The sequence below is a fragment of the Lucilia sericata genome, unplaced genomic scaffold, assembly GCF_015586225.1.
Source record: "Lucilia sericata isolate MDLA Ls3-8-SP2 unplaced genomic scaffold, ASM1558622v1 Contig000687F_arrow, whole genome shotgun sequence".
NCBI classification, from domain to species: Eukaryota; Metazoa; Arthropoda; class Insecta; order Diptera; family Calliphoridae; genus Lucilia; species Lucilia sericata.
Genome location: NW_023994690.1, coordinates 205,917 through 278,005, shown reverse-complemented (window position 1 = coordinate 278,005; position 72,089 = coordinate 205,917). Strand labels below are relative to the sequence as shown.

General features: G+C 32.8%; 3 protein-coding genes across 4 annotated transcripts; 2 read left to right on the top strand and 1 right to left on the bottom strand.

Annotated features, from left to right (window-relative positions):
• The first annotated feature begins 28,323 nt into the window (after nucleotides 1–28,323).
• Nucleotides 28,324–29,441, top strand: LOC119607319 (juvenile hormone acid O-methyltransferase). Its single transcript, XM_037961182.1, has 3 exons — nucleotides 28,324–28,758; nucleotides 28,826–29,109; nucleotides 29,175–29,441. Exons 1-3 carry the CDS (start codon nucleotides 28,385–28,387, stop codon nucleotides 29,423–29,425), a joined length of 909 nt encoding a protein of 302 aa, XP_037817110.1. The 5' UTR covers nucleotides 28,324–28,384; the 3' UTR covers nucleotides 29,426–29,441.
• Nucleotides 29,442–31,760: 2,319 nt separating this feature from the next.
• LOC119607318 lies at nucleotides 31,761–37,199 on the bottom strand. The gene has a single exon (XM_037961181.1). It carries the CDS (start codon nucleotides 37,197–37,199, stop codon nucleotides 31,761–31,763), a length of 5,439 nt encoding a protein of 1,812 aa, XP_037817109.1.
• Nucleotides 37,200–70,074: 32,875 nt separating this feature from the next.
• Nucleotides 70,075–72,017, top strand: LOC119607324 (protein disulfide-isomerase A6 homolog). 2 transcript variants are annotated; one of them, XM_037961189.1, is made up of 3 exons: nucleotides 70,075–70,256; nucleotides 70,399–70,499; nucleotides 70,567–72,017. In XM_037961189.1, exons 2-3 carry the CDS (start codon nucleotides 70,487–70,489, stop codon nucleotides 71,865–71,867), a joined length of 1,314 nt encoding a protein of 437 aa, XP_037817117.1. In that variant the 5' UTR covers nucleotides 70,075–70,256; nucleotides 70,399–70,486; the 3' UTR covers nucleotides 71,868–72,017. The 2 variants fall into 2 exon arrangements, with proteins under 2 accessions (XP_037817117.1, XP_037817116.1); XM_037961188.1 differs by having other exon boundaries at nucleotides 70,113–70,256; nucleotides 70,383–70,499.
• The last annotated feature ends 72 nt before the right edge of the window (nucleotides 72,018–72,089 follow it).

Sequence of the window (72,089 nt, the reverse complement as noted above, 5' to 3'; positions counted from 1 at the left end):
CTTGGGTAAAGAATATACTATAGTCTGGACTTTAAAACAGACTTTATTCTGAACTATAGAACACACAATATAGTCTGAACTATATGGACCAGACTATAGTCTATTCTATTGCATGTTTTGTAGTCCCGAAGTATATTCTGTAGTGCAGACTATAGTCTATAATATTTTGTTTCTTCTCATTAACTATAATCAGAATTATAAACATCGTTTACTAATTATGTATATTGTAAAAAGTTTAATATCCACTTCATAAAAGAGTGGACACCCCAGTCAACCCAAACGCCATTCTACCCTCCCAAACAAAGATGAAGTAGTGAGAAATCTTTTTGTCTGTAATCGGATAAGGTAATTGGAGGCTTTTGTCTAGACATTAAATGGACAAATTACTATTGTATTTGCCCACCATATGAAGGTGTGGTAACAGGTGGACATTTCCAACATTTCAATAAAGTCAATATATGTTTATGTACATAAAGCAAACAACAAGAACAAAGTTTTTTATATTCTTAACAAATACACTTTTATTTAGCATATGGATGCGGTTACATAGAAATCGATTTAAATTTCAAAACATACACAAACATAACGGTTCAAGTGAGCCCAAGAAAATAATAAATTTGTATAGCATAGTTTCAGGGATTTCTATTCTTAATACAACAAATCAAATCTATACTAAACAAGAACATTTTAGACCTTTTCAGTTTAGTTTCAGTATTTTTCTTCTCTTTCTTATTGTTTTGTTGTAATCCAAAACTTAAAATGCAAAACATAATAAAGAAACTAAATATGAAACAACAAGAACAATAAGGCAAAAACCTTTTACTCAATCTCCTCAAAATATAATAAAACTTGGCAAAGTGTATATCCTTTTGTATGTCTTGGGAATAGGTTAAAAGAGTGGTAGCTAAATGTATAGTTTAGTTGGTAGTTTAGTTATTATTGGTTAGAAATTTTTAAACCAACCGCATATTGCACTTTAATAACCATAAGTCATCAATGTTTTAGTAGCTACAACGTATTGTTTTTACTGTTTTTCACCATGACAAGAGTTGCACATACAAATATACATACATACACACCTAGAGTTCACTAGGCAGGAAACGAAAAAGACTTGAGTGTGTATGTAGGAATATTTACAAAAAAATCATTAAGCTCAAAGAAAAATTTTGGTAAATTTTAACTGTCGCAATAAAGTCTTAAACGTGTTTAGCAATTTCTCTACTCCATTTTATAGTCCAGACTTCAAACTATTCCATAGCCCAGAATATAAACTAGTCTGTGTATAGTCCAGACTTCAGAATATTCTAGACTAATCTATAGTCCAAACTAGTCTATAGCCTAGACTAAACTATAGACTATTCTATAGTCCAGTCTATAGACTATTCTATAGTCCAGACGATAGACTATTCTATAGTCCAGACTATAGACTATTCTATAGTCCAGACTATAGACTATTCTATAGTCCAGACGATAGACTATTCTATAGTCCAGACTATAGACTATTCTATAGTCCAGACTATAGACTATTCTATAGTCCAGACTATAGACTATTCTACATTACCGACTATAGACTATTCTATAGGCTAAACTGTAGACTATTCTATATTCCAGACTAAAGACCATTCTATAGTCCAGACTATAGACTATTCTATAGTCCAGACTATAGACTATTCAATAGTCCAGACTATAGACTATTCTATAGTCCAGACTATAGACTATTCTATAGTCCAGACTATAGACTATTCTATAGTCCAGACTATAGACTATTCTATAGTCCAGACTATAGATTATTCTATAGTCCAGACTATAGACTATTCTATAGTCTGGATTATAGAATAGCCTATAGTCTGGACTATAGTCCAGACGATAGACTATTCTATAGTCCAGACTATAGACTATTCTATAGTCCAGACTATAGACTATTCTATAGTCCAGACGATAGACTATTCTATAGTCCAGACTATAGACTATTCTATAGTCCAGACTATAGACTATTCTATAGTCCAGACTATAGACTATTCTATAGTCCAGACTATAGACTATTCTACATTACCGACTATAGACTATTCTATAGGCTAAACTGTAGACTATTTTATATTCCAGACTAAAGACTATTCTATAGTCCAGACTATAGACTATTCCATAGTCCAGACTATAGACTATTCTATAGTCCAGACTATAAACTATTCTATAGTCCAGACTGTAGACTATTCTATAGTCCAGACTATAGACTATTCTATAGTCAAGATTATAGTCTATTCTATAGTCTTTTCAATATAGTCTATTGTATAGTTCAGACCATAGTCTTTTATATAGTTCAGACTATATCGCAGACTATAATCTATTCTATAATCCACATTATAGTCTTTTCTATAGTATCCTTCGAGTGTATTTCTATAAAATTGCACTATATACTCATAACAGTAGTTGCTGTAAAATTATTAAAAGATGTTGTTTGATTACAGAGTATGAGTTCATACTCTAAAAAGGAGTTCTTTCGGCTTGCAACTTGCTTTTGTGAAGCGCCAAGTGTTGCAAATAGTTTTCATATGCAAATAACCATTTAACCTTATACTCACTTGTACACAGACCAATCTTATGGCCTTTTTTTACTCTACTTTACATGTTGTTATTATTGTTACTTTTAATTTCTTCTATTTTTGGCCAGGTTTACTCCGCAAAGCCTTGCTACACATGTTGTTGTTAGGAGTATTGGGTATAAAAAGACCTTTTGTATTTCTTGGTCATAGTTGTTGCATGGCATGTTTCTCTGTTTGTATGTGTGTGTGTTTTTCTTTTCGTTAGAATTTCATAATTAATGCAAAGCTTTGAATGTATGCAACACCTGTGGTTTGTATTAAACGACCTCAAGTATTAAACCACAAATATTTGGCCAAAAAATACATTAAACTCGTGTGCATACGAGTATGTTCGAAGTTAAGTTTCGAATATATTTGTATGTTTTGAAATTCTGCAACAATAAAATATTATTTTTTAATAGTTTTTCTAAGAAAATTTACAATAGTTGTTGGCAAAATAAACTTAGATGAAATCTGTGGGGGAAAATGTTAGATAAATGTATAAAATTAGTTTTTCGTTAGTCGACAAATATCGACATTGAAAGTAAATTATAATTATTTTTGTTTATTTTTAATAAATATGGAGAAATTTGTACATTGTCTTTTGCTTTCCTCTGCTCTCTAAAGTAACCTGACTTCTCCACAGATATCCTTGAAATTTTAACTTTAAAATAGTACCACTTTATAACAAAATAAGTACTTTTTTAGTTTTAAAGTACTAAACCAATTTTTCGCTAGAATTTTCCAAACTTTGGTGGATAATGCATTTTGGATTTCCTTAAACAAGTGTCATGGACAGTCAGCCTTCGGCCGGCCGCAAGGGTTTTGAACTCTGGAGTATTTCAAACACCGGCTTCGCCAAATTTAACCTTTCTTCGCATATCACATGTTTTATGATTATGATTATGGACATTATGATACTTTCAAATGTATCACAATTCCATATGACACTTTTAAAAATGTCCATGAGCATAGTGTCATAACTTCTATGGAATACAAATAGTCCATTTATCAAGGAAAGCCTTAATGAAGCAGAACTGGTGTGTGAAATAACCCAGAGTTGAAAACTTGCTCTACCTAGACAAGACTGTAGACTAGACTATAGACAAGATTTTAGACTAGACTGTAGACTAGACTGTAGACTAGACTATAGACTAGACTATAGACTAGACTATAGACTAGACTATAGACTAGACTATAGACTAAACTATAGACTAGACTATAGACTAGACTATAGACTAGACTATAGACTATGGACTAGGCTATAGACTAGACTATAGACTACACTATAGACTACACTATAGACTAGACTATAGACTAGATTATAGACTAGACTATAGACTAGACTATAGACTAGACTATAGACTAAACTATAAACTAGACCATAGACTAGACTATAGACTAGACTATAGACTAGACTATAGACTAGACTATAGACTAAACTATAGACTAGACTATAGACTAGACTATAGACTAGACTATAGACTAGACTATAGACTAGACAATAGACTAGACTATAGACTAGACTATAGACTAGACTATAGACTAGACTATAGACTAAACTATAGGCTACTATAGACTAGACTATAGACTAGACTATAGACTAGAATATAGACTAGACTATAGACTAGACCATAGACTAGACCATAGACTATACCATAGACTAGACTATAGACTAGACTATAGACTAGACTATAGACTAGACTATAGACTAGACTATAGACTAGACTATAGACTAGACTATAGACTAGACTATAGACTAGACTATAGACTAGACTATAGACTAGACTATAGACTAGACTATAGACTAGACTATAGACTAGACTATAGACTAGACTATAGACTAGACTATAGACTAGACTATAGACTAGACTATAGACTAGACTATAGACTAGACTATAGACTAGACTATAGACTAGACTATAGACTAGACTATAGACTAGACTATAGACTAGACTATAGACTAGACTATGACTAGACTATAGACGAGACTATAGACTAGACTATAGACAGACTATAGACTAGACTATAGACTAGACTATAGACTAGACTATAGACTAGACTATAGACTAGACTATAGACTAGAATATACTAGACTAGACTATAGACTAGACTATAGACTAGACTATAGACTAGACTATAGACTAGACTATAGACTGACTATAGACTAGACATAGACTAGACTATAGACTAGACTATAGACTAGACTATAGACTAGACTAAGACTAGACTATAGACTAGACTATAGACTAGACTATAGACTAGACTATAGACTAGACTATAGACTAGACTATAGACTAGACTATAGACTAGACTATAGACTAGACTATAGACTAGACTATAGACTAGACTATAGACTAGACTATAGACTAGACTATAGACTAGACTATAGACTAGACTATAGACTAGACTATAGACTAGACTATAGACTAGACTATAGACGAGACTATAGACTAGACTATAGACTAGACTATAGACTAGACTAGACTATAGACTAGACTATAGACTAGACTATAGACTAGACTATAGACTAGACTATAGACTAGACTATAGACTAGACTATAGACTAGACTATAGACTAGACTATAGACTAGACTATAGACTAGACTATAGACTAGACTATAGACTAGACTATAGACTAGACTATAGACTAGACTATAGACTAGACTATAGACTAGACTATAGACTAGACTATAGACTAGACTATAGACTAGACTATAGACTAGACTATAGACTAGACTATACTAGACTATAGACTAGACTATAGACTAGACTATAGACTAGACTATAGACTAGACTATAGACTAGACTATAGACTAGACTATAGACTAGACTATAGACTAGACTATAGACTAGACTATAGACTAGACTATAGACTAGACTATAGACTAGACTATAGACTAGACTATAGACTAGACTATAGACTAGACTATAGACTAGACTATAGACTAGACTATAGACTAGACTATAGACTAGACTATAGACTAGACTATAGACTAGACTATAGACTAGACTATAGACTAGACTAATAGACTAGACTAGACCATAGACTAGACTATAGACTAGACTATAGACTAGGCTATAGACTAGACTATAGACTAGACCATAGACTAGACTATAGACTAGGCTATAGACTAGGCTATAGACTAGACTATAGACTAGACTATAGACTAGGCTATAGACTAGACTATAGACTAGACCATAGACTAGACTATAGACTAGACTATAGACTAGGCTATAGACTAGACTATAGACTAGACTATAGACTAGGCTATAGACTAGACTATAGACTAGACTATAGACTAGGCTATAGACTAGACTATAGACTAGGCTATAGACTAGACTATAGACTAGACTACAGACTAGACTAGACTATAGACTAGACTATAGACTAGACTATAGACTAGACTATAGACTAGACTATAGACTAGACTATAGACTAGACTATAGACTAGACTATAGACTAGACTATAGACTAGACTATAGACTAGACTATAGACTAGACTATAGACTATAGACTAGACTATAGACTAGACTATAGACTAGACTATAGACTAGACTATAGACTAGACTATAGAGTAGACTATAGACTAGACTATAGACTAGACTATAGACTAGACTATAGACTAGACTATAGACTAGGCTATAGACTAGACTATAGACTAGACTATAGACTAGACTATAGACTAGACTATAGACTAGACTATAGACTAGACTATAGACTAGACTATAGACTAGACTATAGACTAGACTATAGGCTAGACTATAGACTAGATTATAGACTAGACTATAGACTAGACTATAGACTAGACTATAGACTAGACTATAGACTAGACTATAGACTAGACTATAGACTAGACTATAGACTAGACTATAGACTAGACTATAGACTAGACTATAGACTAGACTATAGACTAGACTATAGACTAGACTATAGACTAGACTATAGACTAGACTATAGACTAGACTATAGACTAGACTATAGACTAGACTATAGACTAGACTATAGACTAGACTATAGACTAGACTATAGACTAGACTATAGACTAGACTATAGACTAGACTATAGACTAGACTATACTAGACTATAGACTAGACTATAGACTAGACTATAGACTAGACTATAGACTAGACTATAGACTAGACTATAGACTAGACTATAGACTAGACTATAGACTAGACTATAGACTAGACTATAGACTAGACTATAGACTAGACTATAGACTAGACTATAGACTAGACTATAGACTAGACTATAGACTAGACTATAGACTAGACTATAGACTAGACTATAGACTAGACTATAGACTAGACTATAGACTAGACTATAGACTAGATTAGACTAGACTATAGACTAGACTATAGACTAGACTATAGACTAGACTATAGACTAGACTATAGACTAGACTATAGACTAGACTATAGACTAGACTATAGACTAGACTATAGACTAGACTATAGACTAGACTATAGACTAGACTATAGACTAGACTATAGACTAGACTATAGACTAGACTATAGACTAGACTATAGACTAGACTATAGACTAGACTATAGACTAGACTATAGACTAGACTATAGACTAGACTATAGACTAGACTATAGACTAGACTATAGACTAGACTATAGACTAGACTATAGACTAGACTATAGACTAGACTATAGACTAGACTATAGACATGACTAGACTATAGACTAGACTATAGACTAGACTATAGACTAGACTATAGACTAGACTATAGACTAGACTATAGACTAGACTATAGACTAGACTATAGACTAGACTATAGACTAGACTATAGACTAGACTATAGACTAGACTGTAGACTAGACTATAGACTAGACTATAGACTAGACTATAGACTAGACTATAGACTACTAGATAGACTAGACTATAGACTAGACTATAGACTAGACTATAGACTAGACTATAGACTAGACTATAGACTAGACTATAGACTAGACTATAGACTAGACTATAGACTAGACTATAGACTAGACTATAGACTAGACTATAGACTAGACTATAGACTAGACTATAGACTAGACTATAGACTAGACTATAGACTAGACTATAGACTAGACTATAGACTAGACTATAGACTAGACTATAGACTAGACTATAGACTAGACTATAGGCTAGACTATAGACCTAGACTAGACTAGACTATAGACTAGACTATAGACTAGACTATAGACTAGACTATAGACTAGACTATAGACTAGACTATAGACTAGACTATAGACTAGACTATAGACTAGACTATAGACTAGACTATAGACTAGACTATAGACTAGACTATAGACTAGACTATAGACTAGACTAAGACTAGACTATAGACTAGATAGGACAAATGGGGAAAAATCGGACAAAAATGCTGGAGGTATATTGTTAATTAGCGAGGAGAATCATCTCCGAATAACGATGGCTAGCACAATTGCGACGTCAAACTGCTGACATGAAGAAAAGTACATTCTACAAATGGTGCTATCTCTAGAAGAAGTGTAGCCCAGACAGCAAAATATGTACCTCGTTCTGGCGGAAGCACATGACCAGAGTCGATTCTGGCGTAGAGTAGAATCTAACTGTAACTATAAGATAGTAAAAGTTTTCCGGCCTGATAGTGTATACAGAAAGGTAGTCTTAGTCCATAATAGTAAAGCATGTACGGAGAAAAATTGTGAAATACAACTAACCCTAACAATCGAAAGGTTACCCATTTAAAGCTTTACCGATAGGCAATAAAATCCCTGACTGGAGAATGATTGCAGCTTGACTAGTCTAAAATGCGAGGCATTCTTAAACAGTCGTACTTTAACTGGTACGGGTTAACAGGATTCAGTGAGTAATTGTATAGCTGATGAATTGGGAAAAAGTATATCCTTTATAACCGATATATAGACATGTACTAATATTGCAAAATCAAGATCAAAGTGTGAGGGGTTTCAGACAATGTGGAACCAACTTGCATCATAACTTCATTGTACACATTCTTATTCCAATATTTTTCTAATAAGTAAATAGTAATCGTATTGGATATAAAATATTTAATAATTTGCTAATATTACCATAACGGCACAAGAATCTTTGTGCAGCTGTATGTGATCCTAGAAAAGCCAACAACTACAATATTAATAAAATAATTGGAATTTTCATCAGACGACAAAACAGAGCGCTAATTTTGTCCTCTTTTTTGTTCCTATAAAAATGTAGAGCGTGTGTGTGCTTCTTTTGAACGCGTCAAAATATTAAAATGATGACGATGACTAGAGAAAAATTATGCAAAAGGGTTGTAATTATATTTATTTATGAACGAAGTAGTAGGATATGGAAAAATGTTTCAAAGTTTAACCAGAACGTGTATGCCGGGGAAAAGCGGAACGGGATATAAAATATTACATTCTAATTATTAAGTTTTGTTTGCGTTGTTTTGTAATGAAAATGAAAATATTTTAATATAAACCTGTATGTGGGCATTTGTTGAAAGGAGTAAATAAAATTCTGAAACAAAATATTCTGTGGGAGAAAGATGGTTTATTTGTGATATGAACGTGTAACCTGGTATTTTGTGAACAACCTATTTTTTTTAATTTGTTTACGACATTTACAACGGTTTCATTTGGTTTTTCTATTTCCTGCATTTCCCGTCACTCTCATCCACATACAAACAACGTTCAACGTCACCGCGGAATTTCAAAATGAGTTATTAACGTTTAAACATTCATTATGTAAATTTTTCTTAGACTCTTACATTTATATTTTATTTAAAATTTCTCGATTTGTATCTTTCCGTCATGTGATGATAATATCGTCCTCGTTGTGTATGTTTAAGGGCTGATTTTTAGTGTATGAGTTTTTTATTTGTTATTGTTTTTTTCGAGAACTGTGTACTTTTTCATTAACCCCTTATAGTGTTTCGGTGTGAGTGCGATTGAATGTGTTGCTTTATTTGATGAATAATAAGAATTGTAATCATAGACATCTCTAGTTGAAAATCTTCATCAAATCTCAGGCATCATGTCATTTATTATTTTGCCTGAGAAGTTGTTTAATTTTAAGCAAACTCACGCCTCAATAATAGAATCAAATAAACATAGTATTCGTAGTGTTGCTATATTGGCGATTTTTGGAGATATAAATATTCATTTAAAAGGTGAAACTATTGATATTCGGCCGATCTGTAAAAGCAGCAGAAAGTCCATTCTGTGGCTGAGATATTCTAGGTACTTTTTCAAAAACTACAAACTATAGTCTAGTCTACATTCTAGTCTATAGGATAGTCTACATTCTAGTCTATAGTCTAGTCTATAGGATAGTCTATAGTCTAGTCTATAGGCTAGTCTATAGTCTACTCTATAGGCTAGTCTATAGTCTAGTCTATAGGCTAGTCTATAGTCTAGTCTATAGGCTAGTCTATAGTCTAGTCTATAGTCTAGTCTATAGTCTAGTCTATAGTCTAGTCTATAGTCTAGTCTATAGTCTAGTCTATAGTCTAGTCTATAGTCTAGTCTATAGTCTAGTCTATAGTCTAGTCTATAGTCTAGTCTATAGTCTAGTCTATAGTCTAGTCTATAGTCTAGTCTATAGTCTAGTCTATAGTCTAGTCTATAGTCTAGTATATAGACTAGTCTATAGTATATTCTATAGTCTAGTCTATAGTCTAGTCTATATTCTAGTCTATAGTCTAGTCTATAGTCTAGTCTATAGTCTAGTCTATAGTCTAGTCTATAGTCTAGTCTATAGTCTAGTCTATAGTCTAGTCTATAGTCTAGTCTATAGTCTAGTCTATAGTCTAGTCTATAGTCTAGTCTATAGTCTAGTCTATAGTCTAGTCTATAGTCTAGTCTATAGTCTAGTCTATAGTCTAGTCTATAGTCTAGTCTATAGTCTAGTCTATAGTCTAGTCTATAGTCTAGTCTATAGTCTAGTCTATAGTCTAGTCTATAGTCTAGTCTATAGTCTAATCTATAGTCTAGTCTATAGTCTAGTCTATAGTCTAGTCTATAGTCTAGTCTATAGTCTAGTCTATAGTCTAGTCTATAGTCTAGTCTATAGTCTAGTCTATAGTCTAGTCTATAGTCTAGTCTATAGGCTAGTATATAGTATAGTATATAGTATAGTCTATAGTCTAGTCTATAGTCTAGTCTATGTCTAGTCTATAGTCTAGTCTATAGTCGTCTATAGTCTAGTCTATAGTCTAGTCTATAGTCTAGTCTATAGTCTAGTCTATAGTCTAGTCTATAGTCTAGTAATACTAGTCTATAGTATATTCTATAGTCTAGTAGTCTATGTCTCTCTATTCTATCTAGTCGTCTATAGTCTAGTCTATATTCTAGTCTATAGTCTAGTCTATAGTCTAGTCTATAGTCTAGTCTAGTCTAGTCTATAGTCTAGTCTATAGTCTAGTCTATAGTCTAGTCTATAGTCTAGTCTATAGTCTATCTATAGTCTAGTCTATAGTCTAGTCTATAGTCTAGTCTATAGTCTAGTCTATAGTCTAGTCTATAGTCTAGTCTATAGTCTAGTCTATAGTCTAGTCTATAGTCTAGTCTATAGTCTAGTCTATAGTCTAGTCTATAGTCTAGTCTATAGTCTAGTCTATAGTCTAGTCTATAGTCTAGTCTATAGTCTAGTCTATAGTCTAGTCTATAGTCTAGTCTATAGTCTAGTCTATAGTCTAGTCTATAGTCTAGTCTATAGTCTAGTCTATAGTCTAGTCTATAGTCTAGTCTATAGTCTAGTCTATAGTCTAGTCTATAGTCTAGTCTATAGTCTAGTCTATAGTCTAGTCTATAGTCCTAGTCTAGTCTAGTCTATAGTCTAGTCTATAGTCGTCTATAGTCTAGTCTATAGTCTAGTCTATCTAGTCTATAGTCTAGTCTATAGTCTAGTCTATAGTCTAGTCTATATCTAGTCTATAGTCTAGTCTAGTCTAGTCTAGTCTATAGTCTAGTCTATAGTCTAGTCTATAGTCTAGTCTATAGTAGTCTGTCTATAGTCTAGTCTATATTTAGTCTATAGTCTAGTCTATAGTCTAGTCTATAGTTTAGTCTATAGTCTAGTCTATAGTCTAGTCTATAGTCTAGTCTATAGTCTAGTCTATAGTTTAGTCTATAGTCTAGTCTATAGTCTAGTCTATAGCCTAGTGTATAGTCTACTGTATATTCTAGTGTATAGTCTAGTCTATAGTCTAGTCTATAGTCTAGTCTATAGTCTAGTCTATAGTCTAGTCTATAGTCTAGTCTATAGTCTAGTCTATAGTCTAGTCTATAGTCTAGTCTATAGTCTAGTCTATAGTCTAGTCTATAGTCTAGTCTATAGTCTAGTCTATAGTCTAGTCTATAGTCTAGTCTATAGTCTAGTCTATAGTCTAGTCTATAGTCCTAGTCTATAGTCTAGTCTATAGTCTAGTCTATAGTCTAGTCTATAGTCTAGTCTATAGTCTAGTCTATAGTCTAGTCTATAGTCTAGTCTATAGTCTAGTCTATAGTCTAGTCTATAGTCTAGTCTATAGTCTAGTCTATAGTCTAGTCTAGTCTATAGTCTAGTCTAGTCTATAGTCTAGTCTTGTCTATAGTCTAGTCTATAGTTTAGTCTATAGTCTAGTCTATAGTCTAGTCTATAGTCTAGTCTATAGTCTAGTCTATAGTCTAGTCTATAGTCGTCTATAGTCTAGTCTATAGTCTAGTCTATAGTCTAGTCTATAGTCTAGTCTATAGTCTAGTCTATAGTCTAGTCTATAGTCTAGTCTATAGTCTAGTCTATAGTCTAGTCTATAGTCTAGTCTAGTCTAGTCTATAGTCTAGTCTATAGTCTAGTCTATAGTCTAGTCTATAGTCTAGTCTATAGTCTAGTCTATAGTCTAGTCTATAGTCTGGTCTATAGTAGTCTATAGTCTAGTCTATAGTCTAGTCTATAGTCTAGTCTATAGTCTAGTCTATAGTCTAGTCTATAGTCTAGTCTATAGTCTAGTCTATAGTCTAGTCTATAGTCTAGTCTATAGTCTAGTCTAGTCTAGTCTATAGTCTAGTCTAGTCTATAGTCTAGTCTAGTCTATAGTCTAGTCTAGTCTAGTCTAGTCTAGTCTATAGTCTAGTCAAGTCTATAGTCCAGTCTAGTCTAGTCTAGTCTATAGTCTAGTCTAGTCTAGTCTAGTCTATAGTCTATAGTCTAGTCTATAGTCTAGTCTATAGTCTAGTCTATAGTCTAGTCTATAGTCTAGTCTATAGTCTAGTCTATAGTCTAGTCTATAGTATAGTCTATAGTCTAGTCTATAGTCTAGTCTAGTCTAGTATTAGTCTAGTCTATAGTCTAGTCTAGTCTATAGTCTAGTCTATATTCTAGTCCATAGGCTAGTATATAGTATAGTCTATAGTCTAGTCTATAGTCTAGTCTATAGTCTAGTATATAGACTAGTCTATAGTATAGTCTATAGTCTAGTCTATATTCTAGTCTATATTCTAGTCTATAGTCTAGTCTATATTCTAGTCTATAGTCTAGTCTATAGTCTAGTCTATAGTCTAGTCTATAGTCTAGTCTATAGTCTAGTCTATAGTCTAGTCTATAGTCTAGTCTATAGTCTAGTCTATAGTCTAGTCTATAGTCTAGTCTATAGTCTAGTCTATAGTCTAGTCTATAGTCTAGTCTATAGTCTAGTCTATAGTCTAGTCTATAGTCTAGTCTATAGTCTAGTCTATAGTCTAGTCTATAGTCTAGTCTATAGTCGAGTCTATAGTCTAGTCTATCTCTAGTCTATAGTCTAGTCTATAGTCTAGTCTATAGTCTAGTCTATAGTCTAGTCTATAGTCTAGTCTATAGTCTAGTCTATAGTCTAGTCTATAGTCTAGTCTATAGTCTAGTCTGTAGTCTAGTCTATAGTCTAGTCTATAGTCTAGTCTATAGTCTGTCTATAGTCTACTCTATAGTCTAGTCTATAGTCTAGTCTATAGTCTAGTCTATAGTCTAGTCTATAGTTTAGTCTATAGTCTAGTTTAGTCTAGTCTATAGTCTAGTCTATAGTCTAGTCTATAGTCTAGTCTATAGTCTAGTCTATAGTCTAGTCTATAGTCTAGTCTATAGTCGTCTATAGTCTAGTCTATAGTCTAGTCTATAGTCTAGTCTATAGTCTAGTCTATAGTCTAGTCTATAGTCTAGTCTATAGTCTAGTCTATAGTCTAGTCTATAGTCTAGTCTATAGTCTAGTCTATAGTCTAGTCTATAGTCTAGTCTATAGTCTAGTCTATAGTCTAGTCTATAGTAGTCTAGTCTATAGTCTAGTCTATAGTCTAGTCTATAGTCTAGTCTATAGTCTAGTCTATAGTCTAGTCTATAGTTCTATAGTCTAGTCTATAGTCTAGTCTATAGTCTAGTCTTAGTCTAGTCTATAGTCTAGTCTATAGTCTAGTCTATAGTCTAGTCTATAGTCTAGTCTATAGTTTAGTCTATAGTCTAGTCTATAGTCTAGTCTATAGTTTAGTCTATAGTCTAGTCTATAGTCTAGTCTATAGTCTAGTCTATAGTCTAGTCTATAGTTTAGTCTATAGTCTAGTCTATAGTCTAGTCTATAGCCTAGTGTATAGTCTACTGTATATTCTAGTGTATAGTCTAGTCTATAGTCTAGTCTATAGTCTAGTCTATAGTCTAGTCTATAGTCTAGTCTATAGTCTAGTCTATAGTCTAGTCTATAGTCTAGTCTATAGTCTAGTCTATAGTCTAGTCTATAGTCTAGTCTATAGTCTAGTCTATAGTCTAGTCTATAGTCTAGTCTATAGTCTAGTCTATAGTCTAGTCTATAGTCTAGTCTATAGTCTAGTCTATAGTCTAGTCTATAGTCTAGTCTATAGTCTAGTCTATAGTCTAGTCTATAGTCTAGTCTATAGTCTAGTCTATAGTCTAGTCTATGTCTAGTCTATAGTCTAGTCTATAGTCTAGTCTATAGTCTATCTATAGTCTATAGTCTAGTCTATAGTCTAGTCTATAGTCTAGTCTAGTCTATAGTCTAGTCTAGTCTATAGTCTAGTCTTGTCTATAGTCTAGTCTATAGTTTAGTCTATAGTCTAGTCTATAGTCTAGTCTATAGTCTAGTCTATAGTCTAGTCTATAGTCTAGTCTATAGTCTAGTCTATAGTCTAGTCTATAGTCTAGTCTATAGTCTAGTCTATAGTCTAGTCTATAGTCTAGTCTATAGTCTAGTCTAGTCTATCTATAGTCTAGTCTATAGTCTAGTCTATAGTCTAGTCTATAGTCTAGTCTATAGTCTAGTCTATAGTCTAGTCTATAGTCTAGTCTATAGTCTAGTCTATAGTCTAGTCTATAGTCTAGTCTATAGTCTAGTCTATAGTCTAGTCTATAGTCTAGTCTATAGTCTAGTCTATCTAGTCTATAGTCTAGTCTATAGTCTAGTCTATAGTCTAGTCTATAGTCTAGTCTATAGTCTAGTCTATAGTCTAGTCTATAGTCTAGTCTATAGTCTAGTCTATAGTCTAGTCTAGTCTAGTCTATAGTCTAGTCTAGTCTATAGTCTAGTCTAGTCTATAGTCTAGTCTAGTCTAGTCTAGTCTAGTCTAGTCTATAGTCTAGTCAAGTCTATAGTCCAGTCTAGTCTAGTCTAGTCTATAGTCTAGTCTAGTCTAGTCTAGTCTAGTCTAGTCTAGTCTAGTCTAGTCTAGTCTAGTCTAGTCTAGTCTATAGTCTATAGTCTAGTCTATAGTCTAGTCTATAGTCTAGTCTATAGTCTAGTCTATAGTCTAGTCTATAGTCTAGTCTATAGTCTAGTCTATAGTATAGTCTATAGTCTAGTCTATAGTCTAGTCTATAGTCTAGTATAGTCTAGTCCATAGTCTAGTCTAGTCTATAGTCTAGTCTATATTCTAGTCCATAGGCTAGTATAGTATAGTCTATAGTCTAGTCTATAGTCTAGTCTATAGTCTAGTATATAGACTAGTCTATAGTATAGTCTATAGTCTAGTCTATATTAGTCTATATTCTAGTCTATAGTCTAGTCTATATTCTAGTCTATAGTCTAGTCTATAGTCTAGTCTATAGTCTAGTCTATAGTCTAGTCTATAGTCTAGTCTATAGTCTAGTCTATAGTCTAGTCTATAGTCTAGTCTATAGTCTAGTCTATAGTCTAGTCTATAGTCTAGTCTATAGTCTAGTCTATAGTCTAGTCTATAGTCTAGTCTATAGTCTAGTCTATAGTCTAGTCTATAGTCTAGTCTATAGTCGAGTCTATAGTCTAGTCTATAGTCTAGTCTATAGTCTAGTCTATAGTCTAGTCTATAGTCTAGTCTATAGTCTAGTCTATAGTCTAGTCTATAGTCTAGTCTATAGTCTAGTCTATAGTCTAGTCTATAGTCTAGTCTGTAGTCTAGTCTATAGTCTAGTCTATAGTCTAGTCTATAGTCTAGTCTATAGTCTACTCTATAGTCTAGTCTATAGTCTAGTCTATAGTCTAGTCTATAGTCTAGTCTATAGTTTAGTCTATAGTCTAGTTATAGTCTAGTCTATAGTCTAGTCTATAGTCTAGTCTATAGTCTAGTCTATAGTCTAGTCTATAGTCTAGTCTATAGTCTAGTCTATAGTCTAGTCTATAGTCTAGTCTATAGTCTAGTCTATAGTCTAGTCTATAGTCTAGTCTATAGTCTAGTCTATAGTCTAGTCTATAGTCTAGTCTATAGTCTAGTCTATAGTCTAGTCTATAGTCTAGTCTATAGTCTAGTCTATAGTCTAGTCTATAGTCTAGTCTATAGTCTAGTCTATAGTCTAGTCTATAGTCTAGTCTATAGTCTAGTCTATAGTCTAGTCTATAGTCTAGTCTATAGTCTAGTCTATAGTCTAGTCTATAGTCTAGTCTATAGTCTAGTCTATAGTCTAGTCATAGTCTAGTCTATAGTCTAGTCTATAGTCTAGTCTATAGTCTAGTCTATAGTCTAGTCTATAGTCTAGTCTATATCTAGTCTATAGTCTAGTCTATAGTCTAGTCTATAGTCTAGTCTATAGTCTAGTCTATAGTCTAGTCTATAGTCTAGTCTATAGTCTAGTCTATAGTCTAGTCTATAGTCTAGTCTATAGTCTAGTCTATAGTCTAGTCTATAGTCTAGTCTATAGTCTAGTCTATAGTCTAGTCTATAGTCTAGTCTATAGTCTAGTCTATAGTTAGTCTATAGTCTAGTCTATAGTCTAGTCTATAGTCTAGTCTATAGTCTAGTCTATAGTCTAGTCTATAGTCTAGTCTATAGTCTAGTCTATAGTCTAGTCTATAGTCTAGTCTATAGTCTAGTCTATAGTCTAGTCTATAGTCTAGTCTATAGTCTAGTCTAGACACTCTCGTGAGTGCCCCAACATATCATATTCGATATCGAGCAGACTTACTAGTTTCCGCTGTATAAGAGATTGAAAGAGTTTTATGCGTCGATTTCCCTTCAGCCAGTTTATCTTCAGGTATATTAGTAGTTAGATTTATAGTCTATCAGTTCTAAGTTCTCGAGTTCGATTCCAACCAGAGTCTAAGTTTATTTCTTCGGATCTATTGTAACATACATCCACTTTTTATACTAATTTACTTATCCTCTCAGTTCGAACTATACGCCATGGCGCGCCATTTCAATACACGCGAACCGGTTAAATATTATGTAGACATAAGATAAAGACTTGTAGATCAGAGGTTCGGATATTTATATCTATAGTATAGATATATCTATAGTATCTCAGCCATTGAACATGTAACCGAATCACGTTTACTCTTTTCGTAGACGTGGATAAATCTGTTCAGATTAGGACCTTATCATATTTATTGTGTCTGCAAAAATATTTTATCAGAGAAAGGATAGGAGGAACAATTAATCTAGGGACTATAAATAGCGTTTACCAGAATGATTGTCAATAAGATCAGCATAACAGCCTGAAATCATTGGCGATTTTTCATCTACTTTAAACTTAGCAACACTTAACATAAGTATTATTAACATTTCCTAGCATTGCCACAGTAGTTCCTTCCTTCCTTATAAAAGCCTGCTAAAAACAGAAGATTTACTTACACGGTCTCTCACACAAACATTTATTGTTTTAAATAATTTCCAAAATCCAAGAAATAAGGGAAGGGGGACTGATGATGAAGAAATGTTAATGGTGGTGCTGATGATGATGACGAAGAAGATGAACTTGTATACAGGGTTAAAACTAATGTTTGTCTTAATCTTTGATTTGTTTTTCAAATGTAAACGACAGGAATTAATTTAGATAAATGATTTTTGAAGAGGTATTTGGTTTTTTTTTTTTTTTTCTTTGGATACAACTTTGGCAACACTTGTATTTCTACTGAATGGCAGAGTTATAGAAAAGTATGGGAAAGGAAATAATTTCAAGAAGCGTTTGGGCATGGCATGAAAATCGTTTCACTTAAGAAGTTTAGTCCTTGGAATGAATGAATAAATGTTTGTTTAGCTGCTAGAAAAATCATTATAAATTGTTTTAAGCCAAAATGGAAATAATTTCGTATTGAAAATTTGATTTATTTGTTAATTTGTTGGTAATGAATTTTCTTAAACTACCCATAGTCTCACACTCCCTTTCCTTTAGAGTTGGAGTAAGTATTTTGTAAAATTTTAAGTATTTAATTGGCTGCATTTCTCAGCCAATTTTCTTTTGCATTGAATTTGATAAATAAATGATTTTGATATGGGAATGAGTGGAACGGGAAGTTGTTGCAAAATGTTTTCTTTTGCACTTCATTTCACTGGATAATTTTCTTAAGAAATTTAATTTAATTTAATTTAATTTGTTAAAATTAAAAGAAAGAAAACACCAACACAACTGGTTTTCTTTTGGTATCTCCGTTTATTTGTTTAATTTCAAAATTTAAATTGGCTGCTCAAATGGCTGCATGAGGGTGGATGGTTATACCAAATTTTGGTTTCTTTTGCTGTTTTTGTCTGCTTTTAGCCTCTTAGCTGTTCTTTGAATTGTAAAAAAAAAGAAACAATTGAATAATCATCATCATTTTCATCTTTTTCTTTACTGCGTAGCCTTTGAAGTACTTATTCAAAAAGTTTGAATTTGTAATTAATTTCTAATTACTTTTCGAATTTACGTATAATTACTTTTTCTGTTATTAACGAAATGGAAAAAAGTTATTGAATATTTGTTGTATTTGGTATTAGATGAAATATCTACACACCATTACAAATTCTAATTTAGCATTTGAAAGAAGTTTTGCTTGTGTAAAATGAAAAATATTTCAAGAAAAAATAAAAAATTATTTTCAAGAAAAAATAAAAAATTATTTTTTTTCCCAAAATATAAAACCAACTGAAGCCACTTTTAAAGAAAATATATCAAAATATATAGGCAGACTAGACTAAAGACTAGAATATAGACTAGACTATAGACTAGACTATAGACTAGACTTTAGACTAGACTTTAGACTAGACTTTAGACTAGACTATAGACTAGACTTTAGACTAGACTATAGACTAGACTATAGACTAGACTATAGACTAGACTATAGGCTAGACTATAGACTAGACTATAGACTAGACTATAGACTAGACTATAGGCTAGACTATAGACTAGACTATAGACTAGACTATAGACTAGACTATAGGCTAGATTATAGACTAGACTATAGGCTAGAATATAGACTAGACTAGACTAGACTATAGCCTAGACTATAGACTGGAATATAAGACTAAGACTATAGACTAGACTATAGACTAGACTATAGACTAGACTATAGACTAGACTAGACTAGACTATAGACTAGACTAGACTACTAGACTAGACTATAGACTAGACTATAGACTAGACTATAGACTAGACTATAGACTAGACTATAGACTAGACTATAGACTAGACTATAGACTAGACTATAGACTAGACTATAGACTAGACTATAGACTAGACTATAGACTAGACTATGACTAGACTATAGACTAGACTATAGACTAGACTATAGACTAGACTATAGACTAGACTATAGACTAGACTATAGACTAGACTATAGACTAGACTATAGACTAGACTATAGACTAGACTATAGACTAGACTATAGACTAGACTATAGACTAGACTATAGACTAGACTAGACTAGACTATAGACTAGACTATAGACTAGACTATAGACTAGACTATAGACTAGACTATAGACTAGACTATAGACTAGACTATAGACTAGACTATAGACTAGACTATAGACTAGACTATAGACTAGACTATAGACTAGACTATAGACTAGACTATAGACTAGACTATAGACTAGACTATAGACTAGACTATAAACTAGACTATAGACTAGACTATAGACTAGACTATAGACTAGACTATAGACTAGACTATAGACTAGACTATAGACTAGACTATAGACTAGACTATAGACTATAGACTAGACTATAGACTATAGACTATAGACTATAGACTAGACTATAGACTATAGACTTTTACACAAGTTTTGCTTGTGTAAAATGAAAAATATATCAAGAAAAAATAAAAAATTATTTTCAAGAAAAAATAAAAAATTATTTTCAAGAAAAAATAAAAATTATTTATTTTCCCAAAATTTAAAACCAACTGAAGCCACTTTTAAAGAAAATATATCAAAATATATAGGCAGACTAGACTAAAGACTAGAATATAGACTAGACTATAGACTAGACTATAGACTAGACTATAGACTAGACTATAGACTAGCCTATAGGCTAGACTATAGACTAGACTATAGACTAGACTATAGACTAGACTATAGACTAGACTATAGGCTAGACTATAGACTAGACTATAGGCTAGACTATAGACTAGACTAGACTATAGCCTAGACTATAGACTGGAATATAGACTAGACTATAGACTAGACTATAGACTAGACTATAGACTAGACTATAGACTAGACTATAGACTAGACTATAGACTAGACTATAGACTAGACTATAGACTAGACTATAGACTAGACTATAGACTAGACTATAGACTAGACTATAGACTAGACTATAGACTAGACTATAGACTAGACTATAGACTAGACTATAGACTAGACTATAGACTAGACTATAGACTAGACTATAGACTAGACTATAGACTAGACTATAGACTAGACTATAGACTAGACTATAGACTAGACTATAGACTAGACTATAGACTAGACTATAGACTAGACTATAGACTAGACTATAGACTAGACTATAGACTAGACTATAGACTAGACTATAGACTAGACTATAGACTAGACTATAGACTAGACTATAGACTAGACTATAGACTAGACTATAGACTAGACTATAGACTAGACTATAGACTAGACTATAGACTAGACTATAGACTAGACTATAGACTAGACTATAGACTAGACTATAGACTAGACTATAGACTAGACTATAGACTAGACTATAGACTAGACTATAGACTAGACTATAGACTAGACTATAGACTAGACTATAGACTAGACTATAGACTAGACTATAGACTAGACTATAGACTAGACTATAGACTAGACTATAGACTAGACTATAGACTAGACTATAGACTAGACTATACTAGACATAGACTAGACTATAGACTAGACTATAGACTAGACTATAGACTAGACTATAGACTAGACTATAGACTAGACTATGACTAGACTTAGACTAACTATAGACTAGACTATAGACTAGACTAGACTAGACTATAGACTAGACTATAGACTAGACTATAGGACTAGACTATAGACTAGACTATAGACTAGACTATAGACTAGACTATAGACTAGACTATAGACTAGACTATAGACTAGACTATAGACTAGACTATAGACTAGACTATAGACTAGACTATAGACCAGTGATGCCAAGTGTAGGGATTTTTCCCTTTTTGTAGGGATTTTTTTTCAAAAATTTCACGTGTAGGGAAAAAGGGAAAGATTTCTTACTATTGTCAAATTGTAGGGATTTTTCAATTTCATAGTTTTTAACAACTAAAAATATACTCTTTCATGTATTAAATTTAAAATTAAAAATGAAATCAGTTTAAGTGTATCGTTAGTAAAAATTCACATATCGCTACAAGACTGGCATAATCCAAAATTCGGGCTTCTTGAACTGAGGTCTACAAAACATGCGACATACTAAAATCTTTCATATAGTTTATCAAATTTCAAATATATCTATTATTTTCGATGTGAAATCGATTTTTTGTAAACGTAAAAACTAAAACCCACGTTTTCGTGAATATTAGACAACTAAAAATTTAATTTCAATTTAGATGAGAAACATATTAACCTCAACTATCTGAATCTGGATTTTTAAAATCCCTTGATTTGTTTAAAAGTTATTAAAAAAATAGTTAAATGTCATTAAATATTCATATCCATTTTTCTTGAAACGACTTTTTGGATTATGCCAATCCTGTAGGGCGATATATTCTGACTCCTTATAGATAGAGTAGTCGGGGGCTTAATGCAGTAACTCAGGATTGAAAAAATGAATTTAATGTTCTGAAAATTTATAAAAGTAAACGCAAAAGTAAACCTTATTTAAAATAATTATTTTGTGAAAATTTTTTTGTTGGAGGCACATAAAATAAATTTTTATCACGATTCGATATACTGCCATAAATCTTTCAATTGTCTTGTTTTTTTTAATCTTAACTGAAGAGTCAGGGTTGGAAGATTTGTATGATGTAAAATTTAAAGAAAAATAATTTTAAATTTAAATTCTAGAAATTTCATTCCTAAAAATTAAAAAAAAAAATACATATATATACATATGTATATTATAAAACGGAGCTAATATTTTAGTTTTTGATGTTATTTTTGTATTTTTTTTAAGATAAACTTTGAAAAAAATGGAAAAAAGTAGTGTAGGGAAAAATGTAGGGAAAATAAAAAGTGGGTGTAGGGAAAAAAGGGATTTTTTTCTCATAAGCGTAGGGATTTCTGAAAAAAATCTCCTGGCATCACTGCTATAGACTAGACTATAGACTAGACTATAGACTAGACTATAGACTAGACTATAGACTAGACTATAGACTAGACTATAGACTAGACTATAGACTAGACTATAGACTAGACTATAGACTAGACTATAGACTAGACTATAGACTAGACTATAGGCTAGACTATAGACTAGACTATAGACTAGACTATAGACTAGACTATAGGCTAGACTATAGACTAGACTATAGACTAGACTATAGACTAGACTATAGGCTAGATTATAGACTAGACTATAGGCTAGAATATAGACTAGACTAGACTAGACTAGACTAGACTAGACTATAGCCTAGACTATAGACTGGAATATAGACTAGACTATAGACTAGACTATAGACTAGACTATAGACTAGACTATAGACTAGACTATAGACTAGACTATAGACTAGACTATAGACTAGACTATAGACTAGACTATAGACTAGACTATAGACTAGACTATAGACTAGACTATAGACTAGACTATAGACTAGACTAGACTAGACTATAGACTAGACTATAGACTAGACTATAGACTAGACTATAGACTAGACTATAGACTAGACTATAGACTAGACTATAGACTAGACTATAGACTAGACTATAGACTAGACTATAGACTAGACTATAGACTAGACTATAGACTAGACTATAGACTAGACTATAGACTAGACTATAGACTAGACTATAGACTAGACTATAGACTAGACTATAGACTAGACTATAGACTAGACTATAGACTAGACTATAGACTAGACTATAGACTAGACTATAGACTAGACTATAGACTAGACTATAGACTAGACTATAGACTAGACTATAGACTAGACTATAGACTAGACTATAGACTAGACTATAGACTAGACTATAGACTAGACTATAGACTAGACTATAGTCTAGACTATAGACTAGACTATAGACTAGACTATAGACTAGACTATAGACTAGACTATAGACTAGACTATAGACTAGACTATAAACTAGACTATAGACTAGACTATAGACTAGACTATAGACTAGACTATAGACTAGACTATAGACTAGACTATAGACTAGACTATAGACTAGATTATAGACTAGACTATAGACTAGACTATAGACTAGACTATAGACTATAGACTAGACTATAGACTATAGACTATAGACTAGACTATAGACTATAGACTTTTACACAAGTTTTGCTTGTGTAAAATGAAAATATATCAAGAAAAAATAAAAAATTATTTCAAGAAAAAATAAAAAATTATTTTCAAGAAAAATAAAAAATTATTTATTTTCCCAAAATTTAAAACCAACTGAAGCCACTTTTAAAGAAAATATATCAAAATATATAGGCAGACTAGACTAAAAGACTAGAATATAGACTAGACTATAGACTAGACTATAGACTAGACTATAGACTAGACTATAGACTAGCCTATAGGCTAGACTATAGACTAGACTATAGACTAGACTATAGACTAGACTATAGACTAGACTATAGACTAGACTATAGGCTAGACTATAGACTAGACTATAGGCTAGACTATCGACTAGACTAGACTATAGCCTAGACTATAGACTGGAATATAGACTAGACTATAGACTAAGACTATAGACTAGACTATAGACTAGACTATAGACTAGACTATAGACTAGACTATAGACTATAGACTAGACTATAGACTAGACTATAGACTAGACTATAGACTAGACTATAGACTAGACTATAGACTAGACTATAGACTAGACTAGACTAGACTATAGACTAGACTATAGACTAGACTATAGACTAGACTATAGACTAGACTATAGACTAGACTATAGACTAGACTATAGACTAGACTATAGACTAGACTATAGACTAGACTATAGACTAGACTATAGACTAGACTATAGACTAGACTATAGACTAGACTATAGACTAGACTATAGACTAGACTATAGACTAGACTATAGACTAGACTATAGACTAGACTATAGACTAGACTATAGACTAGACTATAGACTAGACTATAGACTAGACTATAGACTAGACTATAGACTAGACTATAGACTAGACTATAGACTAGACTAGACTATAGACTAGACTATAGACTAGACTATAGACTAGACTATAGACTAGACTATAGACTAGACTATAGACTAGACTATAGACTAGACTATAGACTAGACTATAGACTAGACTATAGACTAGACTATAGACTAGACTATAGACTAGACTATAGACTAGACTATAGACTAGACTATAGACTAGACTATAGACTAGACTATAGACTAGACTATAGACTAGACTATAGACTAGACTATAGACTAGACTATAGACTAGACTATAGACTAGACTATAGACTAGACTATAGACTAGACTATAGACTAGACTATAGACTAGACTATAGACTAGACTATAGACTAGACTATAGACTAGACTATAGACTATACTTTAACTATTTTACAGACGGGTCTATTGATTACTATGTGAACTACAAGTTCTAAAATACTAAATTTTCCATACCTGTATTGCACCCCTATTACACACTCCTCTCTTTAGCTCCTCCTTACAATCTCTAGCTAAAAATAAATATTTCCTCATACTTTGAAAAATCATATATGTAGATTTTGAAAATTTCGTCAAGTAATAGATTTTCACTTAAGGCAGGTCGGTCATTGAACTATTTTTAGTAATTTTTAATAAATTTTCTAACGTTCTCAACGTCTTATTCTTTTTACCTACTCAGAGATCAGCGACCTTATATGATTTTGAAAATTTATAATTTGAATATTACACACACATTGAAGTAAGACTCAACCTTAGAGATATACGATACGATATTTATACTATGATCATGATGCTAAAATAAATATATTCAAGTTCAAGTTCAAAAAAGATCCAGACAATGAATATCTATAGAAATAATTTACGTAAATACATTTTTTCGTTAAGATATTAGAATTATGAATGAAATTTTGAAATATAATCATTTTTACAAGGGAAAAATATTTAGGCTATTCACAGTATACTAGTCGACGGAGTCATGTTCTGGAATTACTCTAATTAATATCTAACAGATCCAGTTTTTATGGATACAAACTTTTTGTTTTTTTTTTTTTTTTTTTTGAACGCTGTTCTCAGACTTTTGAGAATTAATATACCCATATTTTTGAGTGAAATATTAAGTACTTTGCAATCCTGCAAATCTTCAAAGTCTGAGAATAGCGATCTGAAAAGGTCATGATCTAATGAAATCATAATACATTTCCAAAGAATGAAAAGAGTTATTAGTGGTATTCATTCTTAAAGGCCTACCTACCTATACATGAAAGAAATCTGAGAATTAACCCGATTCACAAGAAGGTTGTCAAGCCCTATAGTTCCATGGTGTATTAATATAGTGACATGGATGCACATATCATACTGAATAGCAAATTAGCGCACTTTAAAACATGTTGCTATCCTTAACTAGGGAGAACTAAATACGACGCCAAAAATAGTACTTCTAACGATGTTAAACTGGTTACCGGCTGACTTAATGGCGACTCAACTGGTCCTTTACTCTGCGATCAGGTTGAATGCTTGTAATTCGTGATCATTCCATAATTATTAAAGAATTTAATTTCTGCGTTACTAAACCGTACTTTGGTAAATATATTCTTAGATTCCGTAACGGGATTAATTTGTACTGGATTCTGGCACAGCTACTGTTGTAACGAAAGTTAACACTGACGTCTTCAAGAGGATTGTATTAAGTTATCATTTGCACATCCTAGTTATTGTAGTGTACTTCAGACAGAAGAACTTGCTGTTAACTGACTGATAAAGGGAGATATATGTGAGTATTTATGCATATAGAAGCAATAAATTACACTGACGTCTTCAAGAGGATTGTATTAAGTTATCATTTGCACATCCTAGTTATTGTAGTGTACTTCAGACAGAAGAACTTGCTGTTAACTAACTGATAAAGGGAGATATATGTGAGTATTTATGCATATAGAAGCAATAAATTATCCAGGACAGATGCAATGAGAGGATCGACCTTATGAAATCATCGAGATCTTGTACCTCTATATGTCTTACATATAAGTTTCTACAGTGGACACTCTATCATAGTCTCAACTACTGCCGAACTTAGCATGATCATCTGTTATTGCCCGATATTTTTCGAGATTAGGAAGCATCACTTTTGGATACATCGACTCTTTTACCTTTACATATGGAGGAGATATCTGTGAAATATCTTAAAGATATCCTCAACATTAATAATAATAGAAGACTAGGTCTCAACTACTGCCGAAGTTAGCATAATGATTCTACTCTGTTATTGCCCGATATTTTCCGAGATTAGGGAGCGTCACTTTTGGATAAATCGACTCTTCTACCTGGAGGTAGAAGGAGGATTTATCTGTGATATATCTTAATAATGATAAAAGACTAGGTCTCAACTACCGCTGAAGTTAGCATAATGATTATATTCTATTATTACCCGATATTTTCCGAGATTAAGGAGCATCACTTTCGAATAAATCGACTATTCTACCCTAAAGGACTTAGATGGACATGAAAAATGCTGAAGAGCGAAACCTTTCAAAGACCGAATTAGTATTTATTTTTTTTCTAAAAGACATAATCCCTAAATTTAGACCACCTCGGTAGGATGGTTAGAAGGACTCTAAACTGTAATGTTAATGAAATGGTAAGTGTTAGGAAAAACTTCAGAGAATGGTGGGTATAAAACCTTACATTGTGTATTTAAGACCTATACTAATCTATGGTAAACTTTTCTGATAGAAAACAATGGAAACCTAAACAAAAACTCCGATAATCAGACGCATTGAGGCAAGCTCGAATTGAACATGGGACTATCGTATAAAACCTAAGCAATACATTTTTGGACTACATATACCAAACTTTGACAGAGCCCTCGGAATATGAATACAATAAAGTGAAAACTGAGCTGCAAACTCTGATCTTCTCTGTCTATTCTAATGGCTAGATAGCTGTTATGGGTTCTGTGCTGTTATTTTGGTCTCCATTTGTTTACATAATAACTGCTAGATAGCTGTTCCAAACTGAAATTAACAATATCGATACATATGGAAAATTTTTGAGAACTAAATCAGGAGACATTGATCATTAACATCTACGTGAACAGTGTTGCATCTCACAAAATTCCTAACTCGATCGTAGAGAGCCAATTATGAAAGAGGATATTCATATTCCTCTCGGCACGATATCGAACATGATCGACGAATGGGTGTCAAACGAATCTAAACTCTGATTGTTCAATACTCTGATGTTGTACTACTCTCTCGTGAGGATCGGTCAATACTGACCTAGGGTATCATTCTTTATTGGTTTTAAATATAAGCTATATCTTATGGAGCTTCCCCATACTATCCTAGAACTGTAGCTACACTCATTCATACTAATGACCTCACAACATTTCATTTCTTAATATGTAATGTTTTCAAAATATATAAAACACAATGAAACTTAAAAGAAGTCTATTATGTACTCGTAGGTCTAATATTAGTTGGTTCCGCTATAAATAAATCTTCTAAGCGTTAGCTAAATATAGAATTAAATAAGTTGTCAAACTGTCTGTGAATTTCCCATATGAATACCCAGCTAAATGCTGTTCATTAGCTCACTATTCTTAAAAAATGTATTTATAAAACATTTGAATACAGCCTGCTTGCACTTATGAATAATTAATTTAACAATAGAAATTTGTATTATTTTTGTAACCAGAAATACACAAAATAAGTCCAATGAATTGTATATAAACCTGAGAATTTCAAATAAAGCAAAACATAACCCATTCAAAGTTCGAGTAGGAAGCATTGTGAAACTTAGTTACACATTTTCTAAAAATATCATAAATCGAAATGAATCAAGCCTGTTTATATCATAGAGCAAATCAAGTCCAAAGACACGATGCTGAGCAGATCATAAAGGAATATGCCAATATATTGCAATGGCGTTTAGATGGCACTGATGCTTTGTTAGATGTTGGTTCCGGTTCTGGGGATGTTTTAATGGATTTTATTTATAACATTATGCCACCTAAATTTGAGAGAATTGTGGGTTCAGATATTTCTCCCAAAATGGTGAATTACGCTAAAAACTGTTACTACACACATGAGAAATGTGATTTTAGAGTATTGGATATCGGCACGAAGAATGATATACCTAATGATATGAAAGAACAATTTGATCATGTTACCTCGTTCTATTGTCTACACTGGATACAAAATCAAAGGTAATTTTATATATGAAAAGAGAATTTAAATAATGTTATTATTCAATAATGATCTTTTCTATTACAGACAAGCTTTGCAAAACATTTATAATCTTTTAAAGGCCGAGGGTGGTGATTGTCTTTTAGTATTTTTGGCCTCTAATCCTATTTTTGATGTTTACAAACTGTTAAGTAAATCTACGAAATGGTCAACCTATATGAAAGATGTAGATCAATTTATCTCCCCTCTTCACTATTCCAAAGATCCGAAAACGGAATTCTCAGCTATGCTTAAGGAGGTGGGATTTTCAATTGTAAATATCGAGTTAAAACATAAAGTATATGTTTATGAGGGCTTAGAAATCCTTAAAGGTAAACTTAGTCATACTTTCTGATTTAAAAAATTAAGTTTCCAATCTTTATTTTCAACATTACAGACAATGTCAAAGCAGTTTGCCCTTTCCTGGAACGTATGCCTTTAAATTTGCATGACACCTTTATGGATGATTTTATAAATACCGTTACCAGTTTAGATTTAAAACTAGATCATCATTCCAATGAATTAGACAGCAAATTTAATTCGCCTTATAAATTGCTAATAGCCTATGCCCGAAAGTCGCCTCAAATCGCCAGAGGCAGTGTTATTGATATGATTAGTTCTGAAAAATTTGAGAAAGGCTTGAATTAGTTTAATAGTATTTAGTTCTAAATTGTGATAAATCATTTTGTTATAATGAGTTTTAGTTGAAATAGTAAATAAAGACATTAAAGATTAAATTATATAACTCATTTAATTTAATAATAATATTCCGATTTTCTGTATATAATTTTTTAATGGTCACTTTTGTATATCCGTATGTAATATATCGATATATTGTGTGATATATATATAATGAATTATACGCTTGGATGACACTTGCATTATCTCTTACTATCTCGTTTAGAAATATCCGGTATTCGTAGGTAATTTGAAGGCTATTTATAACTGCCTTCTTACAACAATAGATCTTTTGTCTTTATATATCCGATTCTGAATGTACAGATTTCTTGTTTACTATCTTTATCATATCGTAATGAATTTTGTGTGATTCGTAGTTTTCATACAAATTCCATTAAATTTTAGTGTAAAATTTGAATTTTATACCTCCCAGTGAAAAGAACCAAATTCCATGTAAGTGGATTTACAATATCGTTTGCGTAGGCGACAGTGTTAATTATCCAATTATACAGTTTAGTTAGTAGAGTGGTCACGGCCAAATTCCACAGCATGATACAGAACTCCCCTCTGAAGAGCCCCGATATTAACAAGTAGTTATTGGCACCTTCAATGTTTAAGGCGACCAAGGGAAAAAGATCTAGTAAATAAAGAGTTCAGCCTGAACTGAACTAGAATTGAACTAGAAACTAAACTAAAACTGAGCTAGAGCTGAACTAGAACTAGAACTGAACTAGAACTGAACTAGAACTGAACTAGAACTGAACTAGAACTGAACTAGAACTGAACTAGAACTGAACTAGAACTGAACTAGAACTGAACTAGAACTGAACTAGAACTGAACTAGAACTGAACTAGAACTGAACTAGAACTGAACTAGAACTGAACTAGAACTGAACTAGAACTGAACTAGAACTGAACTAGAACTGAACTAGAACTGAACTAGAACTGAACTAGAACTGAACTAGAACTGAACTAGAACTGAACTAGAACTGAACTAGAACTGAACTAGAACTGAACTAGAACTGAACTAGAACTGAATTAGAACTAGAACTGAACTAGAACTGAATTAGAACTAGAACTGATTCAAGATTAGGATGCATCACTTTTGAATACATAGACTATTCTACCTTTACATATGGAGGAGATATCTGCGATATATCTTAAACATATCCTCAACATTAATAATAATAGAAGACTACGTCTCGACTTCTGCCGAAGTTAGCATAATGATTATACTATGTTATTGCCCGATATTTTCGAGATTAAGGAGCGTCACTTTTGGATAAATCGACTCTTCTACCTTTAATATGGAGGATTTATCTGTGATATATCTTAATAATAATAAAAGACTAGGTCTCAACTACTGCTGAAGTTAGCATAATGATTATATTCTATTATTACCCGATATTTTCCGAGATTAAGGAGCATCACTTTCGAATAAATCGACTATTCTACCCTAAAGGACTTGATGGACATGAAAAATGCTGAAGAACGAAATCTTTCAAGGACCGATTTAGTATTTTTTTCTAAAAGACATAATCCCTGAATTTAAACCACCTCGGTAGGATGGTTAGAAGGACTCTAAACTGTAATGTTAATGAAATGGTAAGTGTTAGGAAAAACTTCAGAGAATAGTGGGTATAAAACCTTACATTGTGTATGTCGCTGGCTGCGACTTGAGCCTTATGTTGAGGACAGCGAGTTTAACAAACACCCAAAAAGAACCACAAATTTGTTTAAAATTATGATGCAAGGGTGTAAACGTTTATTTCTAATAAAAAATTTAAATTATTACAAAAATAATATTTATATAAATATGAACCACTTACCGCAGTCTTTGTCCCCAACAAACTAAACTTTAATATTAAAGCCAGTAAATACTGAGCCTACAAATTTCTTTCTGTTATGTATATTTACTAACTGTTACATTCCAAACAAACAAAAAACTTAACGAAAATACTGCAGTAGAATTTAGGGACAAAGTGCGTTTAGTTCGTAAACAAATAAGAACAAAAGGGAATAAAAAGAACAATATAAAAAATCCTAACGGTCATATGAACAAAATAATAACAACAATGATCATACAATTATAAACAACATTAAGGTGGCTCAATAAATATAAATCAAATTAAAGAAATAAAAGAAATTTAAAGGGACAAATAAAGAAATTAAATAAAACAAATAAATCAAATAAAGAACAAATAAATAATTTAAACAAAACAAACTAAATAAAATAACAATAAATATTAGCTCCTGCATGAGCCATTGGGCGACATCCCCACCCCCGTGGATCGGCTACGATTCACTATTCCAAATCAAGGATAGCCAGCTTGGAAACAGGGCGCATTAAACATCCAGTACTAGTGCGAATATTAGCACGACGAATAATACCATCTCTCCCTTTAAATACCTCTTCAACTTTACCACGCTTCCAATCTCTACGAGACACGACTGGATCACAAATTAGGACCAAATCACCAACAGCAATGGGCTTCGTACGTTGACACCACTTGGAACGTCTAGTCATCGTTGGTAAATATTCTCTTATCCACCGCTTCCAGAAGTGATCGCGTAACTGACGGGAAATGCGCCACTGCTTTCTCAGGACCATTGGTTGAACATTTATTTCCCCAGCAGAAGTTTGCGATGTATTAGGGCAACCCAGCAAAAAATGATTCGGCGTTAGTGGTTCCTCATCTTCATGGCTCAAGGGCAAGTGCGTTAAGGGACGAGAATTCACAATATTTTCCGCTTCAATAAGGAAACTTTGCAACGTATGTTCTCGGGGGGCCGATTCTTTTAAAGTTGACTGCAAGACACGTTTGACACACTGGACCATACGTTCCCATATACCACCTTCCGCAGGATTGTGGGGACAATTGAACTGCCAGTCTATACCCTTCGTAGAGCATTCATCTTGAATACGAGCCACATCAAATACTTCACTGAACCGCTTGGCTACTTGATCAGCACCAACAAAATTTTTTCCATTGTCGCTCCTGAGTCTTGTAGGAAGGCCACGTCTATTTATAAAGTTGCGTATGGCAAGAATACACGCATCTGTGGACAAATCAAAGGCGACTTCTAAATGGATGGCTCTTATGGTCAGGCAAGTAAATAAAGCCACCCAGCGTTTTTCATGGCGACGACCAATTGTAATAGTAAGTGGGCCAAAGTAATCCAAACCAGTGTAGGAAAAGGGACGAATATATGGAGTCAACCTGTCCTTTGGCAAAGAACCCATAAGTGGTGGCACCGGCAATGTACGACGAAATCTGCAAATAAAACAATTAGAAACACGCTTATGCAAAATTTTTCTAAGGCGAGGAATCCAAAATGATCTTCTAATTTCACATATTGTGGATTCAAAATTTTGGTGTTTCATCTTTTCGTGTACATGGGCCACATACAACTCGGTAACAGGATGGAACGACGGTAATATAATCGGACGCCTTATATCCAATGGTAACCAGCTAGCAGCATCAACACGACCATAGACACGAAGTAATGAATTTTCATCCATATAAGGGCACAGGGCGTACAATTCACTACTTTTGGGCAAACTACCTTCATTTTCAATTATTTCAATTTCTTTGCAAAAATGCTCTCGTTGAGCTTGACGGCAGAGCAATATTTCAGCATTTTTTAACTCGACTGCAGTTAAACCATTCTCCTCATCAGGACTAATCTTCTTTCGGCAGCGGTTTATAAAACGTAACATCCAAGCTACTGTACGTTTTAGTTTCAAATAGGACGAAAATCTTGTATAATTAATAACTGCATCAGTATTTACCAATAGAGCAAATTTTGGACGAAGTTCTTCCGAATCTTGTTCGTTTGGGGCTACGTTTACCTTTTGGGGCCAATTATCTTCAGAATCATAAAGAAATTTAGGACCATTCAACCAGCGGGAATCATCAGAAAAATCAACTTGGCTTTTCATTCTTGTAGTTTCATCCGCAACATTTAGATTTGTTGGCAGCCATCTCCAATCTGCAGGGCTAGTAGATTCAAGTATCTCCGTTATTCTGTGGGCAACAAAAGGTTTGTAACGACGACTTTCTGAGCCAATCCAATTTATTACAGTTGTAGAATCACTCCAACAAATAATCCTTGATACCTTAACGGAATGTTCCTTCAAAATTGTAACCATTAACCGAGTACCCAAAACAGCAGCCTGTAGTTCGAGCCGAGGAATACTCATAATCTTCAAAGGGGCACATCTAGATTTGGCAGCCACAAGAGACACTTCAATTTTATTATGGGCATTTATTGACCTCCAGTATGACACGGCTCCCAATGCGTCTTCACTGGCGTCGACGAAAACATGTAGTTCCAGGCGGTAAGGAACACCATTTCCAAAATAACACCGAGGTACTTTGACCTTTTCAACATTTTGAAGACCTTGGCGCCAATTATTCCACACATCAACAATTTCACCGGGCAGTGCTTCATCCCAACCAATGCTATGTCTCCAAACTTCTCGCATCAACAACTTTGCGGTTATCATATAGTGGCTCAAAAACCCAAGTGGGTCGAAAACGGACATAACCACACTCAACAGCTCTCTTTTAGTTGGAGACCTTACACCTTCCATAACACCAGCATTCACATTGTGGAACTTTAAATTGAACCTGAAAGTATCATCTTTTGGTTGCCAATACATACCAAGTACCTTTTCCGTTTTTAGCTCATTAAAATCGCTGGAAAAATTCACCGGTTTCTCCACAGTACCTTTAAGAGCCACAATTACCTCCGAAGAGTTAGATGAAAAGTTACGTAGTTCAAACCCAGCTGCTTTATGGATGTTGCGTACTTGTTGCGAAATTTCAATGGCCCTTGCAGAGCTAGGAAAACTATCCACAAAGTCATCCACATAATGATGATCCAATATAGACTTCACTGCACGAGGATATTGATCACGATAACACAGAGCATTTGTTTCTTTAACATAATGAGCCACACAAGGCGAACAAGCAGCACCAAAAGTCATAACAAGCATTTCATAGCAATCGGGTGGTTCTCTATTATCTTCACGCCAAAGGAACCTTTGGGAACATCTATCTTCAGGAGCCACAAGTACCTGGTGAAACATTTCTTTTATGTCCCCGCACACTGCTACAGCACCAACACGAAAATTGAACAAAACAGATGGCAACGGCTTATATTGCTGGGGGCCTTTAAGCAGGTTTGAATTGAGAGAAACACCTTCAACGGATGCGGCAGCATCAAACACCAACCGAATTTTTCCTTGCTTATTTGGGTTGACCACTCCAAAATGCGGAAGATACCAAGTTCTGGGGCATACATCAGCAGCTTCTATGGGCGACAGTTTACGTACATAATTCTTCGACAAATAATCCTTCATTATGGTTTTATAGGCGACACCAAATTCAGGGCATCTTTTCATTTTTCGTTCAATGCCAACGAGCCTATTAAGAGCCATATGGTAACTGTCTGGAAGCACAACATCATCAGTACGCCACAAGAGCCGAGTTTGGAATCGTCCATCAATTTTTATTGTTGTTTCTTTCATAATTTGCCGAGCCCGTAAGTCGTCCTTCGATTCTATGACTGGCAATATCTTCACGCCAAAATTCTCCGTTTCGAAATAATTTGCCACCAAATCATAGAGTCTTTGCTCAGGCTGAACCGACAACAAACACAAATGGGAATTAGACGACTTACCCTTCATTTTACCAAATACGACCCATCCTAAAGGAGTATTGGCAGCATATGGACCATTTTCTTCCAGAGGCACAATTTCATCGGGAAGCCCCAAATGGCAATGATCCAATCCAATAAGCACTTTAGGGACTACGTCGTCGTATAATTTAATAGGCAAACCAGGATGATCACTTAAATCCATATTTAAACTTTGGGCCGGCAATTTTAAATTTGAAACTCCATAAACATTATTTAACGCATATTTCCTCTGCCTACCAATTCCACTTACTTGCAAATGAACCACAGTCGCCATTTCTTGTGACGCCTTACCAGCATACCAGTGTAGATTTAATCTGCTTTGTTGCCCCTGAAGACCCAGTTGCTTCACCAAGGAGCTGTCCACCATAGTAACCGAAGAACCTTCATCCAACAACGCATATGTTTCGACTTTGTTACTAGGACCATAAAGCACAATTGGCACCACTCGAAATAACAACACACTTTTATCTGTAGCTTTGGACACACAACTAAGCACAGACTCATTTCCATTCGATGAACCACTTGGACCAGGAGTCTCAGATGAAACCGTATTATTAATTTTGACATCATGCAATAATTTGTTATGTTTTCTTAGGCAACCATCAACGGGACACGTCTTACGATAACGACAAAATCGGCTTGAATGTCCACTACCGAGACACGAAAAACATAACCTCAATTTCTTAACTTCACTCCAACGATTAGGCACACTCAATGAACCAAATTTTTTACACTCAAATATTTTATGATTTGCCTGGCACAGAGAGCATTCTTGTTTATGTTGACCATCAGCGGCATGGAGGACAACTTTTCTTTTTGGTTCATTATTTTGACGATTTCCACTAGAACTTTGCACCATTCTTACTAAATCAGCAACACCTTTGAGCCACCTACTAAAATCCAAAACTGTAGGATATGGCTTTATAGTTGAGGCGTAGCAGGCCCACTCCATCCGTTTACTCATAGGAATTTTCCCGACCAGCTCTTCCATCAGTGTAGGATTTGCTAAATGCTGTTGTCCATTGGCAGTTTCCAAAAAGGCGGCTAGATTCTGCACTTTAACAGCAAGAGGCACAAGTTTGTCGATAGCACTTTCACTAATGGGCGAAATTTCTTTAACTTGTTGCAGCTGACAACGGATGAGCATTTCGGGCCGACCATATTGAAAACACAATTGTTCCATAACCATACTCACATTATCTGGATGGATCAGCAACGACTTCACACATTCCCGTGCATCGCCCTTCAAAGCCTTTTGGAGCCTCAAACAATTTTCAAAATTATTATAATTATAAACGGCAGTAGACTGGTTAAAAGCTGTTGAAAACATGGGCCAATCTTCAGGGACGCCATTAAATTCCGGCAAGTCATAAATTTTTCTATGCACCAGCATCGAGCCACCATTTTGAGACAACGGCATATTTGACGGCATCAAAAAATTATTTTCATTACAGCTTACGGAAGAAAATGGCGTCCGACGTTCAGCACAGTCGACGTTGGCTGAGGCAGAATTGTCAACGTTGGCTTCACTGGTACCCGTTACTGGCGGCGCCATATTGGATGGCTGTGGCATGGCGGCTGAAGAGCTTGACGTCGAATTATTGTTCATGGCGATGGACAAAGCACGCTGGGCATTTAACAACTGGGCCTGGAGAACATTTATCTGGCTTTGGAGAACTTCTAAATTGTTGTTGTAGCTCGACTGGGGCAACGGCGGCTGAACAGCAGAGCTCAAAAAATTTTGTTGGTTAGGTTGAACACTGGCGGCAACTGTGGTGGCTACGGTACACGTCGTTCCGGCAACGATGGAACTTGCAGGCACCTCGGCAATAGAAGGAGCAACTTTAGATGGTTGGGTTGAATAGGCGACACTGGTACTTACGTTTGGTGGAGGCACTCCAGCGGCAGTGGGAGTCGATGATGTTCCAGCGGCAAGGGAACTGGCAGGCAGGGCAGAGACTTCAGCGGCAGAAGCAGTCATTTGTTGGGAACCAACTTTTGTTCCGGCAGACGAGGAACCACTAGTAGGCTGATTCATTGTTGACTGTAAGCGCTGACTTTTTCTTGCAGGGGAGCGTTGCATGATGAACCACAAATACACAAAAGGTTTCTCAAAAAACCACAAAAAATTTCACACCAAATTTATTTTATGTTCCGGCAGGCAAGGAACCTCTCAAATAAATTCACACAAAACTTCTTAATGTTCCAGCAGGCAAGGAACCACAAAATTATTCCAATTGAAATTTGTTCCGACGGACAAGGAACCACAAATTCACACAAAAGTACAAATAAAATTTGTTCCGGCAGGCAAGGAACCGCTTACATAAATTTACACAAAAACGTATTAATGTTCCGGCGGGCAAGGAACCACAAAAAACATTTAAATCCAATAAAATTCGTTCCGGCAGGCAAGGAACTACAATCGCACCAAAGATTGCGAAATAAAATTTGTCGCTGGCTGCGACTTGAGCCTTATGTTGAGGACAGCGAGTTTAACAAACACCCAAAAAGAACCACAAATTTGTTTAAAATTATGATGCAAGGGTGTAAACGTTTATTTCTAATAAAAAATTTAAATTATTACAAAAAATAATATTTATATAAATATGAACCACTTACCGCAGTCTTTGTCCCCAACAAACTAAACTTTAATATTAAAGCCAGTAAATACTGAGCCTACAAATTTCTTTCTGTTATGTATATTTACTAACTGTTACATTCCAAACAAACAAAAAACTTAACGAAAATACTGCAGTAGAATTTAGGGACAAAGTGCGTTTAGTTCGTAAACAAATAAGAACAAAAGGGAATAAAAAGAACAATATAAAAAATCCTAACGGTCATATGAACAAAATAATAACAACAATGATCATACAATTATAAACAACATTAAGGTGGCTCAATAAATATAAATCAAATTAAAGAAATAAAAGAAATTTAAAGGGACAAATAAAGAAATTAAATAAAACAAATAAATCAAATAAAGAACAAATAAATAATTTAAACAAAACAAACTAAATAAAATAACAATAAATATTAGCTCCTGCATGAGCCATTGGGCGACAGTGTATTTAAGGCCTATACTAATCTATGGTAAACTTTTCTGATAGAAAACAATAGAAACCTAAACAAAAACTCCGATAATCAGACGCATTGAGGCAAGCTCGAATTGAGCATGGGACCTTCGTATAAAACCTAAGCAATACATTTTTGGACTACATATACCAAACTTTGGCAGAGCCCTCGGAATATGAATACAATAAAGTGAAAACTTAGCTGCAAACTCTGATCTTCTCTGTCTATTCTAATGGCTAGATAGCTGTTATGGGTTCTGTGCTGTTATTTTGGTCTCCATTTGTTTACATAATAACTGCTAGGTAGCTGTTCCAAACTGAAATTAACAATATCGATACATATGGAAAATTTTTCAGAACTAAATCTGGAGACATTGATCATTAACATCAACGTGAACAGTGTTGCATCTCACAAAATTCTTAACTCGATCGTAGAGAGCCAATTATGAAAGAGGATATTCATATTCCTCTCGGCACGATATCGAACATGATCGACGAATGGGTGTCAAACGAATCTAAACTCTGATTGTTCAATACTCTGATGTTGTACTCTCTCGTGAGGATCGGTCAATACTGACCTAGAACTGAACTAGAACTGAACTAGAACTGAACTAGAACTGAACTAGAACTGAACTAGAACTGAACTAGAACTGAACTAAACTGAACTAGAACTGAACTAGAACTAAACTAGAACTGAACTAGAACTGAACTAGAACTGAACTAGAACTGAACTAGAACTGAACTAGAACTGAACTAGAACTGAACTAGAACTGAACTAGAACTGAACTAGAACTGAACTAGAACTGAACTAGAACTGAACTAGAACTGAACTAGAACTGAACTAGAACTGAACTAGAACTACTGAACTAGAACTGAACTAGAACTGAACTAGAACTGAACTAGAACTGAACTAGAACTGAACTAGAACTGAACTAGAACTGAACTAGAACTGAACTAGAACTGAACTAGAACTGAACTAGAACTGAACTAGAACTGAACTAGAACTGAACTAGAACTGAACTAGAACTGAACTAGAACTGAACTAGAACTGAACTAGAACTGAACTAGAACTGAACTAGAACTGAACTAGAACTGAACTAGATACTAGAACTAGAACTGAACTAGAACTGAACTAGAACTGAACTAGAACTGAACTAGAACTGAACTAGAACTGAACTAGAACTGAACTAGATCTGAACTAGAACTGAACTAGAACTGAACTACAACTGAACTAGAACATAACTAGAACTGAACTAGAAAAGTGCAGAACAAGAACTGAACTAGAACTGAACTAGAACTGAACTAGAACTGAACTAGAACTGAACTAGAACTGAACTAGAACTGAACTAGAACTGAACTAGAACTGAACTAGAACTGAACTAGAACTGAACTAGAACTGAACTAGAACTGAACTAGAACTGAACTAGAACTGAACTAGAACTGAACTAGAATTGAACTAGAACTGAACTAGAACTGAACTAGAACTGAACTAGAACTTTTACGTTTAGGGGAAATTAAAAAAACATTTTTAAATCAAAAATATGAACCTGAATGAAAAATTCCCTGCTATGTAAGAAATTTGACTTAAATTATGAGAAACCCCTCCCATTGGAACAACCCTCACAAATATTGTTATAATCGAATATTAAGTACACAAAACTAAATAAACAACGTTAAAAAGGCAACACCAACCCAATACTAAAGAAAAACTAACTGTAATTTAATAAAATCCTTATAGTTTATATTTTTCTTATTACTCATACTTATATCAGGTCCTTAAATAACGAAGTAACGTTTATACCCTCGAAACAAAGTGATTTTTAATGGATTCACACATACTCATATGAGGTATCGACTATTTAAAGAATATCTGTGCAATTACTTGCATACCAGGGTTAGCCGTACACTAAACAAAGTTGGGAATATTATTTTTTTTTTTTTTTTTTTTTTGAATCCTGTGTATCACTAAATAATGCAATTTTTATAGGATTAAAAATCATTTATATTATTCCAGTTACTACAAATCCCCGGGACCTTTAAAAACGGGTCAATATTAGAGCACCGGTTGATTCTGATCTGAATTGTTAAGAACTTATTAGAATAGACCTGCGAATTTTTAAAAGCTCTAAAAAGGCTCTAATGGGGTCGAAAGTCGTGATAATGACCATGTAATGTTCAAGAATACTTCCTAAATGGAATTGAACAATTTCCAATTTACACTTAAAAAATCCCACACCAATTAAAAAAAAACCCTATTTATAGCTCACACATACTTCAGCAGACACTTGGAAAATTATTTAAAGTTTATCTATTTACTTTATTGTTGTTTGTATTTCGAAAATAAAACTTTGCATATGTTTAAATAAAATTGAATTTGAATTTTAAATAACAACTACAACAACAGTAAATGGCAACGTTAGAATCCCAACACTAGAACAATGAAAGGGGTAATAAAATCTTAAAAACTTTTAGTCAAACTCAAGTAAAACCAACCCAAAACACAACACAGAAATAGCAAATGAACAACAAGTTGTTAAAACAATGACGGAATAGACTCAACTGCAAAACGCACGAATGCTTGGGAACACACAACAACAATAACAACCAAAAAGAGTGGAAATGAGTTTTTAATGTCCCAAAAGGGAATAACTAAGTAGAATTAGAATATTTTAAAATCAACAAAGGAAAAGGATACAAACAATACGTTGTATTGTTATGAAATAAAATGCATAGTATACATTTAGGCAGCTAGTTATGGGGTTATGCATACATACATATGTATATGAAAAAGAAAGGGTTTTAATTGTAGGATTTAAAATACAAAGTAAACCAATGATTTGTTGTTATTGATTAAAACGGACATGTATTCTTAGTAGAAATTTGAATTTCTCATACCACTATTTTTTTAAGACTTTTAACATATTTGTGTGTCTATTCAACTGTCTATGTGTTTGTGTAAATATCAACTAATCGTTAAAAACTTTAAGGACTTATTTGTCTTTTCCGTAAACACAGCTACAGTAGATATGTTTTATACCAGCAGTTCTGGGTTTCTTTCCCGGACCGAACTCGGCGGAACATACTTCATGATAGAGTTCGTTCTAGTTCAGGTTAGCTCAGTTATAGTTCAGTTCTCGTTCAGTTCTAGTTCAGTTCTACTTCAGTTCTAGTTCAGTTCAGTTCAGCTCTAGTCAGTTCTAGTTCAGTTCTAGTTCAGTTTAGTTCAGTTCTAGTTCTTTCTAGTTCAGTTTAGTTCAGTTCTAGTTCAGTTCTAGTTCAGTTCTAGTTCAGTTCTAGTTCAGTATAGTTCAGTTCTAGTTCAGTTCTAGTTCCAGTTCTAGTTCAGTTCGAGTTAAGTTTAGTTCAGTTCTAGTTCAGTTCTAGTTCAGTTTCTAGTTCAGTTCTAGTCAGGTCTAGTTCAGTTCTAGTTCAGTTCTAGTTCAGATTTATAGTCAGTTCTAGTTTCAGTTCGTTCTAGTTCAGTTCTAGTTCAGTTCTAGTTCAGTTCTAGTTCAGTTCTAGTTCAGTTCTAGTTCAGTTCTAGTTCAGTTCTAGTTCAGTTCTAGTTCAGTTCTAGTTCAGTTCTAGTTCAGTTTCTAGTTCAGTTCTAGTTCAGTTCTAGTTCAGTTCTAGTTCAGTTCTAGTTCAGTTCTAGTTCAGTTCTAGTTCAGTTCTAGTTCAGTTCTAGTTCAGTTCTAGTTCAGTTCTAGTTCAGTTCTAGTTCAGTTCTAGTTTCAGTCTAGTTCAGTTCTAGTTCAGTTCTAGTTCAGTTCTAGTTCAGTTCTAGTTCAGTTCTAGTTCAGTTCTAGTTCAGTTCTAGTTCAGTTCTAGTTCAGTTCTAGTTCAGTTCTAGTTCAGTTCAGTTCAGTTCTAGTTCAGTTCTAGTTCAGTTCTAGTTCAGTTCTAGTTCAGTTCTAGTTCAGTTCTAGTTCAGTTCTAGTTCAGTTCTAGTTCAGTTCTAGTTCAGTTCTAGTTCAGTTCTAGTTCAGTTCTAGTTCAGTTCTAGTTCAGTTCTAGTTCAGTTCTAGTTCAGTTCTAGTTCAGTTCAGTTCTAGTTCAGTTCTAGTTCAGTTCTAGTTCAATTCTAGTTCAGTTCTAGTTCAGTTCTAGTTCAGTTCTAGTTCAGTTCTAGTTCAGTTCTAGTTTTTTTTCAGTTCTAGTTCAGTTCTAGTTCAGTTCTAGTTCAGTTCTAGTTCAGTTCTAGTTCAGTTCTAGTTCAGTTCTAGTTCAGTTCTAGTTCAGTTCTAGTTTCAGTTCTAGTTCAGTTCTAGTTCAGTTCTAGTTCAGTTCTAGTTCAGTTCTAGTTCAGTAGTTCAGTTCTAGTTCAGTTCTAGTTCAGTTCTAGTTCAGTTCTAGTTCAGTTCTAGTTCAGTTCTAGTTCAGTTCTAGTTCAGTTCTAGTTCAGTTCTAGTTCAGTTCTAGTTCAGTTCTAGTTCAGTTCTAGTTCAGTTCTAGTTCAGTTCTAGTTCAGTTCTAGTTCAGTTCTAGTTCAGTTCTAGTTCTAGTTCAGTTCTAGTTCAGTTCTAGTTCAGTTCTAGTTCAGTTCTAGTTCAGTTCTAGTTCAGTTCTAGTTCAGTTCTAGTTCAGTTCTAGTCAGTTCTAGTTCAGTTCTAGTTCAGTTCTAGTTCAGTTCTAGTTCAGTTCTAGTTCAGTTCTAGTTCAGTTCTAGTTCAGTTCTAGTTCAGTTCTAGTTCAGTTCTAGTTCAGTTCTAGTTCAGTTCTAGTTCAGTTTCTAGTTTCAGTTCTAGTTCAGTTCTAGTTCAGTTCTAGTTCAGTTCTAGTTCAGTTCTAGTTCAGTTCTAGTTCAGTTCTAGTTCAGTTCTAGTTCAGTTCTAGTTCAGTTCTAGTTCTAGTTCTAGTTCAGTTCTATTCAGTTCTAGTTTCAGTTCTAGTCAGTTCTAGTTCAGTTCTAGTTCAGTTCTAGTTCAGTTCTAGTTCAGTTCTAGTTCAGTTCTAGTTCAGTCTAGTTCAGTTCTAGTTCAGTTTCTAGTTCAGTTCTAGTTCAGTTTCTAGTTCAGTTCTAGTTAGTTCTAGTTCAGTTCTAGTTAGTTCTAGTTCAGTTCTAGTTCTGTTCTAGTTCTGTTCTATTTCTAGTTGGAAATGGAGTATTAATCAGTTTAAAACTGCCGGAATAGTATTTAAATGTGTAAATATGAAAGTAATGAGATTTTTCTTAACTCCACATATGAGTAGTTGTTACATAAAATCTTATTCTTAAGTAAATATCCAAATATATCCTGCCTTATCCTATGTTTTCTTATGCTTCCTCTGTTACGGGATGCGGACTTTGTTAGTGATGAGTATTTAAAAGTTTTCTTTTGTGTTTGATGAATATTTAATTAAGCATAAGAAGCCCTGTTTAGGTTTTTTTTTTGTTATTGTTTTTTTACTAGCAAACAGCAAAATATTGGGGTTTTATGGTAGAAAAAAAAAACTTTAAGATAAATATTGAATTTATTTGGAAAATGAACAACATATAAAATCTTTTTCGAGTTAAGACTTAACATGAGATTTGTGGTAACAGGAATGTACAACTTTGAATCAGTTTTTAGAGTCCTTGTGATAACAATATATATTTTTCTGTAAATAAAATCGGTACACGTTATTTTATTTTTGATCAGACCATTATAGGTTTAGTTTACACATACATGCTTGATTTTCAATACCAAATTCTCATAAACCATTTGCCAACCCTTGCAAGGTTCACATTACTGTATCCCAAAGTTGTTTTTGCGGTTTAATAAGAAACTCAAAAGAACAACAAAAGTAGAATTGTTTAAGAAAAAATTAAATTATAAAAAGAAAACAAATCCCTTTTCAAATAAACCAAAATCAATTAATGAATTTTAAAAAGGCGACTGTTTTTGTTACTTTCTTCCCCCCTGCTCTTACAAAAGCATATTGAATGAATGGGCTACAAAATAATTAAATCTTTGACAGAGAAAGAATAACATCTACATACAAACATACATATATTTTATTTAAAGGTTTGTAAAAGTGTGTGGTTGCATTACACCTGATAAACTGATATACTAAGTAAAACACCTTTGAGAAAAAAATTGTTAAAGAAATACTTGTTAAAAAAAAGTAATTATCAAAGTAAACGAATTTTTAAAAAAGCAAGTTTTTTCTACTTTTTACCAAAACACTTTTAAAAAACAAACTTATTTCTTGTTTTGTTTCTTCTGCTGGTAACTCAAATACCCAGGAAATTATAAAATAATATTTCGCGTGCTGCAACACATCCTTCCGAAACCAAACACCAACCGCTACCCCCACTTCTCTTTATAACTTTTTTTTTACTTTCGCGTACCATTTTTTTCTCATGTTATTGTTAGTTGGTTTTCAGGACTTTTTTTGTGTTAAAAAATTAATTAAAAATATTTTTTGTTTCTTTTTTTTTTCATTTTAATTCCCTTTTTGTTGTTGTGTGTTTGTGTTATTTTGTTCATTATTTATAAACGTGGATAATGAGCCCCTAAGCTGATTTTCGCTTATAAATATTCGAATTTTTTTTTTCTTTCTTTCACCAATATTCGTTTAATAATAAAATGAACTAAAACAACAAAAGAGAAATTGTTTCAAACACTGTTTATATTCGTATTGAGTTTCGAAACCACATAAAATCAGTAATTTTCTTTCAATTATTTGTAAAATAAAAAGAAAATAATGAAAATTTCATTAAATTAAAAGTTTAAACAGTTTAAACAGATTTTTATATTTAAGATTTATTGTGAGTAATTAATAGAAATAAGTAATTAAGGATTTTTATTTGAACTGTTCACACGGAAATATTTCCTAAGATTTAAAAACATCTTTGCTTCATACATACAAACATATGTATGTCTGCGTTCCCATTATACATTCCTTAAATTTGGAATCTTGTTCTGATCCGCTAATCACCCAATTTGACCATCCAAGATTCGTTTTTTACCCTACACCATAATAGTAAGGAGGTCCAATATTTCTCCTAGCTTCCTGCTACGTCGTCGCTCTATCTATCTATCTATCTATCTATCTATCTATCTATCTATCTATCTATCTATCTATATCTATCTATCTATCTATCTATCTATCTATCTATCTATCTATCTATCTATCTATCTATCTATCTATCTATCTATCTATCTATCTATCTATCTATCTATCTATCTATCTATATCTATCTATCTATCTATCTATCTATCTATCTATCTATCTATCTATCTATCTATCTATCTATCTATCTATCTATCTATCTATCTATCTATCTATCTATCTATCTATCTATCTATCTATCTATCTATCTATCTATCTATCTATCTATCTATCTATCTATCTATCTATCTATCTATCTATCTATCTATCTATCTATCTATCTATCTATCTATCTATCTATCATCTATCTATCTATCTATCTATCTATCTATCTATCTATCTATCTATCTATCTATCTATCTATCTATCTATCTATCTATCTACTATCTATCTATCTATCTATCTATCTATCTATCTATCATCTATCTATCTATCTATCTATCTATCTATCTATCTATCATCTATCTATCTATCTATCTATCTATCTATCTATCTATCTACATCTATCTATCTATCTATCTATCTATCTATCTATATCTATCTATCTATCTATATCTATCTATCTATCTATCTATCTATCTATCTATCTATCTATCTATCTATCTATCTATCTATCTATCTATCTATCTATCTATCTATCTATCTATCTATCTATCTATCTATCTATCTATCTATCTATCTATCTATCTATCTATCTATCTATCTATCTATCTATCTATCTATCTATCTATCTATCTATCTATCTATCTATCTATCTATCTATCTATCTATCTATCTATCTATCTATCTATCTATCTATCTATCTATCTATCTATCTATCTATCTATCTATCTACCTATCTATCTATCTATCTATCTATCTTCTATATATCTACGTATTGGGAAAATTATTGGATTTTTCTAGGTCGTTGGTACCAATTGGTGAAGGCACTGATGCCTATTTTACAGTTCATTATTAAAATTCGCTTTTCATCTTCCTATTAAAGTTATAATTAAATGTTAAACAAATTTTAGTAATCGCTTTCTTCAATAAAAATCATTTTTCAATTAAACTACAATCTATAATTTTATTCTTTATTCTCTATTTACAAAAATATTCAATCTAAACTTTTACACAGTACATATTTTATGAAAGTTGTTTTGTACTCTTTTTTCTCAAACATAAAACAATGGGAAATTTCTTTTTTTTTTTCATATTTATAAAAGAAAAAATATAAATACGAAATGTTTTATACAAAATACATGATTTTTTTTTTTTTTTTTTTATACCCACCATCAAAAAAGATGGGGGGTATATTGATTTTGTCATTCCGTTTGTAACACATCGAAATATTGATTATAGACCCACAAAAGTATATATATTCTGGGTCCTCATTAAATTCTAAGACGATCTAGCCATGTCTGTCCGTCTGTCCGTATGTCCGTCCGTCTGTCTGTCTGTCTGTCTGTCTGTCTGTTGAAAGCACGATAGAGTCCGAATGGAAAGAGCTAGAGGGTTGAAATTTCACATAAATATTTCTTATAGGTAAGGTTTGTTTGGTATTGGAAATGGGCAATATCGGTCCACGTTTTCGGATAGCCCCCATACAAGTGGCCCCTCGAAAAGCAGCTTTAACAGCCATAACTTGTTTAAAAATACGTATATAGCGATGAAATTCGACATAAGTAAGTTTCTTATGATCCAAAATCACTATGTAAAAAGTTATGAGGATCGGTCCATAATTGACCCTACCCCCATATAAGGTCCCCTTCAGAAAATGACTTTAACGCTCATTACTGGCTTAAAAATACTAGTATATAGATGAAATTTGACATAAGTAATTTTCATACGAGTCAAAATCTATCTAAAAAATGTTATGAGGATCGGTTCATGATTGACCCTACCCCCATATAAGGTCTCCTTCAGAAAATTACTGCAACGCTCATTAATGGTTTAAAAATACGAGTGTAGCGATGAAATTCGACACAAGTAAATTTAATACGAACCAAATTCTGTCTACCAAATTTTATGAGGATCGACCCATAATTGACCCTACCCCCCTATATAAGATCCCCTTCAGAAAATTACTTTAACGCTTATAACTGGCCTAAATATACGAGTATATAGATGAAATTCGACATAAGTAAGTTTCGTTCGAGTCAAACGAGGTTTGATGGTGGGTATATAAGATTCGGCATAGCCGAATATAACACTCTTACTTGTTTTTTTTGAAAAACGTATACTTTTATGTAATATTTATATATTTAATTGCAATATGTGAAAATTTTGTTAAACATTAGTTTTGTACATCCCATAGTGCAACGCCAATTGCCAGAGCCCATTTTACAAGTACAACGATTATATCTTGACACTATAGAAAATCTATTAGAAAGCAATCGTATGTAAAGAAATAAGCTTAAATGGGAAGCAGAGTAACAAAAAATATAATAAAAACTTTAATTGAAAGGATAAAATTATTTTCAAGTTAACGTCAGCAAAAAAACAAAATACAAAATACTATAATACGACTAGGCGATGTCACCCGACACTACATTTAAGATAACAACAACAAACTTACAATATTGTTACAGATACCACAACAACAGTAACGTAAAAACAAGTAAGAAATTATAGTCGGGCCAGGCCGACCATATAATACCCACCTGTTACAAAAAAATGTGATTTAGTTTTTATAATAAAGCATTTAAGTTGAGTTGTACCTTGCCTCAGATATACTTAAGCCATTTATTGTTGAATAAGATTGTGGACATTTAAGTCGAATTTTGAAGGGGGCTTTGAATAGGGGCTATGGTCAAATGAGACCCTATAATTAAAAAATTCATGAGGGTCATCAAGGCTAGTATATAAAATGGTTTTGTAGCATTTTGTCGAGATACGAGTATATTAAACATAATGATGAACTTAACAGCCCTATTATTCCGGTTCAGTTGTATAGGGGCTAGGTGAAATAATGCACCGATGTTAACCATTTCCAACAGGCTTCGTCTCCGGTAGCTATTACAAAAAAATGTGATTTAGTTTTCATAATAAAGCATTTAAGTTGAATTGTACCTTGACTCAGATATACTGAAGCCATTTATTGTTGAATAAAATTGTGGACATTTAAGTCGAATTTTGAAGGGGGCTTTGAATAGGGGCTATGGTCAAATGAGACCCTATAATTAAAAAATTCATGAGGGTCATCAAGGCTAGTATATAAAATGGTTTTGTAGCATTTTGTCGAGATACGAGTATATTAAACATAATGATGAACTTAACATCCCTATTATTCCGGTTCAGTTTTATAGGGGCTAGGTGAAATAATCGACCGATGTTAACCATTTTCAACAGGCTTCGTCTCCGGTAACAGAGAAGATCGTGTGCCAAATTTTATTGAATTATCTTCAAAATTGCGACCTGTAGTTTGATTACAGGGTTTACAAGCCCTATTCGGGGGTTCAGTTATATGGGGGCTTGGTGAGATAATGGACCGGTGTTAACCATTATCAATAGACTTCGTCTCTGGTACTATAGAAGATCGTGTGCCAAATTTCATTGAATTATCTTCAAAATTGTGACCTGTAGTTTGATTACAAGGTTTACAAGCCCTATTCAGGGGTTCAGTTGTATGGGTGCTAGGTGAAATAATGGACCGATCGTAACCATTTTCAATAGGCTTCGTCCCTGGGACTCGACTCAGAAAATGATTCTAAGCCGATTGGTATACTTTAAGGTTCGTATAGGAGCAATATTACTGTGCGTTACAAACATCAGCACAAACCCAATATACCCTCCCCACTAAAGTGGTGTAGGGTATAAATAGCAATTATAGACGAGCATGGCCGATTATATAGTACCATACATAATGATTTGCATAATGTCTACATATGTTTAATGGGCCCGATAATACTTATATACCCACGAACATGATCAGATACGTAAACTAAACTATATTGTATTTGGTTGATGTAGTTAGTTGTTCAGCCTAAAAAGCTTTATTATTGGGACAAAGAAAATTTATACAACCATTTTATGGAATTATCTTAAAACTTGTGAACTGCTTTATATAGACAGCCAGACAGATGGTCGTGTTTGGTACGACTTAGAAAAGTCGCTGTCTGTTACAAACATTAGAATGAATGAATAATAGCTTCCCCACTATAGCGGTATAGGGTATAAAAGTATAAACTAAATGTCATTAATTTCGAGGCAAACAATATTGGTAACTTTAAAACACTGGAAGGAGAAAGGAACTAAAACGAAGGATGAGAGAAAAACCATTGCTCTACCAATAAGAAATTCTATTACTTAAAGAGTTCGTTGACTTAGTTTTAAAAATATGGATAGATAGAATTTATATAGATAGAAACTTTAAAGAAATATAGCCAAGCTCATAACACAATATCTGATTCCAGAATCCAGGGCATTTTGTATGCTGCTTTATGTGAATTTCTCTTTTCTGGGTCAAGCACGCATGATTCAGAAATCAGTCTCCTGGAGGTAATTTCTTGAAAATTTACAATCATTCGGTTAACATCGCATCAAAATGTTTTGATCTAGTTTCCAATGGTCAAGTTGTGCCCGCAATCCGGTCTAGTTTTCCTTTTGAAAGATCCTATTCACCGTTCTATTATTACATGTGATTGACAGCCTGTTTTTCTAAAATGAAAATTTGCCTTCGTTCTTAAAAATAACGAACGAAATTGGCTTTACGTTTTTGTAACGAAAAAATAAATTTTCATGTGAGTGTTAACGAAAGGGCTTTATTTTTCCATATATTTTTGGTTTTTAGAAAATGAATTCGTTCGTAATAAACGAAAGAAATGTCAGAAATAGACGATAGGCAAAGGCCTTTCGTTTGCCCAAAAAACAACGAAAATTATACCAAAATACGAAATAATATGTGGCCACTTGAACCTGAATGCAATTTGCAATAAAAACCTTTAAATTTCTTGAGAGATTGCATACAATTTTCATGTTGTTTTTAAAAAAACATTTTTTCATAATTTACATTTTTTTTGTAAAATTATTTTATTTTTGTTTATTTTTTAGGGTTAACACCAAACACCTTATTACTACATGAAAAAATATTTAAAATTTCAGAAATGAAATACGTAGGCAATAATGTTCTGTTACGATAGAAAAAGCTCATTTCATTTTAGACATTTTTAAACGAAAAACTTCAAATGTTTTATAAAAACCTAATTTTAAACTTGATCGTAATAAAATGAAATATTCGTGTGAGAACTAAATTGTTTTAGAAAAACAGGCTGTGAATGTAAATCTCTTAAAATCTTAAAACTGTTCTCGTTGCTTCGAATTCCCATCTGTATCCCAGCTTCCTAAGAGTGTTAGCTTTTATGTTCCATTTCCGAACATTTCTGTCTCTGGAATATGATCGCTATATTTCCTTTTTAGTTCTATTTCCGTTGTAGTTTCCGATCATGATTTACTCCAAGTTATTTAATTCTGTTGGTCATTATTATTGTCCTGTCCAATAACCGGGAATCTTTAGAGCAAAATTCTTGATCGCCTCTCAACTATGATAGATTTCTATTTCTTTGTTTAGGTTAAGAAGAGTTATGTACCTAAAAACGGATATGTAATCCACTCGGAGACCATAAGGTCCATTGTGATACCCTTCGAATAGTGAAGATCCCAAAAAACAGAGAAGCAAAACACTACAAAAAGAATCTACAACCAGAAAAAGCTCTTAGAGCAGCTCGACGGACTCCGGATCGATATGATTCCGTATCAGTTCCGTCGCTTTCTAGATCGCTATGATCTCAGCTTGGAAGACACTACATTCGTCAGGGAGTCTGAAAAACTGTTATATGTTGAAAACAGCGATATAGACACTGGCCAGTATCCATTTTGGAACCATCAATGAAAACAGCACACCCACTAAACAGCTTCTCGACTACAAGCCAATCATCCCTAGTTTGAAATTCTATCAAAGGTGTTTCGCCGAAGTCTCTATTAGCCTCCACTTCTCTACGTATCGGTTATACTATCAGATTCCATCAGAAGTTTCATTGTATATTCTATATCTTCCAATCTCATGTCCGTGGCAACGACCATTAATTCTGGTTTAACACGTGTTTTGGAAAGGAATTTTTTTAGCTTATATACGTCATTTACGCTATCATTTTGTTCACCAAAAAGTTTCCAAGTGTCGGGTTTGGCTTAACGAATGACTTTCTTATACTTACCAAGTTTTACGAATTTCTCCTTTTATCCAGGTTTTACTGGGTATATATAATAGAAAAGATGGATTTCTGTTTCTGTCTTCTCAGTTTCTCTGCTGGGAATGAAACCCACGACCTCCAGCCTGATAGACTATAACACTAACTCCTACCGGAGACACACAAAATCAGACTAATTTCTTCTTTCAATAATACATGTTTTTACTTAAAATCGCACAACAACATTGTATTCCTTTTGCCGCATCTCATATAAATCTTCCAAACATACCCACATATCCTGAAGATTTTAATTGTATTTTGAATAAGCTTAAACCCCTACCTCTGCCCATACCCTTCTCCATTGTTTTATAGATAGTTATATATATTGTATATAAAACATTTAATAGTCTCATTAACTTGTTTTTTTTTTTTTTGGTGTGAAAATCCTTTAAATTACCATGAGTATCTAAACTATAACAAGGCAGTAAACACATTCATATTGTGTGTTTGAATGTCGGTGGTTGTGTTTTTCTTTTGTTAATAATTATCACACCATCAAGAAAATATAGTTTATTTTTGTTTTCCTCCCCCCTTTTGAGTGTGAAAAACTAAAAAAAGGGATTTATTTTTATTCGTTTGTTTGCACTTGAAATACACACTAAGTACTAAATGTCATTTCACTATTTTCACACTTTCATAAATATTTGTTGTTCTTGGAGTTACTATTTTGGGGGGGAGGAAGTTGAAAATGTTCTTCCTGCTGTCTTTTGATAGTTTTTCTTTTGTTGTATGATTTTTATTATTTTGTTTATTAAATATTTAGTTTTTGCATAAATTAACTTGATTTTATAAGAAAATATTGAAGCTTATGTTTGTTTTTTAACACCAAGAAATATTCATCTAAGACCCAACAAAGTATATATATTCTGGGTCCTTATGAAATTCTGAGTCGATTTAGCTATGTCCGTCTGTCCGTCTGTCCGTCTGTCTGTCTGTCTGTCTGTCTGTCTGTCTGTCTGTCTGTCTGTGTAAAACACGCTCACGTTAAAACTAAGCAAAGGAAATCAACCAAATTCAACCAAAATATTTATTGTTATCCTAAGCAGTTTGGTATTGAAAATCAGCAAAATCGGTTCACAACGTAAAAAGCTATGAGTAAAAATTTCAGACTACCTCGAAAAAAATTACGTTTTTTTTCATCATTCTTTTGAAGTTTTCTCAGAAACTACCAAAGATATTTCGATGAATTTTGTCACACATTATTTTTTTATGGCAGAGATCAATTATGTTGAAAATCTTTACAATCGATCCAATATTTCCCATAGCCCCCATACAAAGGTATATATTCCCGGAAATTAGTTTATCGCTAATAACTCCCTCAAATATATCGGTATCAACACAAAATTTTGCACATGCAAATATAATATGAACAGAAATCATACTGTCAACGCAGATCTCAGTCGGTCCAAAATTGGCCATAGCTCCCATACAAGGTCCACTTCCGAAAATCACCTAAACGCACATATTTCATTGATGAATAAAGCTATTGTGATAAAATTCGAATTAAACATGTTTTGTGTACATACAAATCATTCTATGAAATTTTTTACGGATCGGTCCATTATTGGTCATAGCTCCCATATAAGGCCTACTTCCAAAAATCATTTAAAAGCTCATATTTCATTGTCATATAAAGCTATCTTGATGAAATTCGACACAAATATGTTTAGTCTAAATATAAATCACTCTACGAAATTTTTTCCGGATAGGTCCATAATTGGTCATAGCTCCCATATAAAGTCCACTTCCGAAAATCACTTAAACGCATATATTTCATTGAATTATAAAAATATCGCGATAAAATTCGACACAAATATGTTTTGTATACATACAAATCATTTTACTAATTTTGTTACGGATCGGTCCATTATTGGTCATAGCTCCCATATAACCCCATTTCCGAAAATCACTTAAAAATACATATTTCATTGTCAAATAAAGCTATCGTGATAAAATTCGACATAAATATATTTCGTATAAATATGAATTATTCCACTAAATTTTTTCCGGATATGCCCATAATTGGTCATAGCTCCCATATAAGGTCCACTTCCGAAAATCACTTAAACACATATATCTCATTGAATTCTAAAGCTATTGGGATAAAGTTCGACAAAAATACGTTTTGTGTACATTCAAATCATTTCACCAAATTTTTTACGGATCGGTCCATTATTGGTCATAGCTCTCATATAACCCCATTTCCGAAAATCACTTAAAAATACATATTTCATTGTCAAATAAAGATATCTTGATAAAATTCGACACAAATATGTTTTGTCTTTATATGAATCACTCTACGAAATTTTTTCCGGATAGGCTCCCATAGAGGGTCCACTTACGAAAATCACTTAAACGCACATATTTCTTTGAATAATAAAGCTATTTGGATAAAGTACGACTTGAATATGTTTGTGAGCATATAAATCATTCTACGATTTTTTTTTCGGATTGTTCCATATATGGTAATAGCTCCTTCAAAAAAATCACTTAAACGCACATATTTCATTAACAAATAAAGATATCTTGATAAAATTCGACACAAACATGTTTTGTGTAAGGTCGTAGCTCCTATACATATAAAGTTCACTTCCGAAAATCACCTAAACGCACATATTTCATTAATTAATAAATCTATTGTAGTAAAATTCGACTTGAATTTTTTGGCATATAAATCATTATACGAATTTTTTTTCTTATCGGTTGATAATTGGTCACAACTCCCATATAAGGACCATTTCTGAAAATTACTCAAATGCACATTAACAATCAAAGTTATCGGGATAAAATTCGACATAAATTTGTATTTTGTATATATAAATCATTCTACGGATTTTTTCTTCCGGATCGGTCCATAGGTTGTCTTAGCTCCCATATAAGGTATACTTCTGAAAATCACTTAATACCACTTAATTCGTAATTAAATGATTATATCCGGATAAAATTCAAAATGAGTATGTTCTGTGTATAGTTAATAATTATATTAAAATGTTTTCAAACTGGCCTATTAATACACATTTTTCTCGACCTAATTAAAATTAGATTGACATATGCATAAATGTTAGTACCCTCAATAAGGAAACAAAAATTTTGCCAAGTTATCTAAAAATTAGATAGTTAAATGGGTTTCAATAAAAAGTAGCTTGCTGGTGGAGGGTATTTAAGATTCGGCATAGCCGAATATAGCACTCTAACTTGTTTCTTATTATAGTTTTATATGAAAAATTGCATTAAATTTATGTTAAATACTTGCAACGGGGGTAAATTTTATTTAATTCCAAGATATGTAGAAATCTCTTTGCATATTATACATATATTATATCTTATAACAACTGTTTTTAATTATGCCTGATCACGTTTTATTATTGGATTTTATTGGAGTTTTCCGTTTCAAATAAATATTTGCCAAAATAAATAGTTTTTAATTGTATTCTATAACTTCGAGTAAAATTAAAGTTTACACTATCACATCAGGTTTTGAAGATATCGTAGAATTGATGGTTGGTTGGTTTGCGTTCGAGTTTACTACCGCAAACTGTTAAGTAGAGTCGTAAGGACTTCATTTTGATTAGACCACAACACTCATCAGATGTAACGTAGTGTATATTATTATACCCTCCACCACCATCAGTGGTGATAGAGGGTATATATAACTTTGTCATTCCGTGTGTAACACCAAGAAATATTCATCTGAGACCCAACAAAGTATATATATTCTGGGTCCTTATCAAATTCTGAGTCGATTTAGCTATGTCCGTCTGTCCGTCTGTCTGTCTGTCTGTCTGCCTAAAACACGCTCACGTTAAAACAAAGCAAAGGAAGTAAACCAAATTCATCGAAAATATTCATTGTTATCCTAAGCAGTTTGGTATTGAAAATGAGCAAAATCGGTTCACACCGGGAAGAGTTATGAATCAAAATTTAAAACAACCTCGAAAAAAATAAGCATTTTTTACACATTCTGATGTAATTTTCTCGAAAACCATGCAAGATAAATTCGTGAAAATTACCATACATCAGTTTTCTACACGAGAGCTTGATCCCTGCCAAAAATTGCTAGCATGGGTCCATAATTTCATATACCTCCCATACAAATGTACATATTCCCGGAAAATTGGTTTTTTGTTAATAACTTCCGTCACAATGTCGAAATCTTCACAAAATTTTACACAATAAAATTTTGTGTCAATAGAATTCATTCAAAGAAAATATTTTCTGGATCGGTCCATAATTGGACATAGGTCCCATACAAGGTCCCCTCCCGAATATCACTTAAACGCGCATAACTCATTACCAAATTAAGATATCTAAATAAAATTTGGTATAAGTATTGCCCATATGCATAGAAATATTACTGTGAAATTTTTTTCCGATCGGTCCATAATTGGTCATAGCTCCCATACAAGGTCGCCTCCCGAAAATCACTTAAACGCGCTTAACTCATAACTAAATTAAGATATCCATATAAAATTTGGTACAAATATTACTCATATGCACAGAAATATTGTTGTGAAATTTTTTTCCGATCGGTCCATAATTGATCATAGCTCCCATACAAGGTCCCCTCCCGAATATCACTTAAACGCGCATAACTTATTACTAAATTAAGATATCCAAATAAAATTTGGTGCAAGTATTGCCCATATGCATAGAAATATTACTGTGAAATTTTTTTCCGATCGGTCCATAATTGGTCATAGCTCCCATACAAGGTCCCCTCCCGAAAATCACTTAAACGCGCTTAACTCATAACTAAATTAAGATATCCATATAAAATTTGGTACAAATATTATTCATATGCACAGAAATATTGTTGTGGAATTTTTTTCCGTTCGGTCCATAATTGATCATAGCTCCCATACAAGGTCCCCTCTCGAAAATCACTTAAACGCGCATAACACATTAGTAAATTAAGATATCCATATAAAATTTGGTACAAGTATTACTTATATGCACAGAAATATTACTGTGAAATTTTTTTCCGATCGGTCCATAACTGGGCATAGCTCCCATACAAGGTCCCCTCCCGAAAATCACTTAAACGCGCATAACTCATTACTAAATTAAGATATCAATATAAAATTTGGCACAAGTATTACTCATATGCACAGAAATATTACTGTGAAAATTTTTTTCGATCGGTCCATAATTGGTCATAGCTCCCATACAAGGTCCCCTCCCGAAAATCACTTAAACGCGCATAACTCACTACGTAATTAAGATACCCATATGGTAAAAATATTACTCATATGCACATATACAGAGAAATATTACTGTGAAATTGTTTTCCTATCGATCCATAATTGATCATAGCTCCCATACAAGGTCCCTTTCAGAAAAAACACTTAAATGCACATAACTCATTACCAAATAATGATATAAATAAATACTATTTTTGTTCATAAATACTATTTTGTAATGCAAAAAGCACTTAATGCTATTTCAAAAATTTTTCACGATCGGTCTATATTTGGTCATATCTCTCATACTAGGTCCTGCCCCTAAAAGCGCTTTAACCGTATTTAACTATTTGCATTATCAATTTGTGTAGAACAAAATTATATATATGTATGTATTTTTAAAATCCGTAAATCTTTCACACACATGCAAATAAGAGATATCGTTAAAGCATATCTTAGGGCGCTATAAAAATTTAAATGAAAGTGGCGTTTCTAAGGTTCAATAAATCTTGGAATTGTAGTAGATTTAAGCTGTTTAAATCTTGGGATTTTTCTATTTAAGACATGAGAAAACTTATTTCTACAAATATTTTATTAATTAGAAATGTATTAATACAAAAGTTGCTGGTGGAGGGTATTTAAGATTCGGCTCAGCCGAATATAGCACTCTAACTTGTTATGGATTTAGATTCAGCCTGTAGCAGTGAGTCTGAACCCATGTTGGATATAATGTATTTGCCCAATAATCTATTCCACTTGACAGTAAAAGCAGGACATTCGCAGAGAGGCTATAAAACTGTTTCTTCTATATACCTGTCATTACAACTGTGACAAAAGCCATGCTAGGCATTCTGACAAGACGGTTGCCTAGCACCCAGTGTCCAGTTATTACTTCCAGCAACCTTTATATGTATATTCCGCCTATTTCGAGATATAGGCGTTACACAAAAGGTCCCTGAACATTATTGCATTTATTTTCAGCCTTTTGAAGATAATACTTTTAATAAAAACCAATGGTGTTGTTACTCAAACAACGTTAGAAGTATCCAATGCAGATTCTGACTAGCTCATCTACTTGTTTATTTCCATAGTAGTCTCTATGCACAGGGACCCAAACTTGAGAGGTATTTCTTGCATTTTATGATCAATAGGGAAGTGATAGTGTATGTGGTTAATGAAAGAAGTGCCGCCTGGAGGTCATATAGTACCCTACAGGCCGTCAATATTGCATATATTTCAGTCTGAAAAACACTACAGTTATCGGAGAGACATTGACAACACATCAACCGTGTTTTATCCCTCTACTATCCAGTTCAATAAGAATTGAATTAACAACAATGAGCCAATTTAGTGGATCTTCCCTCCCTTTATAGCAAGTATTTATATTCGCTCTTTCATTGCCGATTCTCCACTAGTATTTTCTATAGTTATGTTCTTAAGGCCTGTGTGTCCACTAAGAATGCATACCATTATAATAACCTCGGACTTTTTCATTCTGGTCATATGGGGATTCTTTCACAAATGTTTTTAATACGGTCCTTGCTATGTCGAACGATTTTGAATTCCACAGATTAACTTCTTTCGTGCTTACTTTCGTTCTAGCAAGTATGTTCGTTATTTCATTGTCGAATATCCAATAGAAAAGTATTCGGTTATGGCTCTCTTAAAGTCCAAAATTTTTCAATTCCGACACTTCTCAAAGATGAAATAAAATACAATTTTCATGTATAGGCTGAAGCATCAAGGTCTACTCCATCGCATATAGGCGAGAGCAAAAGTACTTATGGAGGACAGTAGATAATAAAACTCCTTCCGTTCTACTTTAAAGTTTTATCGATATTACAATGAAATGAATTGAACTGCAAAACACTTTATAGGGCAAACTCACACATCAGCAGTACCGATCGTATCTGGAAGATACTTCTTATCTCTTTCGATTTAAAAAGGTTTAAATCATATTACGACTGATTTCAAATTTAATTTTGAAGTCCACAATTCTTATAAATAGTTTACCTCTATCGCTTCTCATTTTCCACAAAGAGATCATCTTAAGGATCCACTTGTACTAGAATGCTGCATAATTTCTGAAGTGAATTCCCTTTACGGTCATGACAATTTGAAAAAGTTTCGAACAATCGACAGCATTTGAAGGTTAGGTTAACTTAGAACGATAAACTTCTACTAAATAAGTATTCAAATTCCGGACAGACTAGGGAGCAACAAGATAACAATATAAAAGATCAACTTTCAATGGATAAAAACTATTTCCATTATCAATACCTGATAGATATCGAAGAATAGTTCTATTATGTAGATTATGTTGGGTTCACTTCAGCTTTAGGTTCTTTATTATCCGCTTTATCCTTAGGAAGGTTTCTAAATCTTCTATCTATATATATAAAAATGAATGTGTGTTTATTTGTTTGTGGGTTTGTTTGTTTGAAGTCTATAGACGGCTAAACTGCTGGACCGATTTTCTTGAAATTTTCACAGTGCCTTCCTGTATGTCTGGAAGGAACTATAGGCTACTTTTATTTAGAAATTTTAAGTGGGCGAGGTGCCACGCCCACATTCAAAATCCCACCTCCCATATAAGAAAAATTTGTATGTTTGAGAAAATATAACAGGTAGAGTTGTAAACTATTTTCGGAGCTACTTTACTATCTACATGAATATTTAGGACAAAATATGGGCGGACTAGCAATAGGGGGCGAGGCACCTCCCACATGAATTAAATAAAAAATCGGTTTATCTGGTAAAAAATTAGAGCTATAATCTTCAAATTTTGCACGATGAACTTTAACATCCATGTGAATGAACATGTGGGGGAAAACGGGCGGGCTTGGCACTTCCCATATGAATTAAATGCAAAACTTCGTATATCTGAGAAACTATTAGAGCTAAAATATTTAAAATTTTGCACGAACATCTTTTGCATCCATGTGAATATTTGGGTAATAATATTTTTGGTAATTGGAGGACTAGCCATAGGGGTCATGGCACCTCCCATATGAATTAAACAGAACAATTCGCTTATCTGGGAAACAATTAAAGCTATAATCTTCAAATTTTACACGAAAAACTTTTACGTCCGTGTGAACATTTTGGAGAAAAATGGGCGGACTTTCGTTGGGGGGCTTGGAACCTCTCATATGCATTAAATCGTATATCTGAGACACCATTAGAGCTAAAATCTTAAAATTTTGCATGAACAATTCTAACATCCATGTGAACATTTGGATAACATATGTATGGGAAACTATTAGAGCTAGAATCCTAAAATTTTGCACGAATAACTTTGACATTCACGTGAACATATGGGGAAAAATAGCGGACTTTCAATTATTCAAATTTTTCACAGGTTACATTAAAATCCAAATTGACGTTTGGAAAAAATTGGCGAACTTGCAATAGTTGGCGAGGCATCTCAAATATGAATAGGGAAACCATTACAGCTAGAATCTTTAAAAATCGTAAAGTGGGTTTTTCATTTATAATGTTTTCAGGGTAGCAAAGCACACTGGGTATAGCTAGTACAGAAATATAATGTAAAAAATGTTGAAGTAATCAAATCTAATTAACTTTATTTATCGTTTTTCAAGAAATATAAACATGTACATATGTATATAGAAAAATATACCTAACTATTGTATCAAAAGATTAGCTATTTTTTATTAATATTAAAAACGCATAAAAAATACTTAACTTTCATATAAAAACATATAAATTTTGTTATGCTTACATATGTCTACATTACACTGGTCGCCATTAAAATTCATACACAAGAAAAATGTCTGAAAGTTAAGTAAATATTATGTTTCTATTTATTATTATTTTTATTGAATTCTAATGCATAACGAATGTCAAACATAAAATTCAATCGACGACACAGACGAAAAGTAAGTGTTATAAAGGGGTTAAATATAAATAAACTCCTTAAAAATCCTGTATAGCAACAATATACACTCGTATAAGTGGATTCGATTTTCAATGTAATGTCATTTTGATGTAAATACACAAAAGTGCAAAAGCTCATTATTTGATCATATAAGTCACACATATAAAAAAATACATATCAGTTATATGTATATAAGAAATGATTTTGATATGAAAATGTCATACAAATATTGTTATGACATTTATTTGTGTCTTTATGACAGCAAAAAGATAAAGGGTGATGTAAGGTAAGAAGCTAGGCTGATGGGGTGGATTTTGTTAAGCGTACACATTTTTAAAGCAATTGGATTGAGCCAAGAAGTTAAACCGTAAAAATCCTTTTTAGCATAAAAGAAGTGTCACGCGAAATAAATAGAGTGTAAGATACACAGTGGTATTGAAGCGGTTAATATAAAAAATTGGATATATTATAATGATAGACCTTATATATTCTAACTTCGGTCCAAATTATTATTCTTATATGAATTTATATAGACTAATATTAATCCTAATATCAAGTCTTTATATAGTCATATATTGGGTCCAAACACAGATCTAACATTAATCTAAATCGTAGGCTTTTATAAAGACTATTGTCTATATCATATCGAAGGTATATAGATATTATAGTATTACAAATATAGTCTTAATATAGATTAATAATCGACACTATCGTATTATTTTATTAAATCTAGTTTTTAGCCAATCAATTATAGGGTTGTATATGAAATAATATTGGGTCCAATTATAAGGCCGAAGGAGTAATGTTAGTTAGAATTGTAGGTCTTAATATAGATTAATACTGAATACAATATAAGTCTATATAAAGTTCTAAAATTGTACTATGGCTAGGGATCTAAAAATTGGTTATATTGATCACTTTAACAAATTCTGTTATAAACGAACCACTATAAGACCTAGCCCCATAGAAGGCCCTCATTATACTATTAGACTGATATTGGTCCAAGCCATAGATCTTTATATAGTCTAGAAATAAAATCTAGACCTAATAATATTTTTTATATAGAATAATATAAGGCCCATTTAGTCTTATGTTTGATACAATCGGAGGCTTTTGTAGGTCTTCATATAGACCAATACTGGGACCAATTGTAGATTTCATATAGTCTAGTATTATTGAAACAAAATAGAGCTTTAATATGAACTAGCGTTTTCCTCAATCGATAGTCTTTATATATAGAGCTAATTCTACTCCTATGGCTGTACTTCAAATAATTTAATAGTATTCTTCATAATTTGGGTTTATATTGTGCAAAACTGGACCTTAAAATCTATATATAGCCTAGTATTTGGTCCTATGGCTGGACTTCAAATTATCTAATAGTATTCTTTATAATTTGCAAAATTGGACCTTAAGTGGACCAATTACATACCTTTATACGGTGTAATATTGAACCTAATCGTATGTTGTTTATAATTGCATGATTATAGGGCCAATAGCAGAACTTTGTATTTCCCCATATTATGTGGAATATTAGGTTCGATTGTACTTCCTTAAATATACTTATACTTGATCCAATCGCAAACCTAATATTAAACTATATTGTATTTCCTTATCTAGTATAATGTGGGACTCAATACCCTATCTTATTGTTAAACACAATCATAATTCCTTACCGAATATAATATTCGACCAAACGCTGGGTCTTTATATGGTATAATTTGTATAACTCTATACGGTCTTATAGATATATATATATGTTGATCAGTATTGCAGGAATATCGGGCTAATCACAAAACTTTATCTTTTCCAATATTAAGTTGAAAATTAGGATCAATCGTACTTCTTTAACTATTCTTAAATACATACATATATTGGATCTAATCGCAAAGCACAACGTTAAACTTAATCAGAAATCGTTATGGACACAATCATAATTTCTTATAGAATCTAAAAATATATTCACTCTGTCCTGAATCATTATATAGCACAATATTAGTCTCAATCGTAATTTCATATAGTACAAAGTTAGACTCAACATAAGTCTATTAGAGTTTAAAATTTGACTCAATCTGGGGTCTTATTATAGTCTTATTATAGTACTTCAGACACAATTGTGGATCCTTTATGTAGGCAAATGATAGACTTATTTGTGTTTTATTATCAAGTCTTATATTGGACTTAATATTTGGGTTTTATATAGACCAATGATAGACTGTGTTCTGGGTCATTATATTTTTCAGTGATCTTCGATCTTAAAATAGTCCAGTGTTATACTTAATCGTAATAGTAATAGAGTCTAATATTAGACTCAATACTGGTTATATACAAACATAGTCCAATGTTAGGCACAATCGTATAGTCTTATAGGAACCACTTGTGGTCCAATATTATTATATTATTAAATAAAGTCAATCCTAAATAAAGTCAATCCTAGATCTAGATCCTAGATACGTAAAATTATTTTTATAAAAAAGGTCTTTTTGGTATTTTTACAAGACAATATTCAACTAAATAATAGGATTCTTTAAAAAGTCAATACTATATCTTTACTACTCCAAGGTTAGACTCGATCCTAAGTTCCTATATACATACATATATTCTAATATTGTGCCACAAAGCAACAAAACCAAGCTGAGATTATCAGGCAATATGTATTTTATTAAATTTTGGACATTTAATAATTTTTTCCCATTCTCGCCCACCGTTCAATATGTCAAATATGAATTGAACATATTCATAGATTTGTATGAACGTGAAGATAACAAACACATAATCCTTTTATGTCAAATGTTTGGCAATAATGATAATACCAAAGCTGATGATGGTGATGCTATTGAGATAACACCCAAAGGAGTTACACCACATAACTATAGGAAATTTTTATTATTGATACCCATTTATTTGTGCAAAAGAAAGCGAAAACAAATATATTGAAATGAAAAAGGGGTTCCTTTTATTTTTGCTTAAAAAGAATTGTATACAAATATTTAAATGGGTTGTTATTTGTTTGTTTTGCAAAAAAAATGTATATGGTTGATATGCTGTGTCAATGTTTATTTGTTTCACTCTTTGTTTACATACGATATTTTGACACTTGCACCCACAGTTATTTGCTTTCAAGCATAAAATGCCGTACACCCCTTATGAGGGGACTTTGATATTGAAATTTTTTACAATGACAAATATTATTCAACAACAATCGCATTAAAATCTATCAAGAGTTTAAAGGAAAAAGTACTTCTTAAGTAGCTTGTTTTTGTCTTTGACAGTAAAGAATGAAATGTGTTGTCCTTTAGGTTAACAAGAAGCAGGTATGTGTTTATACCCTATACCACTATAGTGGGGAGGGTATTATGCGTTTGTGCTGATGTTTGTAACACCCAAAAATATTGGTCCTACACCCACCTTAAAGTATACCAATCGGCTCAGAATCACTTCCTGAGTCTATTAAGCTATGTCCGTCTGTCCGTCCGTCTGTCTGCCTGTCTGTCTGTCTGTCTGTGTGTCCATGTAAACCTTGTGCGCACTCTACAGGTCGCAATTTGAGATAATTTGATGAAATTTGGTACGTACACTTCTCTTGGTCCAAGGACGATCGCTATTGAAAATGGTTGAAATCAGTCCATTATTTCACCTAGCCCCCATACAACCGGACCCACCGAATAGGGCTTTTGACCTCATAATTATATTAAATGATCTACTATCTCTACAAAAATTGGAAAAATTTATATTTATATATGTCTTAATAATTCTAGTTATTTTCAAAAGATCGGGCATTATTTGACCCTAGCCCCCATACAAAGTCCCCCTCAGAAAATGACTTGAATGTCCACAATTCACTTATAAACACTAGTATCTCGATGAAATTTGGCAAAAATGAGTTTTGTATTGACATAATACCCAAATATAAATTTTATAGGGATCGGCCCAAGTTTTGCCCTAGCCCCCATATAAACGGACCTTCCGATTTGGGCCTTTTAGCTCGTAACTTTGTCAAATATACTACTATCTCTCCAAAAATCTGCACAACCAAGTTTGATATAATTATAAATAACACTGTCGATTTTTATAATGATCGGGCATTATTTGACCCTATCCACCATACAAAATCCCCTTCAGAAAATTACTTTAATGTCCACAATTCACTTATAAACAGTAGTATCACGATGAAATTTGCCACACATAGATTTTATATAAACATAAATGTCGACATTAAATTTTATAAGGATCGGACCAATTTTTGCCCTAGCCCCCCATACAACCGCACATACCGATTTGGGCCTTTTAGCTCATAACTACGACAAATATACTACAATCTTCCCAAAAATTGGCACAACTAAGTTTGATATAATTATAAATAACACTGTCATTTTTCGCCATGATCGGAAATAAAAAGTAGCCTATTGCCAGATATACAGGAATACGCTGTGAAAATTTAAAGAAAACATATAAACACACAAACATACAAACACACATTCATTTTTATATATGTATATAGATAATTCCCAATAATACATTTTATAAGGATCGGCTCAATTTCTGGCCTAGCCCCCATACATCCGGACCTTCCGATTACATCCTTTTATCTTTTAACTACTATCTATCCAAAAGTCGGCACAATGTGGTGATATTTGTAACACTCAAAAATATTTGTCATTATTAAGCTATGTCCGTCTTTGTGACCGTGTAAACCTTGTGTGCACGCAACAGATCACAATTTTGTATATAATTTTTTAAAATGGGACACATACTATTCTCTGGATCCAATGACGAAGGCTGTTGAAAATGATTGAAATCGGTCTTTTATTTCTCCTAGTCAGCATACAACCGTACATGAGCAGACATTATTTGGAACCTATATAAGATTAACAGAAATGCTTAATTATTGAAATTAATCACATTTAATATTCGCAATTGGTGTAGGGTAGGGTATCATATGGCCACGCCCGACTATAATTTCTTACTTGTTTTGATTTGCTATTACAACCCCCAGTTTTTTGAATCTATAATTTTTTTTTTATATTTCTGATGAAGTAGAATAATTCGAAAACTTTTTTCTAATAAAATTCTTCAAAAAGTATATATAGGATGGTCATACACCTTGACTTTTTATTAATTTATTTTTAAATGTATGTACTTGTTGAATGAGACAATTAAAACCAATATTTTCGCTTACAAATTTAGCAAAAAATATATAAATTTAAACAGATTACCCATTTATTTTATTGTTTATTTATGTTTTTCTTAACTCCCATTAATTTCTGTGGTCAATTGCCTGTGGTAATTTGTATGGTTACTTTTGCTCTCACTCCCTATATCCATCTCCGTCTGACTTTGTGGGTAATACAACATTCTAGTCCTTTATCTTAAACTCAACAGCCTTTTCAACAAAGTAATGTATTTTTTTCTAAAAAAAAGAACATCTCACACACATAAATCTTTAAGTGAAAGGACAAAGAAAAAAACTCAACAAAGTCAAATTATATTAAAGTTATAAAATATTTAGTGTAAAAGTCCATAATGGTCAGAATCCATACTCCTGGATAAAGTGAAGTCATTTAAATATTTATAGAAATTTACATTTCGTAAATTGTTAAAATTTAAATTATAAACCAATAAGGGATCGATTCCGGATCTCTCCAACTATTTAGGATTTCTCAGTCTTTGAATAGAACAGCTATCCTCGAACGATTCCAGCTATTAGTTTTAGTCTTATTTCGAAATCTTATGTACCAATGGCCTGAATATGAGTGTTCTCCTCTACATGCTCCTGATGCTCCATTACCTAAGTTTAACGTTGTTTAACTATCTGGCCACCCTTAACTAGACTACGCAACAATTCATTAACATATCCAAGGTCTAACGATTTTCGCACTGATTTAATTCTGCGTAGTCATAAGTGAAAATTGTGGTAGTCTCAGCCTGTTGTACACCAGAAATTCTTTCAGATTTTTTACACCAACAAATCTTTGAGAAAAAATAAATGTATTTAGTTAATTTAGTTTTTATTATTGTGAGGGGTGAGACGAACATCATATAATTTATGTGGTCAATTTGTTTAAATACTTAGAACCAGAAAAAGAGATTTATTACGAAATTGATACGAATTTTAGCAAAGAAATTTAAAGGATAACACATATAAAGCAGACATTCGATTTTGAGGAGTCAATTGAAGTTGTGTTACATATTCGCTATATTGTTTATTATTAAATAGATGGTCTACTACTAAGGTACTACATATCCGACCACTTTATTAGGTATGGACCCCGATATCTGCAAAGGTCTGCTAGTTCTAGTTTCAATGCTTAATCCAGATCCATTAAGTTCTACTGAGCTGTAGACTAACTAACTAACTAACTAACTACTACTAACTAACTAACTAACTAACTAACTAACTAACTACTAACTAACTAACTAACTAACTAACTAACTAACTAACTAACTAACTAACTAACTAACTAACTAACTAACTAACTAACTAACTACTAACTAACTAACTAACTAACTAACTAACTAACTAACTAACTAACTAACTAACTAACTAACTAACTAACTACTAACTAACTAACTAACTAACTAACTACTAACTAACTAACTAACTAACTAACTAACTAACTAACTAACTAACTAACTAACTAACTAACTAACTAACTAACTAACTAACTAACTAACTACTAACTAACTAACTAACTAACTAACTAACTAACTAACTAACTAACTAACTAACTAACTAACTAACTAACTAACTAACTAACTAACTAACTAACTAACTACTAACTAACTACTAACTAACTAACTAACTAACTAACTAACTAACTAACTAACTAACTAACTAACTAACTACTAACTAACTAACTAACTAACTAACTAACTAACTAACTAACTAACTAACTAACTAACTAACTAACTAACTAACTAACTAACTAACTAACTAACTAACTAACTAACTAACTAACTAACTAACTAACTAACTAACTAACTACTAACTAACTAACTAACTAACTAACTAACTAACTAACTAACTAACTAACTAACTAACTAACTAACTAACTAACTAACTAACTAACTAACTAACTAACTAACTAACTAACTAACTAACTAACTAACTAACTAACTAACTAACTAACTAACTAACTAACTAACTACTAACTAACTAACTAACTAACTAACTACTAACTAACTAACTAACTAACTAACTAACTAACTAACTAACTAACTAACTAACTAACTAACTAACTAACTAACTAACTAACTAACTAACTAACTAACTAACTAACTACTAACTAACTAACTAACTAACTAACTAACTAACTAACTAACTAACTAACTAACTAACTAACTAACTAACTAACTAACTAACTAACTAACTACTAACTAACTAACTAACTAACTAACTAACTAACTAACTAACTAACTAACTAACTAACTAACTAACTAACTAACTAACTAACTAACTAACTAACTAACTAACTAACTAACTAACTAACTAACTAACTAACTAACTAACTAACTAACTAACTAACTAACTACTAACTAACTAACTAACTAACTAACTAACTAACTAACTAACTAACTAACTAACTAACTAACTAACTAACTAACTAACTAACTAACTAACTAACTACTAACTAACTAACTAACTAACTAACTAACTAACTAACTAACTAACTAACTAACTAACTAACTAACTAACTAACTAACTAACTAACTAACTAACTAACTAACTAACTAACTAACTAACTAACTAACTAACTAACTAACTAACTAACTAACTAACTAACTAACTAACTAACTAACTAACTAACTAACTAACTAACTAACTAACTAACTAACTAACTAACTAACTAACTAACTAACTAACTAACTAACTAACTAACTAACTACTAACTAACTAACTACTAACTAACTAACTAACTAACTAACTAACTACTAACTAACTAACTAACTAACTAACTAACTAACTAACTACTAACTAACTAACTAACTAACTAACTAACTAACTACTAACTAACTAACTAACTAACTAACTAACTAACTAACTAACTAACTAACTACTAACTAACTAACTAACTAACTAACTAACTAACTAACTACTAACTAACTAAACTAACTAACTAACTAACTAACTAACTAACTAACTAACTAACTACTAACTAACTAACTACTAACTAACTAACTAACTAACTAACTAACTAACTAACTAACTAACTAACTAACTAACTAACTAACTAACTAACTAACTAACTAACTAACTAACTAACTAACTAACTAACTAACTAACTAACTAACTAACTAACTAACTAACTAACTAACTAACTAACTAACTAACTAACTAACTAACTAACTAACTAACTAACTAACTACTAACTAACTAACTAACTAACTAACTACTAACTACTAACTAACTAACTAACTAACTAACTACTAACTAACTAACTAACTAACTAACTAACTAACTAACTAACTAACTAACTAACTAACTAACTAACTAACTAACTAACTAACTACTAACTAACTAACTAACTAACTAACTAACTAACTAACTAACTAACTAACTAACTAACTAACTAACTACTAACTAACTAACTAACTAACTAACTAACTAACTAACTAACTAACTAACTAACTAACTAACTAACTAACTAACTAACTAACTAACTAACTAACTAACTAACTAACTAACTAACTAACTAACTAACTAACTAACAAAAAAATTGCGCCATCTATGCTGTTGCAACAAGAACTTTCTTTCACAGTTTTTTTATACACATTTTTTTTATTGAAATAGCAGTGCCTTTACTAATTATTCAAAATCAGCACTAATTATTTATCGATAACTTTTCCCATGGTTTTTCTTCCTAGCAAATAACAACACCACATCATAAATACACAAAGCTATTCACATTTAGCTTACATATATATTAAGTCAAGACAAAAACCCTTTAGCTGAATCATCATAGTTGCCAGATAATTTGAAAGAAAATTATCAATTTTTTAAAGATATTTCTTCAAATTTATTTGGAAATTCGTCAAAAGGTAAAAGAAAAAAATGTTAAGTCTCTCATAAATAAGACTGCAGTCACTAAATTTTTCTTTTTTCTGTGAAATAGACTTCAAAATTGTGCCAAAATTATTAACAAATCCATTTTCCGGGAACATGTAAATTTGTATGGGAGCTATATGATATTAAAAAACAGCAATAAAGTGCTGCCAACATTGTATACACTATTATACTTTTATACAAAACATTTGGCATCACCGTGAAGTATGTAAAAAAATCTACCATATTTCGCCTACATTTTAAAAATGAAAATTAATTAACAGATTTCATATTGGCAATTGTTTAAACATGATAACCACGGTCTTTAAAAACCTTAGAATATCATTATTTAACATAATAATCAAAACTAAAAAGTTTTGAACTGAATAAATCATCGGCGTTATGACTAGTTAACAAATGGTACTCTGCGGATAACTAACGCCGTTTTTAACAGAGTCGGCTTGTTTTACTGACGCTGACCAATCAGAAGACGATACGTCTAGAAGAGAGCTGATAATTTAAGAGAAACTAAACAAAATTGACAGTCTTTGAAGTAATAAAGTAAGATAAACAACTGGGAATTGCAAAAAATATATAAAGTAAGTGAATTTTAAATAAAATTTAGGAAATAATAAATAAAAAACAGTTTGCGGAAATAAGCATACAATATTAAAACCTTTATTAAACAAATATTAACAAAATATAACGTGTGCTTTTATCAACAGAAGACAAACAAAACAGAAAAAATTGTCAACGTCACCGGCTTATTGCAGTTAATGTTCTTTTCTTCCATTTGTTCTGGAAACTTTGTTTAACAATAAAAGAGAAAATGTTGCTAAAAGGTAATAAATCATCAATTAATATAAAGCTAATGATTTTCTAATATTAAATATTTCTTCTACTTTCCAGCGAGTTTGTGTATTTTCCTCTCAGTATTGCTGCCCACGGCGTGGGCTTTTTATTCTCCCAGTGATGGTGTTATCGAATTGACACCCTCCAACTTTGATAGATTAGTGGTGCAAGATGATGCCATCTGGGTGGTGGAGTTTTATGCTCCCTGGTGTGGTCACTGTCAAAGTTTAGTGCCTGAATACAAAAAACTTGCTAAAGCTGTGAAAGGTGTCGTTAAAGTAGGTTCCGTCAATGCCGATGAACACCAGTCGTTGGGTGGTCAATATGGTGTAAGAGGTTTCCCCACCATTAAAATCTTTGGCGCCAACAAACGTTCGCCCTCTGACTACAATGGCCAACGCACAGCTAAAGCTATTGCGGAGGCGGCTTTAGCTGAAGCTAAGAAAAAAGTTCAAGCTGCTTTTGGCGGTGGTAGCAGCGGCGGCAGCAGCAGCGGTGGTTCTTCAAGCGGTGATGATGTCATTGAGTTAACAGATGATAACTTCGATAAGTTGGTATTGCAATCTGAAGATGATTGGTTGGTGGAATTCTTTGCTCCCTGGTGTGGTCACTGCAAGAACTTGGCTCCCGAATGGGCTAAGGCCGCTAGTCAACTTAAGGGCAAAGTTAAATTGGGTGCTCTTGATGCTACTGTCCATCAAAGCAAGGCTGCGGAATACGGTGTTAGAGGCTATCCCACGATTAAATATTTCCCTGCTGGTAAGAAACGCTCCTCAGATGCTCAGGAATATGATGGTGGTCGCACATCTTCTGATATTGTTACCTGGGCCTTGGATAAACACGCTGCCAATGTGGCTCCCCCAGAGTTGGTAGAAATCATAGATGAAACCTCTTTCGATAAGGCTTGTGAAGGTAAACCTTTGTGCATTATCTCTGTGCTACCTCATATTCTTGACTGTGATGCCAAGTGCCGTAATAAGTTCTTGGACACCCTACGCACCTTGGGTGACAAATTCAAACAGAAACAATGGGGTTGGGGCTGGTCCGAAGCCACCGCTCAATTGGAATTGGAAGAATCTTTGGAAATTGGTGGTTTCGGTTATCCCGCCATGGCTGTGGTCAATTTCAAGAAAATGAAATTCTCCGTACTTAAGGGTTCTTTCTCACAAGATGGCATCAATGAATTTTTACGTGATATTTCCTTTGGCCGTGGTCAAACTGCACCTGTTAAGGGAGCCAAGAAACCAAAGATCAATACAGTTCCCGCCTGGGATGGTAAAGATGGTCAATTGCCCGTCGAAGAAGATATTGATCTTTCGGACATTGATTTGGATGATGAAGTCAAGGATGAATTGTAAACCAAATTTAATTTTAAATATAACAAAACTTCCTTTTCACCTACCACATACTTACATTTGTAATTTATCATATAAGACTGTATCATTGAATTAATCATATTGATCTATTATACTTGGAACAACTTAAACAAATGCATTTGAAAAACTACATTCGTTTGTTTTTCATTTAAGTTTTTAATTAATTATCCTGTGCTGTAACAATTTCCCCAAACTCTCTTTTCT

Bases quoted from the DNA above. Each gene is read 5' to 3' on its own strand.
- LOC119607319 (XM_037961182.1), top strand. From the start codon at position 28,385: ATGAATCAAGCCTGTTTATATCATAGAGCAAATCAAGTCCAAAGACAC. The intron at 28,759-28,825 runs GTAATTTTATAT...TTTCTATTACAG, and splicing joins CACTGGATACAAAATCAAAG to ACAAGCTTTGCAAAACATTT. The intron at 29,110-29,174 runs GTAAACTTAGTC...TCAACATTACAG, and splicing joins GGGCTTAGAAATCCTTAAAG to ACAATGTCAAAGCAGTTTGC.
- LOC119607318 (XM_037961181.1), bottom strand. From the start codon at position 37,199: ATGAATCAGCCTACTAGTGGTTCCTCGTCTGCCGGAACAAAAGTTGGT.